Source organism: Miscanthus floridulus, chromosome 16, assembly GCF_019320115.1.
Source record: "Miscanthus floridulus cultivar M001 chromosome 16, ASM1932011v1, whole genome shotgun sequence".
In the NCBI taxonomy this organism is placed as follows: Eukaryota; Viridiplantae; Streptophyta; class Magnoliopsida; order Poales; family Poaceae; genus Miscanthus; species Miscanthus floridulus.
The window spans coordinates 95,755,587-95,827,500 of NC_089595.1; the positions used below are offsets into that span (position 1 = coordinate 95,755,587).

Consider the following 71,914-nt stretch of genomic DNA (forward strand, 5'->3'; position numbering starts at 1 on the left):
GAAAAGAAATGGAACTGATTGCTCAACTCTTGCTTGAAAGTAGAACATGTGCTTATATAGACTGGCTAGATGATAATTTAATACGGCTGATAATAATACATAAATAAGGACTCACTATTAGTATTACTTTCTGCCAAAAGAAACCAGCAAGCCATAAAGCTTATCATATTCCTTGGAGTCGGGAAATTATTCCCACTAGTCGGATAAGTCGTGCGAGTACATTGTGTACTCAGGGTTTATTTACCCCTGTTGCAGGTGATGCATGAGAAGTACTTTTGCATGGAGGATCCTTCTGGTGGGCTCAGACGGAATCCTCGCTCCTATCGCTAGATGTTTATTTAAATTCTGCTGTTTATCATTCCGCACTCTGACATTTGGTAATGTAATAATGTACTTTTCAAGAATCTCTGATGTATGAAATGGACAAGTATTGTAACTCGTTCTCATTATTGGATCCCTGGGAAAAATGTGTATCTTTCGAGGTCTCCCTCGGGGTGTGCCCGACGGATACCGCCCGCGGTAGCTTGCTTTCAGGGTGCTTAATGTCTGGTGGAAGACGAGCGCCTCCGTAAGTATGCTATTTCGGGCGGTTCTGCCACGATAATTGTCCATTGCTTGGCCTCTGATATCCATCTGGGTTTTCATCTGTTGCTGGACTTCTCCAATGTCATTAACTCTAGTGAACAATAGATCAAAGTACTCCATAACCTGATCCCACCGAGTCTTCTCCTCTTCAGTGTTCTTCGACATGTTGTCCAGGAGTATCTGAGTCTGCTTGGATGGCTTTAATGGAGCCGTGATGAAGGATTTGAATGAAACCGAGACGTGGTCGTAGATGACGCTGATCCGAGGGGATGGGTGGTGGTGTGCTGATAGTGGAAGGTGGATGTGTTGGTGCTCAAGCTTGGTGACACCGACGCCGCCGCCGACCCAGTTCAACCAAAGGAGGGACCTCTGGGACCTCACGTCGAACACCTTGTGGGCGTTGACAGAGATCACCTGCCCATCGGAATTACGAACTGTGATCTAAGCGAACGATTTCGGGAGGTTACCGAGGAGGGGATGAGCACCGTTGTAGTGGTGGTGGTGGTTCGTCGGATCCGGAGTCGAAGGTTGTCGAAGCTGAGGTAGAAGCGGTGATGAGGAGCGATGAGCGCCCGCCACCCACGCCAAGGATAGAACGCCTCTGATACCACTTGTCACACCCTTGGCCGCCGGCTAATCGCCGTCGATGTGAGCACGATAAGGGTACGGAACGAGGACGCCGGCAGGGCAAGCCCTCTGCCTTGGCGACTTGGATTTACTGAATGAGAAGTCTGCCGGACACGGCACATGGTTTGGACACTTATGTGCCATTACAGTCTTTGGCCACTCGGCCCCTACATGACAGTACAATAATGGGAACGTAATACAACGTAATACATAAAGCTAGTAACGTAGTCACCGGGTGTGACAGAAGGGTTCGATCGGATATGGAGGAGGCGTAGTCAGGGGAGAGGCGCTAGAGCAGAAGGGCTCCCATGACTACCGGCAAGCACTGCCTCCTCACATCTGGAAGATGAACAGGACAAGCACGAGGGGATGGATTCAATCGGATATTTTACAGATGCAAATTCGTGTTGTCTGTGTTCCTGCGATTTTAGTACCCATTTCTGCAGACAAATTTATGGAAATCCGAGGACAAATCGGTAGGTGGTCAATTCATGAGATCAGTCTGGAACGAGTTGTACGGAACATATGCACATGGAGCTCTGAACACCTACTTGATGGGGGAGGAGCATTCCTAGTGATTAAGGCCCATTATATATATATTTTTACCAAACAAGCACTTAGTTTTGTAGGTGTTGCATGATAGTAGTTGATAGGTGGGAGCAACCACAAAATCGCTTCTTACCCCCCTCTGTTTCAAAATCTATATGACTTGTAAAAACACCATATATATTTAAAAATGAGAGATTAACATCTAATCATTGTTGTATATGTGAATCCACGCACTGAACTAATCTTTTCCTAAGTGGAACACCAAGACGGTGCGGCTTAAACCATGTGCAGCCAAACCATGGATACAAATAAAATTGTCTAGAGAAAATCAAGATTAGCAGTTCTTAGCTTATGCTTATGCTGATGTTATTTTATCGTGAGAGAAAAACACCGTTCGTTCTGTGAAAAGTAATACCTAAACATCATTTTTCTTCCCCAAGGACATAAATTTTATTCGTTGTCCTGAGAGAGATCTCTCAGGTGCCATGTCATGCCATGCCATCCGCGTGCGTGCACGTCAAACAATCTTGAAGACGCATCTGATCCGTGCAGTGCTGTACTAGTACGGTAGTAGTACTAGGCATGAGTCTGCAGATGGAGTACATGGTTGCCCTAGCCCCCCTACCATTCGCTGAGACCTGAGAGCCTTTTTGCAGCATTTCAACATGCCCTGACGAGCTAATTCTAGAGAAAAACACACACAGAAGCAAAAGGCACGCGACCCACCCAACGCAAAATCCCCGGTAAAAGTAAAACACTTTTTTTTTTACAACAAAAGTAAAACACATTGGCGTCGCACGCAGACAGCAAGCGACCCAGCTGGCTACCTGGAGCAACTTGTTGGCGATGTGACTGTAAAAATTTGCAGTTCAGTACTAGGAATTTGGGAGGCAAGCCCTAGGATTCCCTGCGGGTGCCGGCGCGATGGCCTGCCCTGACACCGGTGCGCCCCAGAGGCCAGAGCAGAGCTTGGAGCGAGGGTACAATGCAGGTGGAGCTTGACCTGGTGCCAGCCATGGATCCTCTGGCCTCTGGGGCGGACGCCGCGTACGTACATGTCGTCATAACACCCTGGCCAATATGGGAATCCACACGCGCGTACTCCCTGCTCGCCTTTGTTCCTGCAGCCAGTTGTTGGCCATGCATAAGCTGCTGGCGCCATTCATGGCGATGGTCATGTTACGTTGCTGTGGGAGAAGAAGCTACACTCACAAACACCAGCTAGCTACTGTAGCTACTTGATTGCATTGCATTCATTTGGCAGAGCTACGGCTTCTCTAAAAACAACCTCCGGTTCATTCAGAGTAGCCTTCTCGGTGGGGTTGAGACCCTATACAAAAGCACTTGCCAAGGTGATTTTTTCCCTATTTTTCTATTATGGTGAAATGTAAAATGCCAAATGCCCATAGTATCCTTGTCTATTTTGACTTGTTTATACATGTGATTTATACGTTTGACGTTAGGTTCTACTTCCTCTGTCCTAAATTATAAGACGTTTTAGCATTTCTAGATTCATAGCTTTTACTATGTATCTAGAAATAACATATATCTAGGTGCGTAGGAAAAACTATGAATCTAGAAAAGCCAAAACGTCTTATAATTTGGAATGGGAGAGTAATATGCATGGTTGTTTGAAATGAACAAAGACTAAACATAAGAAAGTTTAGGTTAATTGATAATTAGTATTGGGTTTTAGAGTAGAGCAAAGTTTTCAAGGAAGTCATTCTGATGAACTGAACAAAGACCATGCAGATTTGCTGCTGAATCAATACATGTGTGTAACATTTTGATGTAATTTTATCCAGGGTCACTTATCTTTTCCAATCATGTCGAGCCAGACAGGAGCAACAGGGAGCTATTAGTTTTCTAGGCTCCGCACCCAAAAAAAAAAAAAAAAAAAAACAGCTCCGTCTCCTACTAGCTTTACAGGAGAAACCATTTTCTCATAGGCCTTTTGGTATGGCTTATATAGGACCATAGGAGAAGCACCTTTTGGAATGTGCAAGGCAGAATGAGCTCTCAGCTATTGCAGTTTTATTGTGTTTTTTCAATCACTAACCTTATTCTTACGGCATGAACTTTATCAATGATAAGCTAAAATCCCTAGTGAGGAAGAATTTTGACGTGGATTAATATTGTTAGTTATGTAGCTCATGCGTTTCAAAAAAGGACTTGCAAGGGCACTTGTCAAAATGTATACACAAATACGTGTTTTTGTTTATATTATAATGAAAGGTGGCAAAGAATTTTAAAATAAAAAACTAAATGTGTCAAAACACCTAATATATAAAACACCCCAAAAACACAAGTAGCAATTTCCACATAAACCTGCAATCCCTGGAACTATAGCATGGCTACAAGGCATATATATATATATATATATATATATATATATATATATATATATATATATATATATATATATATATATATATATATATATATATATATATATATATACATATATATATATACATATATATATATATATACATATATAGAACTACTACCTGTAGCTGGCTACAAAATAACTTATTCTGTAGCCACTTTGAGTTACGATAATTACTATGTTAATTTACGAGATTATAGTAACTTCTTACTAAGTGGTTTACTATAACATTATGGTAAATATCCTCATGTGTTATAGTAACCCAACTATCGTAAATATGTATTGACATTATCGTAAATTAGTATATAAAATTATCGTAAATGGAGGTGGCTACAGAATAACTTATTTTGTAGCTGGCTACTGAATATACTCTCCCTATATATATATATATATATATATATATATATATATATATATATATATATATATATATATATATATATATATATATATATATATATATATATATATATATATATATATATATATATACATATACACACACACGCGCGCGCTCCTTGGTGAAAGCCATCTCTAAAGTGAAACTACAGAGTTATATATATATATATATATACACACGCGCGCTCCTTGGTAAAAGCCATCTCTAAAGTGAAACTACAGAGTTAGTGAATATATATATATATATATATATATATATATATATACACACACACACACACACACACACACACACACATGCTCCTTGGTGAAAGCCATCTCTAAAGTGAAACTACAGAGTTAGTGAAGTGGAACTGATTTTAGCATTAAAGCAGAGTAACCCCAAATGAACCTTTACAAGGCAAATATATGTATCTGGAACTGATTTATAGTTTTTATTAGCTATCTATCTAGAGATATAACATATATATACTATCTAGGCATGTAGTAAAAGCTATGAATTTAAAAAAAGCCAAGACGTCTTCTAATTTGGTAAGGAGGGAGTGAATGCATTGTAAACATACATACAGTATGCTTTTTTCTGTGGTCTCTACTAGTATTGGTTATTGATCAATGCAGCGTGTTTGGCTCGCCTCGGCTCAGCTTGTTTCAGCTTATTCTCTCTCACAGAACACTATTGAATCAGCTAAAATCATCTGAAACAGACTAGTGCACTGTAAATTTCTGTACCAGCCGAATATATATAGTACTAGTATATGTATTGCAGTTGGAATTGGGCGTTTCAAAATAAACAAAGTATATATTCAATTCTCAGGCAATGACTGCATAATGCCATTTGCCATCCTGGCACAGTACTATCTATGTATATGACCTAATAATAAAAATAGTAAAAGCCTGCACCTTGCAGGGCAGTGTGGTCTGCCAAGTTCGGTTTTCAAACAAATTAGGGCGTGTTTAGTTGGGTGAAGTTTGAGATTTTGGCTACTGTAGCATTTTCGTTTTTATTTGTCAATTAGTATTCAATTATGGACTAATTAGGCTTAAAACGTTCGTCTCGCGATTTCCAACTAAACTGTGCAATTAGTCTTTTTGTCTATATTTAATGCTCCATACATATATCGTAAGATTCGATATGGTGACTACTGTAACACTTTTTGAGAAAAGTTTTTGAAACTAAACAAGACCTTAGCACACTTGGGCATGCACACACAAAACAGAAAGCTCGCGACATGGCGCGAATAAATGTACTCGAAGCGGGCTACTTGGCCAAGTTGCTGCAACCGGGGCCATCATTTGCCGACCCCGTCTGGTCAAGGAGAGCTGCTGCGCTGCGTCCTCCCTCCCCCGATTCGATTTGCTTCGTCGTCGTCCGTTTCTTTTACTTGACAAGTTTGCTTGCGCCATCGCGTATGCAACTCGGCGTGCCAAGTTGGGGGCGTGCGCTTTGCAGTTTGCACCACCCGGATGAGATCGACACGCCTGCTTCGCGCGAATGCCAACTGCCAAGGCTTGAGATTTGGCCTGCTTGCCCAACTTGCGAAGAGAAGAGGAGGAATCTCGAGCAACAACCGTCGCACACTGGCACCCCAGCGGCGCAACTTGGCTCCATACGGCAGTAGTACTCCAAAGCATGTACTACTACTACTACTATCTTATCCGTATATACGGCTCAGCTCAGCACTACGGCAGGCCGACGACAAAGAAGGGCCGTCGGGCGTCGGCCCGTCGCTGTGCTGCCTCTCTCGTGTCTCCGCGCCGCGGCTTCTCCAGTTCCAAGCCAACCAACCCGGCGCCAGCGAGCGCGGCTCAGGCGGGCGTGCCGTTCATTCCTCGTTCGGATCGTCCGGGGCCCCAAATCCGAGGGAATCTCCCGTGGCCACTTGCCCGGCCAACCCTGCCCGCGGCTGCAGCCTGCAGGGCAAATCTCGTACGGCGGCGAGGCGATTTCCTCGGTATAAGCGTACGCTGCCACAAACATGGAAGATCGCATGTGCGCGTACGGTTCCGGCCGGATCGCATCTCCGCGGCGATTTTATGGAACTATAGTCTATAATCGCATCGCCTTCCCCGGTTCCCCCACCCTCCCCCCCCCCCCCACCCCACCCCAAATTAGTATCAACAACGGATCGCATCTCCGCGGCGATTTTATGGAACTATAGTCTATAATCGCATCGCCTCCCCCCCCCCCCCCCCCCCCCCACCCCCAAATTAGTATCAACAACTCCGTATCTGCTATAAAACTACCGTTTTGCTTCTGCTATAAAACTCCGTATCAACAACTATCTGTTTTCCCAAATTAGACTGATGAAAATCTTCTTCTCCACGCTCAATTTTTTTTGTTTCTGTTTTCTCTTTTTCCTTCGTAAACACTTCCAGTCTGTTCGCTTGTTGGTTCCAGCCAGGGCTTATCAGCTAGCCAACAGTGCTTTCCTCTCACAACGAATCAGCACTAGTCAGGCTTATCAGCCTAAAAATTAACCAGCGAACAAGCCGTTCATTTCAAATTGTAAATCGATATCTTTCTATATACACCCTCCATCCCTAAATAACTGTCGCTTTTAGTTTCCGTGCCATAAGTTTGTCTGAATTTGTTGAAAAAATACGTGTAATATTTATATCTTCAAATAAATTTATTATGAAATAGATTCAACGATCTATCTAATGATATTAATTTTATATCATAAATATAAATATTAATATTTTTTATATATTTAGTCAAAGTTGTTTCTCGGAAGCGAAAACGATAATTATTTAGGGACGGAGGGAGTACATCTAGATATACATTATGTTTAGAAAAGATAAGATGCATGCATGGAAAGAAATAAAACTAGATTATGGTCACAAACAAATCTCTCTCGCACCTTAATTTTAGTTAATATAAATTCATGTTTGACTTGAACTCGAATTGTAGTAGAGTTACGGTAATTATTTTAGCATTTAATTTATAAGTAGAATTGGTGCAACTAAAAAATAGGTGCGGATGAATATTTCACCTGATTCTTACAACACCTTCGATCTTGATGTGGAACTCCTCTAAAACATCCAATTTTTTCTTATAACGTGTTCATAAAATTCAGGTGTAGAAGAGACCTTTTTTCACCCAGGTGCATAAAATAGACATTTCCTCATAAAATAGTTTTATTTTCTAAAGTAGATTGTACTCACCATACAACAACTTAACAGATGAGTGTAGATTGGTTCCACGCCAACTTATATGTAAAATACTTAAATACGTGCAACGGCTAAACTGCTAATTGGTGCATATGTTAGATATTATGGGCTTGGCCCATTTATTTAATATGGCTCATTTATTTAATATCTCTATTAAATTCAATGATCCGTATATGTGCATTAATGGTTTTATATCATATGGGAATTTAATCGAGAGGCGACTCTACTTAAATACTTGATCATTGATCGATCTATTTGAGAAGTAAAAGTGAATCACCTGGATGCCACACGCGCGCGCGCGCGCCGCCGCCGCCGCCCGGCCCGGCCCGAGCCCGTGGCGAGGCAGGCGGGCGAGGCCTTTATTTTTGACACTCAGTTTCCTGTGACGAATTGATTGGAGGAGTTTCTGTTAACTCCCGTGACTTCTGGCTCTCCGTCTCCGTCTCTCCCACCGCAGAAGGGAGGTGTGACCCCTCGGTGCCGCCGGCTTCTCGTCTTCTGGCCTCTGCCTATAAAACAAATCCTCCCCTCTCGGTTAAGCTCTCTTGGCGAAGTACACCACTTTCCAGCAGCGCAAGTTCTTCCCGTTCCACCTCCGGCGAGCACTAGAGATGGAAGAGTAGGCCTCCGGAACGCGTCTCCATCGTGGGCTTCACCCACCAGAGATGGAAGAGTAGGCCTCCGGAACGCATCTCCGTCGTGGGCTTCACCTGCTCGGGTGAAGACGGGCGATTACGTTTTTGGGGAGTGTCGGTGGTGGCACGACTACTCGCTGGTGAACCTGTAGCGGTGCCTCTTCACGGCGTCCTTTTCTGCACTGCATCGAGCGGAACGACTATAACAACAAAGCACCACCATGGCCTTTCCTGGTGCGAGCGGCTCCGCCGCAGGGTATAATCTCCTTCACCCTCTTCTGAGTTTCATTATCAATATCATGATGTTCCTAGGCAATACTGCTTTCATATTCAGCATGCTCTGTTTGGTTGATTTGGATGATTATGCTAGTACTGTTTGTCTGGTTCCTTTTAATTTTGTGATCATCATGATCTTGATATTTGAGAACACATCTTTTATATTTATGATCATGTCTGTGATGCTTCAGCTATGTAAAACAATGTTTCACATATGTTTCGGCTCTATAATTTGTCTTATCATCATGTTAACATTTGTCATGAATTGTTTCTGTCTTTTTATTCATGACTTCACTCTCTTTTTTATTGCGCCTTTTTTATGGATTAAAATAAATATGAAAATGCCTTATTCTTCAACAGCATATGTATAGTACACGACCAATGCATTTCGCCCTGCTGGATCGTGAGATGTGAATGGGACTATGGGAGCGAGTATATATATATATATATATATATGATGTCTCTAACAGGAGATCCATTGCAGAATTCAAATTTAAAATGGGTCTCCAACATAATATCTATAGCCTCCAACAGAATATCTATATGAAAGACCTATTTTAGGTGTCAGGAGTGGCATAACCTAAATCTGAGTATCCTCTCTCCTGAAGACCCATTTGCAGAAAGGGTTGTCTTTTGGGTCTTGTTGTTGGAGAAGACCAAAAATAGATATATGAACCCTTTGCCTGTAGCGTTACCCAAAGGACGAATGGATCTTGTATTTTGGATCGTGGTTGAGTCGAAGATAGGGGTTAAAAAAGAATATGCCATGCACATGTGTGGACCGGATGAAAATTTCACAATTCTATGTACTCTTTGTAAACCTAATCTTGATCGATCTCGTGAAGGCATTAGCAGAGGAAGTAGCGTGAAGGAAAAGGCACTAAGGTTTGGAGGAGGATGAACAACGCTATCCTCAAGCTTGGAGGTCGTGCTCTAGGAGGGCCTGTAGTTGGTTGTCCTTGGTGTTGATTGCAATGTGCTTGCAGTCTGCAGATAGAGGCCTTAGCCATTGCGTTTTTCTGAAAGTAAGATCGGTAGAAGTATAGTTATTAGGACTAGACTACACTGATCTGGTTCGTTTTAAAGACCATCCCTGCAATCAAACCCGGCGCAGATTCTCTAACTTGAAGAACAAAAGTCATCCAATGGCTGTCTTTCACAAATGTTTTAAGAATCAGTCAATCTCCTCTAAAAAAAAAGAATCAGTCAGCCCAGCCCATTTGACAGCCCAAACAAAGGCCCAGCTCACGAGAAGAGGAATAAGCAGACTGTAGCTGCTAAATGTATTTTTGGCGAGTGAATAAGCAGCGACGACACAATTTTGGCGCCATATTGCGTGATGCCGGCGGATGGCAACCGCCGGCGATGGCGCCTAGACACAGTCATCTCGTTTCAACGGCGAACGGCTGCGCCATAAATGTCCATGCAGCCCGAGGCACGACAGCACGGCCCGAAGCCCGTTTTTTTAGCCCGACACGAGCACGGCCCGGCCCGGTGACGTTCGGGCCCGAGCTGGCCCGGTCCGGTACAGCAGGCCGTGCCTGGGCCATACCCTAGGCCCGTGAGCTGGCACGACACGGCCCGACAGCGGCCCACCAACCCCCACTCCCCCACGGCCCAAGGCAACGGCCCAGCTCAACGGCTGTCCGCCTCCCCCTTCGTATATAAGCGGTGCGCTGGCGCCGGCCCCCTCTTCCCTCCCTCACCAAACCCTAAATCATTCCCCACCCACCCGCGCCGCGTCGCTCTCTCGAGTCACTCTCGCTCTCGCCCTCGCCTCGCCGTCTCAGGTGACCTCCCCCGACTCCGGTGACCTCGATTCGATCTGCCTGCCGCTGTCAAGCCGCTCCCTTCTCCTCCTCCCTGATACCCTCCCTCTCTCCCGTCTCACTCTCCCTCTCTCCCCTCACCCCTCTAGATCTTGGTGATTATGTGAGTTCTTGTTCCTATCTTCCCTCCTCCGTCGCTCGTCGTCCTTGCTAACAGTGTGTCGTCTTCTCCTGGGGGTCGTCTTCTTCTTCGGCATCGAGCTCCGGTTGCGCAGGTAAACTGTCGACAGAATATCGTCGGCAGTCCTCCGAGGGGTATCCCACGAAGGTAGATTGATTGACAGAGGTGCGCGTAATCAAGAACAAGAAGGCAACAAAGACACAAGAGTTAGACAGGTTCGCGCCGTCAGCACGACATAATACCCTACTCCTGTGGTCTGTTGGTTTGTATTGGCTATCGTATGATATTGCGTGTCATCAGATGCCTTAGGCTAAGCCTAGGATCCATATGAGGATGTCGACTAGGGGGCCCCTGCCCCTCCTTACATGCTCTGGAGGGGTAGGGTTACAAGGAAAGTATCATATTTGGTATTATATAATATCTTATTGTAGCCTTACGGTGCACGTCGACCAGTGTCGTGCGCCGTACGCCTTAATCTTGTGGGCTGGGCCACCTCTGATGGTGTAGCCCATGTCTTGTCTTATGGATACCGGAGGCCATACCCCCACAGTTAGTCCCCGAGCGTCTTGTATTCTTTGAGCAACGCTGTCTTGAACAAGTCCGAGCAGTTTGACGTGAAGCCGACCAGTTTAACTGGTGATCCAAGCAGTGGAAGTCAAAGCCGACCAGCTTAACTGGTGACTTGGGCGGTGAAAATCAAAGCCAACCAGTTTAACTGGTAACCTGGGCGGTGAAAGTCAATGCCGACCAGTTTAACTAGTGACCTGGGCGGTGAAAGTCAATGCCAACCAGTTTAACTGGCTAGGAGACCTCGGGCTTAGCCAAGTAAGGCTTGCCAGAAGGATGTAAGGGGCTCAAGATGAAATTTGAAAATTCTTCCACTTAGGAGAAGTGTAGCCACTTAGACTCCGTCAATAAGAAGGGTAAATCAAGAAATAAGCACTACATTCACCGCCAGGTGAAGTGTAGCCACTTAGTCCCTAAGCCTGCTGAAAGATGAAGAATGAATCTTGTAGCATGGTCAAAGAAAATAAATCTAAAAGCTTATCGACGTCATCTGACATGCATGTATCAAGACCCCAGACTTGCTGTCCAAGATTAGCACCCTGATTCGAACAGCATGGAGCAGCTTGATAGCACACCGATGAAACGTAGCAAGACCCAATAGCAAAGGGAGTCCCTAGCCTTAACTGGCAACTCTTGCACGAAGAAACCGAACGTCGAGGAGTCCCCAGCTTAGCTGGTAATCCCCCAGCGTAGCTGACGATGAAGCGCGAGCAATCCAAACGCCGTGGAGTCCTCAGCTTAGCTAGCGAGCCCCCAGCGTAGCCGACGATGAAGCGACGGACAATCCGACCAGTTGGTTGGCGAAGAATCAAGCACCAAGCAGCCCAACCAACTGGTCGGCGATGAAGTGAGCATTGAGTAGAAGTGACCAACGAACAGTCCGATCAACTGATCGGCGACGAAGTCCACAAACCTAGTGGTCCGACCAGTTGATCGGCGGAGAAGTCCGAGTACCAGGTGGTCCGACCACCTAGACGATGATCCTGGCTCTTGCATGAAGAATCCGAACGTCGAAGAGTCCCGAGTGTAGCTGGCAAGCCCCCAGCGTAGCTGACGATGAAGCCCATGCGATGAGCAGTCCAACGAACTGGTCGGCGGCGAAGTAAACGCCGAGCAGGAGTGAGTACCGAGCAATCTGACTAGTTGGTTGGCGGTGAAGTCCATCCGATAGGTGGTCCGACCACTCATACGATGATCATCTTGTCTAGTCCCTGAGCGTAAGCTCGTTGACCGAGCCATACCCCTACGAAATAAATGTGTAGAATAGGTAGTATATGATGTAAAAATATAATATATGAACTCCGGAGAAGAATCATCAATGGTGATGAAATAACGTATGCAGCTAGGCGATCAGTTGGTGTGAACACTTAGTGTTATTCTGAAGATGTATTTATATTTAATATAAACTGTCCGACCAGTTAGTGTGTAGCTAAGTCTCCAGCCCTAGCTAGCCTGTTAACCATAACGCGGAGTGCGGGGCCCTATGCATGTAGGAAGAGCAGGGCGTCGCTAAGGAGGCGCTGCCAACCACCCCAAACGCAGAGGGCAGGCGCTCGTGCACATGTAGGGAGAAGCCGGAGACAGGGCCATCTCTGGGAACATACGAGCATCGACATGACTATTCGGGATTTGTCTTAGACTTAGTTGTATGTCATCTTTAGGATGGTATACATAAAAGAAAATTATTTGGTGAACAAACATGGACAAAACAGCTCGGAGAAACATCATGGAGATATATGAAGATTGGAGAATATTTAGAAGAATATTAAAGCGTGACTTAGCTTTAGATAGAATGTCTGGTCGACGATGTATGTTGTTATCTGGTCGGTGTTGACGAAATTACTCGACCCTCGAGCTTTCTGGCCTGTTGTCCTGGCAGTGGTCGCAGTCGTCATAGGGCCGTTCTTTGCTGCTGTCATCGTTGCAACATGGCAGGTGGTCGGAGTAAGTAGTCCGGGCGACGTCGTCCTTATATTACTGGTCGGCCTTAGGCAGATCAGATTTGGGGAGATCGTTGACGTAGCCGCATTCGATCTGGTCGGTGAATTTGTCCCTTAGGGTATCCTAATGGATGGTGGCCGTAACCCCTAGAGTTTCCCAATTGGCCTCCAATAGATCAGAACCGGAGGGTGGTCGGCACCGAACCAGAGTGGTCAGAGCTGATTCCGTGAGGGAGAGGCAGTCAGCGAGCTTCTGGCCAACCTAATCGATGGATGCGATTAGATCGTCGTTGTTGATTTGCTTCCTCGGGTAGCGGGGGAGCAGGCGGCGAGTTGTTGGTGAAGACGACCTCGAAGGCGATTCCGAGATCGGATCTGTTGTTGCAGGTGCTGGTGTGGTCGGCGCAGAATCGATCTACACCGGCTCGATGATCTCTTCGTCTCCGTTAGCGTTGATGACCTAGGAGATCGATCCGACCGTAAAGATCTGGCCAGGCTTTAGAGAGGACGGAGGGCCTACAAAATGTATCATCTTGTTCGTCATGGAAATAGCACGCATAACCCTACCTGGCGCGCCAACTGTCGATAGAATATCGTCGATAGTCCTCCGAGGTGTATCCCACGAAGGTAGATTGATCGACAGAGGTGCGCGTAATCAAGAACAAGAAGGCAACAGAGACACAAGAGTTAGATAGGTTCGGGCGGTCAGCACGACGTAATACCCTACTCCTGTGGTCTGTTGGTTTATATTGGCTATCGTATGATATTACGTGTCATCAGATGCCTTAGGCTAAGCCTAGGATCCGTATGGAGATGTCGACTAGGAGACCCCTGCCCCTCCTTATATGCTCTTGAACATTAGGGTTATAAGGAAAGTATCATATTTGGTATTATACAATATCTTATTGTAGCCTTGCGGTGCACGTCGACCAGTGACGTGCGCCGCACGCCTTGATCTTGTGGGCTGGGCCACCTCTGATGGTGTAGCCTATGTATTGTCTTATGGATACCGGGGGCCATACTCCCACATAAACCCTAACCCTAACCCTAACCCTAACCCTAACTCTCTTCTTCTATCTTGATCTGTCTGACTGTTTCTGATTCTGTCTATTCCTCCTTCACCTCTTTGCACAAGTCGGTAGCCGATGCTTCGTCCTCTAGCTGTGGCATAGAGCGAGCAAGGCGGCCACTCGCACCGTTGAGGAACGGGGCTGGAGAGGCCATGGCTGAAGACGATGGCGTTCTTCCACCAGGCCTGGCCCCCGAGGGCGAGAACGATGACGACACCCATGACGACGCTGCGCGTTGTTCGGAATAGATCTCGGAGACGGCTATGCTCCGATAGATCTAGACGGCGGCGGTGGTGAAAGGGCGACGACGATTGGGACCACGGTCGGCTCCACCAGCTCTACTCCATCTGTTGCTGGTACTGGTACCTCTGTTGGTAAGCGTAAATCTGCTGTGTGAGCTGATTTTGATGAGATTTATGAGACTGTGAATGGAGTTAAGATTTGCACTAAAGCTACATGTAAAATATGTAAGAGTACTTTTGTGGCAGAACCGCCTAATCTAATACCTCCTAGGAGTACTTGTCTTCTATTAGACACTAAGTACCTAAGGAAAGACACCAAATTACGTAGTTTCGTCGAGCACACCTCAAGAGAGAACCCGAAAATCCATATTTTTCCATCAGGATCACAAATGAGAGAATAAAGCTTACATCATTCTTAACCATTTCTTACATCACTTTTCATGTAACATCAGAGTGTAATATTTATTATTTATAATAACGGAATATGAACATGTTATCAGAGTTATGAACAATTTAATTTAATAGCGGAATATAGACATGCGATTAGAGTTACAGCGAAAATAAATAACTACTCATGACATGATGATACATTGATATATAAACTATAACAACAGATTATAACACTTCTATTTATAAAAAAATTTAGTGAGCGTTATAAATAAAAACTATGAGCGCATCGTAAAGGAATCCTCTCTAAGTCCACCAGAAGGAATCCACGTCCAAGGATCAGCTCTAGCATCCACCTGTCATCTATAACAGAGAAAAATAAAAACCCTGAGTACTCAATTATACTCAACAAGACTTACCCGACACGAGGAAAGAAAAGACTCCAAAGATATACAAGGCTATCTGGTTTGTGGGTTTAGAGCATATGCAGAAGCATTACTAAAAGTACGTCCTTATATTCTATTTTATTAGCAGTTAATATTGGTTCATTAACTAACCATTCTATCGGCCTGTTCGCTGGTTGGTTTCTGGGCTGGTAGGTGCTGGTTTATTGTGAGAGGAAAATACTGTTGGCTGGTTGGTTTAGGTTGGCTGAAACCAACAAGCGAACAGGCTATATGTAAGCACATGTGCTACTTTTAAGCGATCACAACGAGATATTTCGAGAGAGCTGAGAGAGAGAATTGGGTAACAGAGAGAGACGGAGGCAGAGCAAGAAGAGTATAGGTACGCATTTTGGAAAAAAATAAAATGGATACGGGTTCTACAGCAGGCTGGATTGGTGCGGGTAGCGGTTCGCACGGAGCCATGTGGGCTGAAGCAGAACAACGAAACAGGCCACACAACAAGAAGCCAGCCCAAAAAAAATTGACCGATGATGAAAAACATAATCAGCCGACTGACAAATAGAAATTTCGAAAAATCTCTCAACTCATCAAATTGTTTAAATTACCTTCTTATCGGGAAAAAATAGTGTTCAAGGTGATTTAGTCTTTTATAAACTTAAAAAATCTAGTCAAGAACTAATAAAGTTTTAAACCACGAAAAATATCTCTAAACTCATAAAAAATAGAATAATTCAAGAGATGGATTGGGATAAGCAAACTAAAATAGAATATTTAGAAATCATGAAAATATCTTTAGAAGCTTCCAGAAAGTTTGATTTATCTCTAGAGAAAGGGAAATACCTAGAAAAATTTGGGAAATTTTCAAAGTATTATAATTGATGTCTAAATGGACTGTAAAACATTTTAGAACAAAAAAAAAGAGATGAAACCAGCAGAAATACAACATACATTTAATGTTGAATACAGGTCGGTTTAAGTGGCACAAGAGGGAGCTTCTAAAGTGAATTTTGCTCCCTGGGAGCGATTGAAACCTTAGTTGTAAAGATGGCAACGAGTAAAATACCCGCGGATACAGGTATCACAAACCCGCACCCGCGAGAATATTTCTGTGCCCGCGCCCGCGTCCGCCACCCGTCACGGGCAGCATAATGCGCCCGCGCCCGCAATCCGCGGGCATGCCTTACCCGCGGGCATGCCCGCATACCCGCCAACCTCAAAACAGTGAGAAATAGGATAGTAGAATTGTAGAAACAGACGCATCCATATATACATCTTCCATCAAATTCAAACATGTAGGCATCAATTTGAGCAAAATCAAATCCATGGCGTCGAAATAGGCATCAATTTAAGCAAGATTGATTTCTTATATGCTGATTCGCAACAAATATTTGCTAGTTCCCATGTCACAAAATCCAAAGAAAATATCAAACATAAATAAACAAGAATCTCTCAATCGTAAGCTTCTTGCATCATGCACCATCCATCACTCACGGGACTTCAAGATGCGACAAGAAAAGGCACTGCATCTACGGCTTGGGGATTAGGAAGCAGCGAGAAGGGCTGCGAGCCAGCAGCTTGCGAGCGAGCGAGACGAGAAAGGGAGCGCGAACGTTGACCGCATGCCGACCACGCGACTGGATCTGGGGTGGATCTGAGCTGGAGGAGGTGCGAGTGGGGATGGGAACTAGAGAGGAGGTGTGTGCCGCGACCGCGCGTCTGCTCCGACCTACGACGCCGGGAGCTGGAGAGGAGGCGGAGGGCCGGCCGGCCGGTAAGCGCAACGCCGCGACCACGAGTTGGGGACTGGGGAGGTGAGGTCGCGACCGAGGGACAGTGGCCGCGTGTGGCGTGTGGGAAGTGGGATGGGGATGAATGAAACCCTAGGATCCGAAGAATATATACATCTTTTGCAATTGGCCCTACATGTCAGAGCGGGTTCGGCGGGTTTACGAGCATGGATATGCTATTTTCCTACCCGCCTATCTTTGCCCGTTGGGTTCAAAACTGTACCCGCACCCGTACCCGCGGGCACAAATTAGCGCCCGTATCCGCGCCCGTCGGGTCTGGCGCCCACGGGTACGCGGGTTTTTAGTGCCCGCTGCCATCTTTACTTAGTTGTAGGTGTAAAATAAGTTTGGAGGGAACTTTGAAAAGATCCTGCAGTGAAACCAGCCATACATCTAAAAAATGTTATATAAGCCTTACTAACTCTGACAAATAGGAATCACGACTTGAGATGAAAATGAAAGTGCGCAACTTATGAAAAGTGTAAAATTGATATATCAGTCATACTTACGGTTAAGAGTGAGTTCGGACTTCTTTATGATTAGATGGGCTCTTAGTGGTTGGTTGGTTGGTTCAGATGAAACTTGGATGGAGTCCAAGTGTTGGTGTGGTTTGGTTCTCTATGGAGATCCCGATTCTCACCTAGTAACTTGGTGCTAACTATTTAACCTAAATTAGGATGTTTCGTTTAAGTGTTTATGTGAAACCTTATAAGTCTTTCCTTGGATTAAGCCTCATGCTATATTATACTACACTCGTGAAATACATTTCAATGTACTCATCCTTTTTTTTTTTGTCCCCTTTCTACCCGCAGAGCCGTTCAAATTAGAAGATGGAGTTCCTTCAAAATGATGCTGATCGAGGCTAGGTTGATGTACCTCCGGTCGGCTGCCTGTGAAAGATGGAAGACCATGTTCCACTAAAAGTCTACGATGTAATTTTCCTTTAGATTATCGGGTTAGTTTATAATAAAGTTATCAATTTTGTAATAAACAATGTAATGTATCGTTGATACTGTCGTAAACTAATCCTGACTTATATGTGATTTGCATTCGGTTTGTCTTTAAAACTAGGTGTGACAAGTTGTGAAGCTCTCGACAAAAAGTCAAGATTTTTAGAGATCGATTGATTGAGTTTTGACATTTTTATTCCGATGCCTGTAGTTGAAAACTGCAAAGACATTGCGATACTCAGTGCCGCCTTCGTTCATCTCTAATCACTTCCTTATCTTTTTTAGCCTAGTTTCTATGGTACGTAGCCGCTGTGATTATGAAATTTTTGCTAGTGCTTCTGAAGAGGGTCATGTGTTGTTTCGAGATATAGGCTGCTCTCTCTTGTTTCTAAGAAGAGAAACAGTTTAGGCTCCCGTTCACTCTACTTCGATCGTCGTTCGGTTCTTTAAATTGAAGTTTGTTATTAGAATATATATCGAATTGTCAATGTTCCCGAGGGCCGGTGTTGTCCACTTTGTCTTGGACCAACCTATATAGCCCATGTAACATCCGAACAATTCGGGAGTAGAAAGCTTGCATGCGTACGTCCATCGACATTCCAACGTGATCTTGTTAGAGTAAATAGCAAGAGTACCACATTGTGTACTTACGTGGGGTGTTAGTTCTGTATACCATATATAATTAGCCCATGAGGCCCAATACAATACAACACAATCTCCACCAATTATATTCTCCTTCACGCCGGGCCGCCGCCGCCTCGTCCCCGGACTCGTCGCTGGCTGTCGTCGTCAACACCTTCCGGATCTTCGTCGCATGGAGGCAGATGGATCTCACCCCGTCCCGTGCCGCCGTGGTGGCGGCCGGGCCCGACCACACGCCCTGACCCTGCGCTGCCATGGAGGCAGCCAGATCTAGCGTGTCGCTGCTGTTGGGCGGATCTACCCATCTCCACCACGTCGATCCGCGTCGGCGCTTTCGACCTCGTGCGACCTCGCGTGACTGCGACCCGCCGTGCGCCCCGCCCCGTCCGACTCCAGCAGCTCGTGCCGCGAGCCGGGACGAGCCGCGCTGAGGTGCACTGTTGCCGGGGTACACCCGATCCGTTGCTGCTGTATCTTTTTTGGTTTGCCCGATCACTGATCGGGATTGAGTCGCCCATCGCCGAGTACTATGCGCATCTTCTCCGAGCAACAGGGCTGCTGGCTTGCTGCCTGTCGCCTCGTCGGGCTGCAGCACCGCCGCCCGTGTGTCCGCTTCGCCGTTGCATCTACATCGCCGTCCACTGTGCATCGACGACTGTACTGCGCACTCTTTGCTACGCCATCCGTCTGCACAAGGTCTTCGTCCTGCTGATTGGGTCTTCGTCATCGAGCTGCCGCTACCCACGCCGTCGCTGAGCCATGCTCGCCGGTCGCACCCCTCGCATCGTCGCTGAGCCCTGCTCGCCGATGCGTCTGCTCTCGCACTGCTTCTACTTCGTCCAGCACAACCACGTCGACAGCATCACCGTGGTTGCTACCTTGTACGCCCGGTATTGGCAACACCGACGCGTGCTTTCGTCCCCGATGCGTTGCTGGGACTGGCAAACCCAGCCCACGCCTCGGCGCACAGGTGGCTTGACTGCATCGACTTCGGCATCGACCCTCCCGTTCCTACCCCGTCTGCCTCGACTGCGTCGTCGCCTTTCTTCTACGTCTACGACGGCCTTGACTGCGTTGACTTCGGCGTCGCCCCCTTCCACGACGACTGCCTCGACGCGTCTCCGTCATCATCATGGTGCCCCTCGCGCGCCTGCAGCTCCATCGACATGGCAACCCGACCACAACTACGCCGACCTCGGCCATCTTCAGCACGGCTTCTTCGACCACGGCTATTGCGCCCTCACGCTCGGCTACCTCGACATCGGCACAAAGGGCTACCGCCTTGCATGAGGACTCATCGGCTTCTTCTCCAGCCACAGCATACGCGACGCATCAACTGTTATGACTGCGGGGGAATGTCAGCTTTGTCAGCTTCTTCTCCAGTCTCACCGTTTGTAGCGCTCCCGCTGTGACTGCGGGGGGATGTTAGAGTAAATAGGAATAGTACCACATTGTGTACTCACGTGAGGTGTTAGTCCTGTATACCCTATATAATTAGCCCATGAGGCCCAATACAATAACACAATCTCCACCAATTATATTCTCCTTCAGATCTGACACGACAAACCATGCGATCCATTGGATGCTCGCAACGATTGTGGAGCTCGTGTTGCCCACGCCCACGCTTTTGCCTGGCGATCGTGTCGACTTTAGTTCGCAATGCATCCTCCCGATACGAGCCGACTAGAGTAAAGCGTTGTTCACACGGCCGGCCAGGACCAGGAAGCCAGCTGCCAATGCGCCGTCGCTGTCCCCGCCGGCCCGCCGCCCCACCGGGCGCGCATAGCGCCGGTGGTTTCGCCGTCGGAACCGGCCGGTTTCCCAGCCCGGACCGATCGAGGCGCGCAGGTCTTCGGTTCGCCACTGCCGCGCCGTCGTGATCTCAGTACACGCACGTCCCTTTCCAGTCGCAATTCACAAGAGGCAAGTAAGCAACATGGCGCGCTCGGAGCCCGGCGGTGGGATCGACGAGATGTCGAGGTCGAGACCGCCGAGTCCGATCCGGCACATGGCGTTGCATGGCTTTTTCGGAGTGATCCGATCAACGAGACTGAGGGACGCGACTGCCCGGCCCTTCCCGTGCCGCCCGTCCGGCGGCCTCCCGGCCGGCTTGCCTGCCCTGTTCGCTTGAACAGTTGAACTTATCGGCCTGGCTTATCAGTCATGGTACAGTGTTTTTTCTCTCGCAGCAAATTAGCAAACATTATATTTCAGCTTGGCTTTTCAGCGAAGCAAACTGGGCTCTATCGGCGTCGTCGGAGCCTTTTCCTCTCCATCACGCACGCTGAAATGCACTGCGGCCTCACTACTGGTGCCGCTCCACCAGCGAGAACGAACGAAGCAAGTGCTGTACCCCCACCATTGGATTCACACGTGCGCGAAAGGGCAGAGAGAGGCAGACAACTCAGCATCAGGGCCATCATGTCCAGTGATTGAAGAACCTTCTTCCAGTGGCACACCTCGTCAGGTCAGGCCACACTACTCTTGGTGTGTGTTGCTCGGCAGGTCCCGTCCCCGGCGCAGATAGCTACTACCTGTGTGCTGCGGTGCGACGCCACGCATCCGTCGTCTCGACTCAAATGCTCGCCAATAAAGATGAAAACCCTGCACAGATGACATGCATGGATGCATGCATCTCTTTCTCATAATCTCATCTGTTGTAGTGTGCAGCACCTAACTTTGTGCAGCCGCAAAACACGGATGGGGGGCATGCATCAAATTGCAAGTGCGGGATCTTGCATTGTCAAAATCCTAATGTACAAACAAGTCACTACACTGCGGCAACAAAACACAAAGCTGTTCTTCATTCACAGCTCCGACTCGGATCGGAAGGTCATCATAGTTGTTTATTGGAGTAAGTCACTCTGCAGAGCCAAGTCAAATGTCGTTAATGGGCATGCAACAAGAGTTCTCAAACGCTTTCTTTCCTGAAATGCAGAGTTTTGGTGCAATCGAGTGCCGCACAGGTCACCCTGCACTGTACTTTTTTTTTCAGTTGACATCGCTAAAGCTTTCCGAAACGTACACGGAGCACGATGGCATGAATGAACTTGGGTCAGATGGGCAAAATATCTAGGCGCGCCCCGCAGCCAAAATAAAAAGGACTGGACTGGATCTTGTTGGGAACTGTTTTTTTTTTATGTAGTGAGCGCCGGTAGTGCATGCCCAATTAGGGTTGATGAGTTTTCATAAAAGACTAGCACAAGGTCGAGTGGTGATCGACCTGCCAACTTCCACTTGTGGCGTCTCAAACGAAAACTGTGAACGCAGCAGCAAGGCACGAAACCAGAATTATTGTTCAATGTTGTACTATAGAAACCGGAAAGAAAATCCTTCGCACCGAGAAAATAGTTAAGAAGAAAATAGTTCACCTTCAAAAAAAGAGAAGAAAATAGTTGATTGATGGGCACCACTCAATTCTAGATGACGAGTCTACTGACTTTTTTCACCAACTCTTTTTTCGTCCTAAAATATAAGAAATTTAAAGTTGTCTTAGATTAAACTACTTCTAGTTTGACCGAATTTATAAAAAGAATAACAATATCTATGATATTAAATGATAATAATTATATGAATATTATAAATGTAGTTTTAAAATTACCTCTTTAATGTGTTAGATGTTAATATTCTTTGTTATTTATAAATCTGGTCAAGCTTAAGATAATTTATTTATGAAAAGCTGAGGTCCCTTATACTTTAGAATGGAAGGCAGTAAAGAACACTAGCTAGCTTCTACTTAGCTATGTACACTCATTGCTAATCTATCAGTCTATTTATATAGTAGTTAGCTCACCTATAGTCCATTTATTTTTCTCACGAAGTTTTTTTTAGTTCTTGTGTATAAGTTAGGTTATAAACTTACAGCTAGTTTCACTTCTCTCTCTTTCCCTGTCTCCAGCACCACAAAATACAACCCATCTGCAGCCCTTTACTACACCTGTTCTTAATAATTTGGGAAGGCATGTGAGCACTTTATATATTCTTAGTTATCTTGTAGTACTTATGTATCGAATTACTCGAGAAATTTCGTACTTGTTTCAACGTGGCTTACCCTAGGATAAAACATCTAGATCCACCATTATTCTCAATTGACATGGACATAAAAAAACTCACCGGAGAGGAAGATAAAGCGATAATTGTATTATTATCCTAAAAATCACATACTCATGACCCAAATACACCATCAATGCTCAGCTCAGCTATGCTAAATAGAGCCTTAGGATAATCTCAGTAGAAGTTTTTTGAGTTTCATTTGCATTTAATAACCTGCCACATTGACATTTTTGACAACATGACTATCAGTCTGTTCGATCGTTGGTTTCAGCCAGGGCTTATCAGCCAGCCAACAGTGTTTTTCTCTCACAACAAACCAGCACCAGCCGGCCTTATCAGCCTAGAAACCAACCAGCGAACAGGCTCTATGTTTTATGAGGAGAAAGAAGTGAATTTCGTGGGAATGAAAACTCTATTGAGGTGATTGCCAACTCTATACAAGTTATAGAATTAAATGTCAATGAAACACTAAAATGAAACTTTGCATTGAGAGTGAGAGTTTCATTTTATTTTGCATGATATGTCAGTCTTAGAAACTTACTGGGACTGACCTTAGTTTGGGATGGCCCCAGATAAGGATGCATGTATCACAACATGAAATAAGCCATTCAACTGGCGACACGCCTACCGGTGGTTAGAATTTATATAAAAAAGAAGAAAAAAAAAACAGGCGAGGTAAATGCAGGACATATGTGCATAATGATTTCCCTGGAAGCCGTACGTTTGCCGCATGAATGCTGTGATGCAAGCAGCGAATGTTGCTGATCGAGACTAATTATCTGGTTAATTAAGCCCGCTTTAGCCTGGGAAAAAAACATTATTTGCTGTCATAGACAGACAACAGTGTAATTGTGCTGTGCTATTAGGAGGTCATGATATAAATAAACACGGAAGTCCGATCCCTTGCACTTGCACACACGCTATGTATAGATAGATATATGTGGGGACTCATCGAGCTACAAGTCGGCATCATCAAGCTGCCGAGGCAGGAAGAACGAGCAAGTAACAAAAAGTGCAGAGTAAATGGCATCACAGTCCGTCTGTGCTGGGAGGATGCCCTCACAAATAAGCAAGGAGGACAGGAGTCTTCAAGATGTAAATTATGGATCCAGGCGTTGCAGATTTAGACAGACAAAAGTACAGCTATGAACCAGAGTGGCATAGCATAGTCCCGCTGTCCAGCTCCAAGATCTTATAACCAATGACAGTATATCGCACGACTTATTCAGTTCAACTTAACTAAAACAGGGTACCATTATAATTTGCTGGCAGGGGTTGCCTTCTTTTAAGTGTCGTTATAGTATTCATGCCTAACGAGCCTTCTAACGTATAACTATGTTTTATAAAAAAAATATTTTAACAATATTTATATCTCTAATAAATTTATTTTAAAAATAGATTTTATAATCTATCGTCTAACGACATTAATTATGTACCATGGATATTAATATATTTTTTGCATATATCTTGTTAAAATTAAATACGTTTGACCTTTTTTGGGAGTGAGAAGTTCAGATAAAAGGATGTACATACTCAGTAATCACATCGTGACATCGATTTACCGACGACTGTGTTGTGGTCAATTGGCATTCTGTCCGCGGTTAGTGCCGTGCGGACCCACACAGAACATTTCACCTTCCGAAAAAAGCCGGTAACATTTAAGATTTAGGACATTTTAGCCGGACCGAGTGGACGCCAGTGAGCCTAGCAACGGCGTGGTCCAACTATAAAACCCGCGGCACCACCCGGCGTCATCCCCATCGCAGTTTCAGAGTTCGTTCCTGGCACCTCGTTCGTTCCAAGTTTCGCGACCGAGATACCCCTACTCGCTCTCGAGCAGGCAGAATGGAGCGCCACGCCGAGAAACCGCTCCTCGTGCTCCTCGTGCTGTCCTGCCTCCTCCTCCTCACCCTCGTCTCCGGCGTCCCCACGCCAAGTGAGCCTCGGCCATCGGCCTTCGCTAGCTCCCCGCTGCTGATTCCTTTCTCGGTTGCTGATTTTGTTCGTGCTATTGCAGGAAGCCTGCGGCTGGGGATGGGGATGGGGAGCCAGCAGCAGTACCCGCCGGCTCTAAAGCTCAGTTCTTCTCAGGTACTGCTAATCGGCTGTTTTCCTCTGATCTCCCGCGTACCCTGCGTCCTCGCTTGCTGCTGTGTTTCCCTCTTGATTTACAGAACTGTCAGCGAAAGTTCAGAGGTTAAAATTAATTAATTCATCGTTGGTGGATTTGCTTGTCATCTACTAGATCTGATGATGACTTTATGTTGGCACACAGGAGACGGCGATCGCGGCGGCGATGAACACTGGGCAGGCCGGCGGCGAGGATGGTCGTGGAGGTGAACGACTACCAACCGTCTGGCCCCAACAACCGCCATGACCCACCCAAGGGTCCCGGAAGAGCTTGAACGGAGCTCGGCTGGACGACCCAATAATCCTTCTCCTTCGTCGGCTTTACCAGTAGTACAAAGTGATTTGCTAGTGCTCCTGTGTTCTAGTAGAAATTAAGGTAGAAGCAAAATTACCTAGTTATTATATATACACACACACACACACACACAGGCCGCGTGTGTATGGCTTTGGAAGCGCATCGGTTGCTTGTTGTTGTGATTAGGTTGCTGTTCGATCGTCAGGACTGCATGCAGATGTGTCGGATCCAGCACATTGAGAATTTGAGATTGTTCGGCTTCTGTTCCTCCATCAGCAAAAGCACTAGTTCGAGGCGCAGCATCGTTTAGCAGTGTGTGTGGGGGGGGGCGGGGGGGGGGGGGGGGGGGGGCATGCTGATGCAGCATCATTGCTCCCTCCACCGCCTCATCTTTTGTTGCGTCACGGCTGCTGCCGCCGCCGCCCGTGACAAGCTAGTACGCGTGCGCTGCTGCTACTGCAGCCTGCAGGGGAGGCGAGGCGAGGCGACGTCGAGCTGCGCCTGCGCGTTACTATCCAGCGAATTTTTCCGTGATCCCACTAATACCTGACTCGTGAACAACCTCTTCTCTTCGCCGAGCTAGAAACCCCGACCGAACACGAACACGGCCACGTCCACGCCACACGGGCGCCGCTCTGCTCCGCTCGTGTCCCCCTGGCCCCCGCCGCGATGTGAGGGGAGGTGGCGTCTGGCGTCTGGCGTCTGGCGAGATGCGGCTCTGACTTGGGCGGGAGAGCGACGCCTCGCCTCGTGACCTCGTGTGTGTCGTTTCCTCCTGTCCGATCGCTGGGGTCCTCCGCGCACCGCCCTGTGCGCTGACGCCTGACGGAGAGAGCGGGGGGACCCGGTGACGGAGCCACAGGAGCTTTGACATGACGGCACGAGCACCGACGCTACGCGCCGCTCCTGGCTTTGACTTGGTGCTCCTGCCTGCGCGCCCGTGAGGCCGTGATCGCGAGCTCTGCACAAGATGCGCCGGCCCAGCACGCGTCGCTGGCCGAGGGCGGCGGGGGCGAAAACGACGCACTGGAGAGCTGACATGTGGAGGGGACGGACGCAGCGCTGCAACGGCCACTCGCTTCTGCCTTCCTTGGTCCTTCTTCCAACCTTGGAGATAAGCGAAGATCCGATGAGATCCTATGCTAGATGGAGTCCACGTCGCATTTGGGGGTTAGCCATTTTGGTCCCTCGATTACGAAGATGATCGTTTTAACTAATAGTGCTATAACGTCATGTTTCTTTTTTCTCTCTCTCTTTTGAATGTACTCCGTATGCAGTAGATATGCACACGCATGTATATTGATCCCTATAAAACCACATGCAAATGTTACCTCTATAAACATCTTTAAAAGATTCTATGCTAGATAGCCATCTGCAGACCTAAGATTTTGTCAAAGGATATGACCTACAAAATTTTACATGTACTTTAGTAAAATTCGTTTAGCAATTCATTACAAATTAATAAGATATGCCCTACAATTTAGGTATATAAATGCTCCCTCCGTAAAAAAAACGATATTCTATGATTTAAAACTTATCTAAAAAATCTCAGAACATCACTTTCTTTTGGGACGGAGAGAGTATTAATAACATACTAAGTTAAGATTCAACAAATTAATCTCGATACTTCCATATTATATAATACAAAAAGGTCAAAAACCATCCTAAGGGCGTCCCAATGATTCGGTCAAATCGTCTGTAAAATAGACACGTCAACGAATAAAAAAAGTGAAGCATTGAGATGCAAAATATGCGAAGAAGAGAGATGTAGGCACATGTTTTATATGTAAGTCTAGCGCTTCGCTCCACGCTAGCAACTTCATATATTTTAATCTCTCTCCCCCGTGGGTAGTATACAAAATATTTCTCACTGGCTATTTGATATCCCTTTGGGGACGTCCAAATATATATAAAAGAAAGTTACCATATAACGAGTATCTGAAACCTGGATTGTCTAAACACATCACTAAACACCACAACAATGACAACCTCTAACTAATTCTCCCGATCAGGACTTCGCGGACGCGAAGGGCCAGGAGAGAGTAGCATTGAGAGGGGAGGGGAGAGGAGAGAGAGCAGTGTTCCTGCTTTGATTTCTCTCGCCAGTCGAGACTCCACGGACGCGAAGGGAGCGAGTGGCACTGGGAGGGGAGGGAAGGGAAGAGAGGCGGCGTTCTATAGGGCTAGATCGGTTCATTGTGTAATCTATTTCGAGCTGGATCATCTGGATGCAAAACAATGTTACCTGTTCATCCTGTGAACTAATGACGGGATGAAAAGGCCGAACCAAATAGCGAAATGCTACTACATACGTCATGGTTTTGAGGTGCACGGAGTTTCCACCTTTATGTGGCTAATCAGAGCATGCGCAGCAGGCAGGCAGCTATCCTCGTTAGCCTCAGTAAAAAAGCTATCCTACACGTAGGAGTAGAGTGACTGAAGCCACCGCCTCCCCAATCGCATACCATCGTAGGCTATACTGACAGTCTGACACAGCTCTTCTCTCTCTTCAGAACTTTTTCAGCTTTATCAGATGAAAAGCAAATGTTGGGAACATTTCTCTTCCTCCCATCGCTGTCTCTTGTTGTTGCTTCTGAATTTTATCAGATAACACATACTCCGTATGTGTCTTCCGAAGTAAACTAGCAGGATCTGCAAGGCCACCGTCTCCTTTCCTTTTCTCATCAGATACTACATGGGCTGACGAAGCCAACGTCCAACCCAGAGCGTTAGGGGTGGTCTCAGTAGACACAAGGTGCTCTGCCCTTCTTGTCCTCTCTCTCTCTCTAAAAATTGACGTCAACTTCGATCTCTCTCACTTTTATTAGAGAATTACGTACCAAATTGCCTCAACCCGTGACTTTGATATCCGTAATAGCAGCGGTACGGTCATATAGAGTACTATATGAAGCGGAAGAGTTGTTCCGTACTTAGGAGTTTGTATAAGAAATTTTGGTTTTCTTTGGTCCACGTGGGGCAGTTGAGAAATGTTGTGCTCCTACATTGTGTTGTTTTTTTGGTTGCCTGCCGTTGATCACATTGTGGAGATAAAAAGATATCTAGCGGAAGAGTTGGACGTGTAAATTGTGGTATACTTTGGTTTTGGTGATTATTGGATCGAACCCTATCAAAACCTCGTTAGCGAACAGGGTGGTGCGGTGCACCGGGTTAGCGTGGCCCCTGTCCGGTTCCGGGGGCGAGAAGCGTACAAAGCCGCCGGCGCTATCGTTGGGCGGCGTGACGCTGCCCCGCTCGACTGGGACATGAAAATATTAGATTGATCTCCACCAGTTGACCCAATGGCCAATTGGGCACTTGATCCGCGCCTTGATCAGGGGACGCCCAACCGTTCTTGGGTCCTCGTCGCGCAGCGCTATAAAGAGAAAAGTGAGGACCAGGGCGCAAGACACGAGGTTCACCGCAACCGCCAGCGCCCCACCGGTTTTTCTATCCCTAAGCCGATCTAGAGGGCGCGCGGTAAGCGACGGGAAGCGCCATCGCCTTCATCGCCACCACTGGACCGCGTCTGCACGGACTTCCCTGACTCCAACTCCCAGGCCCCCACGTCGCTGCAGTGCCATGGCCGCGACTGCGCTTGGCGACCTAAGTCTTCTATCTAAGCTTAAGTATAACACACGGATTTATGTCTAGAAGTGCTTTGAGACTTATCAGTAAAAAAGATTCCCAATCGATCAGTCCGCACGGCATCCATCCATCCATCCATTTGTTTGTTTGTTTTACCGATGATCCATGGATCAGCTTCGCGTCACGACTCACGAGAAAGCCTAGCGAGGCTAAGCGTTAGCGTAGCCATGAGAGGATTGAGAGCGAGCATGATGACGATCTCATCCATCCCTTTCTCTATCCTTTGACTTGGCTCGTCACATGTGGCATGTCGTGGTCGCTGACGATTCATTCGTCGGCACGATGCCGCACGTCCGCCCGCGCGCCGCGCTGCAGCCGGCAGCAAGACGGCTCGAATCTCTCTGCTGCCAACACAGACACAGACACAGTCACACAGCCCATCCATCATCCATGACCATGATCCATTAGCTCTACGTGTTGGTGGTGCGTGCGCGCGCCGCGAGGCGAGGCTATCCGGTTCGTTGCCGGTTATCCAACCCAAGCCTTTACCCGCTTCCACTGGTCGACAAGAAAGCAGTCTCCTTTTCTCTCCATGTATGGCGGCGAAGTGGTGATCGACACGCCGCCATGCAAGGGCATGTACTAGCCATGTACAGATTGGGATGCAGCGATCGAGCAGATCGCATCGCATCGCATCGTAGAAAGACAGACATAATGAGATGGATATATAGATATACACCGATCAAAAACTCCAAAGTAAAGTGGTCTATCGATCAGCATATATTCCGGCCAGATGCTAATATATCCCTCCATACTCCTATAACCAGATAAGCTTGAGCATGCAGTACATGTGTGCAGCCTGCCAGCGGCATCGATACCCCTGCTGGTGACTGGTGGCCGTGATTTCCAAATCAGCAGCGCAGCATATGCTACTACCACTGGTGGAGCCACACGCGTGCACGCAGTTCCAACGGAGGAGTCCGAGTGGGGTGGTGAGACTGAGACCCCGGCGGGCCGCCGCCGGTGAGGTGGCGGTGGATACTGGTTACTGGATAGGGTTGTAAAGCGGCGGCGCTTTTTGGCGGCTGATGTGGCTTTCCATTCCCGGGCCCTGTCGTCTTGATCGAGTCGCCGTTTCTGACTCACGCTGTGCAACGAGCGCCGGCATGCAAAAGCGCTTGGGCGTCGGCAAGCAGATAGAGGATTGATTCTGATTCTGTGTCTGGCCTGGCGCACGTTGGATTTGGGTCGGATACGGCCCGCCGACGCCATGTGCTGGTTGGTGGTGGTGGTATACACATACTGACATACTACAAGCGAACTGAACGAAGCTACTCCCTCCATCCCAAATTGTAAGTCATTCCAAGAATTTTGGAGAGTCAAAGCTTCTCAAGTTTGACTAAAATTATAAAAAAAATTACAAAGATTTATGACATCAAATAGATATACTATAAAAATATAATTAACAAAGAATCTATTAGTACTTAGTTGGTATCATAAATGTTATTATCTTATTATATAAACTTGGTTAAATTTAAGATGCTTTGACTCTCCAAAATTCTTGAAATGACTTATAATTTGAGATGGAGGGAGTACCTCTGTGCTTCATTTTGGCTCTAGTCTGATGATGATCGTTGAGCGTGAGCCGCTGGCCAAATATACTCGTACGACTATCAATCACACTGGTCGTTGTGCCATCGTTGTCCGATTAATTCATCGTCTCGATCCCTCGAGGGGACGAACCAGAACCAGCAGATTCGGCACAGCCTCGCAACATCCAAATCTTTGAAAGTCGTCATCCCAAACAAAATCCAAATCTTTGAAAGTACGTACGAGCGTACCTTTGGGGAGAACCTCCCCCCCCCCCCCCCCCCCCCCCCCACACACACACACCCAACCCCCTTATTTAAGAATAAATAATGGACGTAAGTAACGAGATACTCCTTATCAGTGAGAGCAATAAGAGGTGGCTTTACTAGCTACATGCCCATCAGAAACTAATTAAACTTCGAGTTTGATACTTATCTTAATACAACTATCGTCCTGTTCGCTTATGCTAAAATGTTGTAAGAGAAAACACTGTTTCATGACTGAAATGTAGCTCAAGGGAACAGGCGTATATTTCTTTTGGTGACATGCGTCGTGCACGCATTTATTGGCAGAGACGCGTACAGTGACGTCATGAACCTCAAAATGGCTCGGTATTCCTGCAGCATGCAACCACATCAAGGCGTACCCAACACCTGACTGTAGCCTTGTCAGGACACGTCGGACACAACGTGGAGAAGAGAAAGGAGAAACTGGTGGCTTGCAGAGGCGTCAAAGAGACCTGCAGAAGAACCCGTGGCTTGGGCAGAAGAGCAGGTGGTCCATGGAGCGAGAGAAAGGTGCAGCCGAGTGCTTAGAGTTAAAAAAGCAAGCAAAACACTGTCAGCGGTGGGTCCAAAAACAATAGTTTGCATTGTGTAGTTTGTTAGCTTCATTTGTCCAAACCTATGTGGAGCATTGTTTTTATTTGAGACCACCGTGAACTACTGCTTGCGTTGCCGCTGCCCTCATATGGTGGATTGTTTGATAAAAATCTACTACAGGACGTCAGTTTGTGGTTGCTATCTACAAAGATAAGAGCTTAACTCCGGGTCATCCGCTTCATCGTGGATGGCTAATCGATGGGGGAGAGGAAATAATGCGTCTAACTTGATGGACTGAAGGTTGGAGAGCACAAGTTTGTGATCGATGTACCTGACGATTCAACGGTCGATATTCTTTGATCGTTTTATGTGTTTCGATCTGCTCTGGAATGCTAGATTTTACTGTGTATCTAATGTTTATATGGTTTCTCATCGAATTCAGTATGAGAACTGTATTCCAACTTCGGTGTTCGACGAGGTTATGTTCGTCTCGAGCATCGACTGCATCAACTAAGGGGCTCTTTAGGAGAGCTCTAGCAGCCCATGATTTGAAAAAACAGCATCGCTTTCACTTGTTTTTATCCAAACACATCTAGGCTCCACTAGTTCCTAGCTAAAAAAAACATGGATCCGGCCCTAGATTCATAGATTTCATGAAACAACTTAGGAATACTCTAAAAACTCTCAGATTTATGGAGCTGGATAAAAGTTACCCACCATGCTACTGGTTACACAGGATGTCGGTTCATTCTTTTCTTTTTACGCTCGACGGACTCCCTTCACGTCACCTCCAGCCCTGACGACACCGTCGACCAGCCCACCTTGCCAGCCCTTGCTGTCCAGCCACCCGTCAAGACCTCTGCCTAGCCGCCTGTCGTCGTCCGTGTCGCCCACCGCCACCAGACCGTTGTTTGCACCGTCGTCGCGACCCATCCCCGTCAAGACCCCTGCCCATCGGACCCCGCCGCCGCCATTGGAGAGGGGCCGGCGGCGTCGTTGTAGGCCTAGCTGCCACGAGCACGGCCGCTGGCCTGGCCACGAGTTGCAAGCGTTGGCCGCAGGTGCGGCGACCACGCGGGTGCTGCCGTTCTCTAGCACCGCCCTGTCACACTAGCCCCCGCGAGCACACGGGCTGCAAGCGTCGGGGATGGAGGTTGGGTTCGAGGACGAAGACGAACCTGTTGTGCTTTTTTTATTTGGGCCCTAGATATTTTTTAAGATTTCTTGAGTCTATATTAGAGCTGGAGCTCTCATAAACATGTTTGTGGGAGCCTGGCTCCACGATGGAGTTGCTCCAGGGTCGATCTTGGTAGAGCCCAGCTCCACGATGGAGTTGCTCCGTGATGGATCTATGTGGAGCTGGTACTCTGATCTGTTTTTTTTTAATCTAGAGCTCTTCCATACATCGTTAAATCTACTACTCCATCCGTCTTGAAATATAAGGTATTGAAGCATTCAAAATTTATTCCAAATTATAAAGTAGTATTTTAGGTGATTAATAACTCCTCCAAAACATCAATCACATGTGTACCTACCATAATTGTTAACCATCGGACTTAAAATATTGTAAGCACAAGATCTCTCTATAGTTAAACGAGGGCTACATGTGTCATTTGGCTTACCCAATAATTTGATCTAGAATTCTCGGGTTATATTTCAGGCAAAGAGAGCAGGAAAGAAGAAGATGTGATTGGTGTTGTGCTTACACGAGGGCCGATTGGCACAGTTGTTCTCCACCGCACGTCGCAGCTGCCAGGTCTAGCGTCTCGCGACTAGGAGCGCCGCTGCCGCCTCCACCACCGCTGGTCCCCATCCTTTCTCCTTTGGTATATCGCTGGAGGTCGGAGGGAGTGGGGATCCATCGTTTTTAATAAGTTTTTTTTTCCAGTAGATCGAGTCATTAAGGTTAGGGTTTCTCCATGCCAAGTTTCTTGGTTTTGGGGATTTATCTACTCCTCTTCCTCTCTGGCGACGGAGAGAGGGCAGGGTGGAATCATTTTCTCCATGGCGGCTTTGTTGAAGATGACGACGACAACTATGAATTCAACATCCTCACCAGTATGTCATGTATACTTTTATTTTCGGATGGCGACATCAAGACGAAGATGGTGTCGTCGTCATGGAATAATTTTCTCTGGTCTCTTATCTGTTTTATCGTGGTTAGATCTGGCCACGTTAAAGCACTAGGGAGATTAAGTTTTCGATCGGTCTTCATCATTCTTCGGTGGCAGAAAGAAGAAGAAGAAAGACACAAAAAAAAGAAGTTTCTCAACTCCGCCTACATGAATGTTGGCCGTCGTTCGTTGGGCATCTGTTCTCAGGCCTTTTGTCGAGTGTTTGCCTGTACGGTCATCCATACCGCAAAGTGTCGTACATATTTGGTTTTTCAGATCAGGAGTTATTCACATCGTGGGTACAATTTAGATAAAAATCGGTTTCTAGATATTTGTATAATTCATAGTGCTTGTAACATGTTAATGTACCCAGATATTACCTAATATAATTATTCTTTCATCGCAAAAAAAAAGATACAATTTTTTTTATTTCAGGGTCTTTTATATTTAAGTGGAGATGTACTATGTTGAGTTATAGTATAAATTTATATTTCTTTAAAAAAACTAAGGCTCAATATCGTTATTCCTCATGGGAATTTGGAAGCTACAATATCTCTCGTCATAAACGATGGGAGAATGTTGAAAAGACAGGGTGACGAAACCCAATATGGGCCAGGTCGTGTGATGAACCTCACGTTAGCCGAGACGACCTCATTCTGACGTTTTTGTACACAATCTCGTGTTCCGTACAACCGCATAGACAGTGACTGATAAGCCTATACGCTCATGTAGCCCAGTTACATGTTTTTTTTGGCATGTGACCCAGTTACATGTTTTTGTGCAAATAGCCCAATTGCTTTTGTTGTTTGGATTCTTTCATGGGAGAAGTCTATTTTGGATCATCCAAAAAAAAAAATCTCTCATGTTTGTTTTTAACCATCTAACTCAAAGATCAGAAATCTTTAAGCATAAACAAGAAATATGGCCATTATCTAAATGGTTCTATGATGGTTTTGTATTCTCTATAAATAATAAAAATTCTTTTGCTTTTTAAATAATTAATAACTAAATTTATTTTAAATCTTAAAATATTACTAGTATTCATTTTTCTAAATACATAATCTATTCGTTGTTCCTTTATTTGGAGTTATTTGTGCTTTATGTTATTCTATTACTGTACTTTTATTGCTTTTAACCATGTCCTCTATTTATTTAAAGCATTATTTTGCACTATCTATATCATACTCCAAGGTTGACCAAGAGAGTACATAGCTGACTACAAGTAAACTGAAGGTCTAGAAAATGGTACCATCCTCGCAGGTGCCCCCCCCCCCCCCCCCCCCCCCCCGCCCCCCACCCCACAACCACACACACACACACACCATATATTGATCATATTAAGGAATTGCATCTAATATGTCATCATTGGCCCTTCCAAAACGATTTGGTCCATATCCAACATATCTAGCACTCTATTTGGATAATATGGATTCTTTTAGTTGATCCCTGAGTTTAACATAGCATAAAATAACTATTTAAATAAAATAATAGGCATGACTAAGAGAAGTAAAACACTAGAAGCAAGTTAAAAAATCCAAATAACTCCATTTTTAGCAATGATATACATACTATATTTTTTGAAAATAAGATGGCACTAGTTTCCTATTTTGTATTCAAATTAATTAGTTGTTTTTTTAGAAAATAAACATTTTTATTATTTTTAAAACACAAATCAAATTTAAATCCAGCTAGATGATCAAATTTATTTGGTGTGGGTAGTTTGATGGTCAAAGATTTATAACTTCTTTAGGACGCTAAAGTTGTTGGTTGTTGCGTAGTCGATTGCATCAGGGGGAGAGAAAACCAAAAGAGACAACTGGGTCCAAGACGTCATTGTTGAAAGGGGATGCCCCTTAGGCCTTCTCCAACGTTGTTTTTTTACTAGTAGCCCAAGGGCTACGTAGGATCGAATAAAAACGTAGGTGCTCTACACTTGTCATAGTGGCTTGCAGAAGCTGCATATGTTTGGGGAGAGAGAATATGGTCCATGCTAAAAAGAATAGGGAGAGGAAATAAAGGTGAGGCATGATGAAAGGAAAAAGTTTCTTTGCAAACCACAAGTAGTGATAGTTTGCATTATGTGAATAGTAGTCTCAACATTCTCTAGTCCATGTGGATCACTTCATTTGTACTAGAACCACTAAGAGTGTTAGCCTCCATTGATGTTGCCCTTAGGAATGGGGCCAGTCGAATGTTCTCTTTGCAAATCCAAATTATGTAGTCTCTTAGAGTGCGTCCATATGGCTCACATAGGCTTATAATAGCTTAGGAAGCCATTTTGTTTGACCTCTAGACTTGCATCTCTTCCTGCCAGTGTTGCTTTTGCCTCAACATTGTGTCTCCGTTTTCCTCCTCTATCCCTGATGGCTTTTGTTGCCAGTCCTTGGTTGTTTTCGCTGCTACCTCTCCAACCTGACTCTTTCAAAGCATCACCATGTGTCCCTTCCACCTCCGTTGCCAACCAAATCTCCTTTGCCACATGTGACCATTACTGCTTTGCCATGTCCACCACTCAAGAGCCTCTTTCTATCACAAGTGCTTGCTATAGAGCAACCTAACACCTAACCCTAACAAATTGTTAGTGGCAGGACGAGCAATAGAACCACCATGAGAAGAGAAAGGACAACATGTGCACGACGAGTGAAAGGAAGATATTTCATCCACACAGGGGCCACCTCTAAGATATATGGAGGCACATGGTATATTTATCATTTTAATTACTTTCATGTTTTTTAAAGAATCAGAATCCAACCTACACGCCAAACAGTTCACAAAATAATTTTGATTCAATGGAGAAACATTTCTAACTTTCTAATAAGAAACTAAATCGGAAACAAATATGGAGCTCTATCAAACGGACACCATCCCCTTAAATGGACCACATGTGTCATGATGAGTTTATAGAACTATTCAAGTCCTTTTATCATTGATATTAATGGAACATTTCTTACAATGTCTTCTATCAAGAGACGGAGAGAGTAACCTCTAACTAAAAGGCATCATAAAGTACTAAGGGCACTCTCAATACAGAAGCCACTATAGTTTCTATAAACATTAATTATACTGTCACCTAAGTATTCTGCTGATGTGGCAATGTAGTTATTAAAGAGAGAGCAAAAGTCATAGAAACCAGGGTCTAAGTTAGAAACCATGTCTACACGAGAACCAAGACATAAATGAATGTGATTGGTAAAGAACATAGAGAGAATATATGTGATTGGATAAAAAATTATTCTGTAGAAACTATCCACATGGAACCATGGTTTCTATATGTAGTGTCTATAGAAATTAATAGGTATAGAAATTACACGTAGTTTTTAGCATTGGGATTGCCCTAATGCACATCTTTTGTGTACTCATTGACTAATTAATATGTATATTTAATGTTTGACCATACTACTTACTCCATCCGTTTCAAATTATAAGTTGCTTTAACTTTTTTAATTCATCTATTTTGCTATGTATCTAAACATATTATTATATCTAGATGCATAGTAAAATAAATGTAAAAAAAAGTCCACGCGACTTATAATTTATAACGGATGGAGTATGTCTTACTCATTTTCGTGCGGTAGCTTTTTACTGTCCTTTTCCATCAAGAGGGTAGTAGCATTTAATGAGGTGATATATTAGACTGTCTCCAACAACCGTGATCTAAAATACAAGACTCATTTGTCCTTTGGATAACGCTTTAGATAAAGGGTTTAATATCTATTTTTGGTCTTCTCCAACAACAAGATCCAAAAGATAACTCTTTCTGCGAATGAATCTTCAGAAGAGAGGATATTCAGATTTGGATTATGTCTCTTCTAAGTTTTAACGCCTAAAATAGGTTTTACGTACCGTTAGAGACCGTAGGTATTACGATGAAGATCATTTTAGGTTTGGGTTCTGTAACGGATCTCACGGACACAGCCTTAAAGAGGGTAATTTCCCGATAGTAGACAACAGGGAACATCGGTGGCATTTCCATTCCACTCCAGTGGACGCCACGCGGGCGGCGACCGCGACCGCGACCGCGACAAGACCGACCGCCCGCGGCGCCAAACAGAAAAACCACGGCACCACGCAAACGCTGCCGCCGCCGACGCGCGACACCGCACTGACGCGACCACCGATCCGATCCCAATCCCAACCAGCTCGTCTCGGCTCCCGCCCCGCCCCACTCTCAGATCCGCGGATCCCAAATTCCGAGTCCATTTCGGCACCACCCTGCCGTGCCACTGCCGCAGCCTCATCGAGTTCCTCCGGGCCTTCGAGCAGCACCGGCGCCGCGCCTCCTCCTCGGACCCTTCCTCCCCGCACCCCCGCCGCGCGTCCCTCTCCTCCTCCTCCACCTCGCGGTCGCGATCGCGGGGCCGGCTATTCCCCGCCCTCTGCGACCACTCCGCGCTGGCCGCGGTCGACTGCGCTTGCGCTCCTCGCCTCGCCTCGCTGCTCTTGCGTTCCTCGCAGCGCCCTACGCGCGACTGCTGGCTGTCGAGGCGCGGGACGCGGTGGCCACGGTGGCGACGCGCCACCCGGCGGCGCCGTGCGTGCCACTGGCCGCGGGCGTGGCGGCTGGGGCCGCCGTGCTGCCGTGGGACGCCGCGTCGCACCGCGCGCGCCGGTGCGGTAGGCCCCGGTGCCGTGGCCTGCGCAAGGCCGTGGAGTACGACATCCAGCTCGAGACGGAGGAGTGCGTGCGCAGCCTGCTGCCGCTTGCGCACGGTGTAGGAGGCGGGGCCGCGGCCACGTGGCCGGTGCCGGGGCTTGGGGACGAGCACCGGGAGCTTGAGGCGGTGCTCAGGAAGATGGCGCCGCCCAACGGCCGTACCGTGCTTATCTTCCGTGCGCCGTGCGGGTGCCCAAAAGAGAGGGTGGAGGTCTGGGGCGCTAAGAAGGTGCGCCGGATGAAGAAGTAGGGAGGAGGCCATGAAGAACAAACAGCTGAAGGCTCTCCTCCTCTCATGGCCACGTTCTCCGAACTTATCGACCAGTACCGTTTCAGCGAAATAATAGTGTTCTTTCTCTCGCAACAAGTTAGCATCAGCATCAGTCAGTTTTTTCAACCAGCTGAACAAGACCGAAATAATGAGCGTGACTGCTCCATCTCAGATAACTACAGTTTCTACGTACATGATAGTATTACAGTTTCCCTGCTATTCTAGTCTCTTGTAGGAAGCATAATGTGCTTACGGAGAGGAATAATTGTGGAGGTAGATACAATGTCATCAGTGGATTATGCAATAAGTGGTTGTTGCCTATTGGGTATATAAATAAGCGCAGCAGAGACAAATCCTTTTTTTCTTACTTAATTAAAAATTTGCTATAAAAAGGCGTACCCAGTATAGAGAGCTCCCGCTTTGTGCGGGGTTTGGGGAAGGGTGTCAGCGGCAAGCCTTACCCTCGCCTGTGCAATGCGAGGAGACCGCGACTCGAACCCGGGACCTTTCGGTCACAGGCGGTAAGACTCTACCGCTTGCACCAGGCCCGCCCTTCAATTAAAAACTTGCTATATCATCTTAAATAACCATATCTTGTTAGTTAATGTTCTACTTACCCAATATGCTGGTTTTGCCGTGTTACTAGGAAATGACTACTAACTACTAAGGGGGATGGCTGTTTGGAGAATTTGCTTTCATTCATACAGCCTGTTCGTTTGTTGGTTTCAGCCAGGACTTATCAGTCATGATATAATGTTTTTCTTTTACAACAAACCAACATTAGCCGGGCTTATCAGCCCAGAAACCAACCAGCGAACAGGCCCATATAGTCCTATTGTACTAATGGACGCTTCTTATCTAAAATGTTAGCTATGAGGGGTAGCAGTAATCCATCTGTACTGATGTATAATCTCCCCTGTTTGTTTCGAAGCTGTTCTGAACTAAGAGTTTAGAATGTTAGGTCTGCGATGTCACACTCACACATAGTTTGTGCCAGTAGATTGATTTTGCAATGCTATTTGAGATGACGCGTTTCTTTCTGGTCCTTTTCTCACTGCTTGACCTTGGAAAAATAGTGTTCTCTTTATGTTTATGAATATTCCTCCATTTGTTTCTCTTGGTTTCTTAATAATGCCACTGTTCACTTTGTTGCTTATTAGGAGTATCTACTTATCATAGTATTTCTATATCTTATGGACTCTAATTTCATTAATGCTATTTGTCTGGTTTCTTACCTATACTGTTTATGCATTGTTATTTCCCTTGAGTTTTGAGTAAACTGCTGATGGCCCAAAGTGAATACCATTTCTGTACCCTATACTAAATACCTAAAAACATAAATGATACCTCTTGACGTACATTTGATCATGTATCAATACTTCAATGTTGGGAGAAATTATTTGTAACTTCATTTCTTCACTTCTATCCATCTTACATATTATCCGCTCCAGCTCAAGCCATTCAAGTCAAAATGTCTGTAAGCTTGATCAGTGTCATCGACATTGTGGGTGTTCAGATCAAGTTTCTGCCCTGAGCACGGATGCTCAAAATCTACTAGCTTGCTTTCTCTGGGGTATTCAACTGTCTGTCTTGCACAGTTTTGTTCTTCCAGATATAGCTTCTCTGCATCTACTTTGCTTCCTGATGCCGAACTGGTGGTGCTACCTCCATTCTTTTGAGGTTGAGTATACTCATGTGCCATCTCTGTGTCACTTTCATACCCAAACTCTGCTTTACTGTATCCTTCCTCATTCTGCAAATGAGCCATCCTGCGCTCACTTAGGCTTCTGTTAAGGGCAAACTGGGTCTCATGTTCATGAGGTCTTTTTCTGCAAAATAATGAACTATCATCATATGCTTTTAGTACTCCATGGTGCTGTAGTCTGTGCTCCTTAATGAATCCTTCAGCCACAGACAAATAACTATTTGTTGAACTTTCAACAAACTGGATTTGTCTGGGCTCTAATCTATGCACACTTGAACTTCCTTTTACATCTGTAATCGCATTACCGAAGCATTCAGTTGATACTTGTGAAACTAGCTCTGATATTTTTATTTTTGCATCTTCTAGGTTTGCAGGACCCAAATTCTGTTTTCCAAGTGTCTCTTGTGCCTGCTCCAAAACTGCCTGTAGGTATTTCCCTTGGGCTTCAATTCGTAGTTGTAGATGCCTTTGCACCTGTTTCCAGTTTAAATTTCAGATCAGATTATCAGAATCACTGCAGCACAACTCCATTTTATAGACACTATAAGGGGACTTTGCTGGACCATTAAAAACATTGGACTCCAATATTGGGTGTGTGAAGCCATAGAAAATAATTTAGGATGCCGCCCCTCACAATCATGACCCTGAACCCTGCACTTCTATAGGCTGCCTAATGATCAGCACAGAAGAGGCTGAGGTGGTTGGCACTGTGTGATCAAAGGGAAACCCTATTTGTAGAAGACGAGCAGGAGAAAGAAGCCTAGAGGTGAGAGAAACCAGACTAGAATGGTTTGCTATTCAAGTATGCAGCTTCAAGATCACTAATTGATTCAATGACCATTATCTGTGTCGGACAGAGTGCACAAGTGCACTTGGCCAACAAGAGGCAGCAGGCTGCCACAACACGGGAGGTGCGAGGAGGACAGCTTGCAGAAAGAGGAAGAACACACTACACCCGTTCCAAATCATAGTCCTAAGTCAAACTTACTTTCACTGACTTTTTAGAAAAATATATTAACATCTACAAGTTCAAATAAATGTACTATCAAGATATATTTCATGGAGCATTTGATGAAACTAATTTGATATTGTAGATGTTGATGCATTTTTCTATAAACTTGGATAAAGTTAGAGAAGTTTGATTTAGGACAAAGCTAAAATGAACTATAATTTGGAACGGAGGGGCCATATAAAGGCTGCATGCCACCTGTTGAAGATTGTGGACTTACATTAATGGGAATTTTCATCAAACATTTAGAAGTTCAATAATAGAATTGGTGTTTGAGAGATCTGTTTTCATATTTGTTTTTTTAACAGACTATATGTTTCTTCACCCTGTAATAACTAATGGCTATGTGCATCTCTTGACTCAGCTCAAACAATCTTATTGCTTAATCTGAAATGGTAATTAGCTTGTACTCCCTCAGTTCCAAATTGAAAGTCATTTTAAATTTGTCCTACGTAAAAAAATTTTTTTTAGCTTTGATCAGGTTTGTAGAAAAAATATATTAATATCTACAATATCAAATAAATACACTGTAATACTATCAAAATATATTCATGGTTTATTTAATGAATCTCGTTTGATGATGTATAAGGCTGGATAACGAGCTGGCTCGGCTCAGCTCGTTCTGGCTCGTTAAGATAACGAGCTAGCTCGGCTTGGCTCGTTATCCTAACGAGCCAGAAAGCCAGCTCGGCTCGGCTCGTTAAAAGCTCGAGTTGGCTCGTTAAGCTCGCGAGCCAGGTATAAAAAATATACAAAATATAATATTTGTATTTATCTAAAGTTTGAGAATAATAATAATATAAAAGAAATATATCTAGACCAGTTATCCAGTCAATTTATATGGTCTAGACCAGTTACCAGTCAATTGTAAAGTGCAAGACATGAAGTAATACAAAAACTAATATAAGTTTTGATACTGTTTTTTCCTGGAAGCTTGGCTCGTTTAGCTCGCGAGCGGCTCACGAGCTGGCTCGAGTTAGGCTCGTTATAGCTAACGAGCTAAAATCTTGGCTCGGCTCGGCTCGGCTCGTTATCATAACAAGCCGAGCCGAGCCGAGTCGAGCTAGCCACGAGCCGAGCGAGCTTCGAGTTTTTCGTCCAGCCTATGATGTAGATGTTTGTACATTTTTCTATAAACTTAGTCAAAGTTAGACAAGTTTAACTTAGGATAAAACTAAAACGACTTATAATTTGAAACTAGAGGGAGTATATACGTATTATACCTACTAACTATATATTTTTGGCTAAAAATATTGGGTCTACAGTTATACACCCTTGCCATCGGTAATGTAAATGTTTGGTTCTGAATCAGATCCGGATTGTAAATTATTTTGTCCTCGAGGTAGTAATTTGGAATCGTGGTCTTCCCTTATGCTCTTCCGAAAGTTTGGGACTGTGCTAGCTAAAATGCTTGAGATAGCCCATTGTTCAACCTACCTTATCTACCACGTGAAAAATCTGGAACAAGAGTGTTATCTTAGTGGTGTCAGTGACTCACCTCAAGTTGTTCATTTAGCTGTCTCTGAACCTCAATTTGCATCTGAAGTGCTTCACCAATTTGAATAGTCCTTGCACCCAGGAAAAGAGACTATTATTTCAGTATTCAGATTATATGCAATTGCAGTGTGTTAACGGAGTCCTTACTTCTCTGCCTGCGGAATGACATTTGTACTGCTCATTGTTGCCACGCTTGTTCCGGGAATCCTATCAGCAACGGATGTACATCCTATGGCTGCAAAGCGGTTACAAGTTGCCAACTCTTATACTGTTCCATTATAATAATAAGTATGGGAGTTACAACTTGTTCTTACCATTCTTTGATGTACTGACATTTGCTTGAGCTTGGAGGTTCTTGCTAAGCCTGTATTTCTGTAACATCCAAGAAATGATGATTACTGCAGCAGTTACAAATATCATTTTTAGCAGGCGGATTTCTGATTCTAAAGTACCTGGAGATGGCTTTTCAAATGGTACAAGGTGAGTCCTGGAATTCCCATGAGCCTCATGACTGTTTTTGGAGTAGCTTCTGGGTGATGAATAGAAATATAAGAATTCCGCTGGTCTCTGTACTTTGAGAAGATATAAGAATATTATACTTACTCTCTGCTCCACCTAATTGATTGACTGCATCTACAAATCGCTGATGTAACTCAGGTGTCCATTTCAGCCTTGGTTTAGCGTCAGTTGAGAGAACCAGCCCAGAATCTCCTTGGGCATTTCCTCCACGCAAAAACAGATGCTGCTCCATTGGAAAGGATGTTCTCGTGGTGAAGAGCTCACTCGGGCCCTGATGTTGGTGATACATCTGCTGTAGAAAGAACATGTGTTGGAGCGTTTCCTGCTGACAAACTCAAACGCCCTCTTGGCCGACCTTAAGCCTTTTGATACCCTTTTGGCCTTCTCAGGTTGATAAGGAGTGCCTTATGAGGTGCGTTTTATATGGGAAAACATAGAATCTAGCATCTTGGAAGTTGGAACAAACATCAAAAGAACAAACTTTAAGCCTACTAAGAGAAGATGCTAGCTTTAGTAATTTTGGAATCAATAACCAAAATCGAAATTTTCATTTTGAATTTCAACCTGTGACTTCTATGTATGATAACACCTTACTTTTCTAGGTGTATTTTACTGATTTAAAACACTTGAAGTGCGTGTGGCATGTGTAGAGATAAACACGAACAACTATAGATAAAGCAAATTATACTTTTATGTAGCTTTCTGGAATATGATTCTGCTATCTGATCTGTTCAGTTTATGAAAGATGCACTTCTGAATTTATGCCTCATGAATGACCAGCAAAAAATATTTGAGTAGCTTCTCTATACTGCCAGCTGGGGGTAGTTTTGCTGGTATTTACGAATGGTTCAGTCTTGCTGCACTTCGGTACATGATTTAATTATTATTGTTTATAGTGGAATCAGATGCAGTCTGGGTTAATTTTGTTTAAGCCACACGGTGACACTTGTCGTTACTACGTTAGTTGTTGGGGATGCTATTCTACTTACAGAAACATAGTTTTTCTCTCAGTTTTATTCTGTCCGTTGTATTACTTTAAAGTGCATGGAATATGAACAAGAATAAGTTCCATCAGCGTCCTTTCCTAAGATTGGTACATATTCACATTGCAGTCCAGGAAAGTTTCAGCCGCTGAGATTTATGCTCTTTATGTGGGATAAGCTCCTTTTGAACAAGACCACTTTGATTGTAATCATCACTAGTCAAAGCAAGAGTACTTACGTACTATGTTTCTGTATATGTTACACAATAACACAACCATTACTCTTTCAAACTTTTGCTACCATAGATAACCAGTTCATTACAATCATGTTTCTTTAGCTTACCAAGCTTTAAGGGACTGAAACACTTGTAGTCAATGTTGGCCAGTCTAGGCCCTCCCCATTTTTAATTTTTAAAAACAGTAACATCAATACAAATTTTATCAATTCATGTTCTGTCGTCAAGAGAACCGTTTGTAGCTTTTCTATACTTAGTTCCATTATCTTCTTGAAACCAGCAATTTTTGTTTCTATTGATATGTTCTTGAGATATGTAAGGAATAAGAGTAAGTCTTTTCCTTATATACCATGAGAACTGAGGATTTTTTGTTTCATGTACTCAATTTAACTGGTGGTTCGCTGTGTTTCTACTCCACCCCTCCGTACAATATTTGGTTGGTTGAAGTGCCTCATTAGGACCACACCAATAACATATGTTGACATTGAAGAACAGTAGTAAGAATTTTAAACTGACACAATTCAAGTTCTTCACTTAAGAAAAGGAATTCCAGGAACTTATTGCTGTGTCCCTTCCCATGAAGAGCTTCTTCTATAGTCATGGGGAATTGTAAGTTGTAACCATAACTTTCCTATTCTATTGGTTTTTTTTTTCAATAGATTATAAACCTCATGAAGTTTTTGGAAGAATGGGCCAATTTGGAATGTTTGGTAATTTTCTCATGATATTTGTATTAAGTTGCATGCACCGACCAGTTCAACCCAAAAGCTTAAGCTGATGGGGAGAGGTGGGCAATTCACTTATATTCCAACACTCCCCCTCACGTGGAGGCTCCCTCAGGCCTCAGACTTGAATAGGAGCGAGCAGCAATTATTTCATTTAATTGCGCTAACCAGGATTCGAACTCGAGACCTCTGGCTCTGATACCATATTAAGTTGCATGCACCAACCAACTCAACCCAAAAGCTTAAGCTGATGGGGAGAGGTGGGCAATTCACTTATATTCCAACAATTTGTGACACTAATAACCTATTGATTACACCATTTGCGACATCATTGTTTTTACTGAGTTTGTGTTGATGACTTGAGCATGAAATTTATTTTTCTTGCTGGAGTATACTTTTTTTTACTCGTCTCATAATTTATTTTATTTTTCCATGCGCTGTACTTCTATTTTTCTAGCAACATGTACTTATCAGATAGCACATGCTGTTTGAAATGGAGGGTGGGCTGTCTAGCTATCAGCATATAAAGAAGTCTTCGATAGAAGAATCTAAAGCATCATCCTGTACCCTTCATCTTTAACAGAGCAGCATCACTTGTGGGGGCATATTCAGCTGTAAAGATTGGTCCTGATAGCAGTTCTAGAATTGTAAGTTACATATAATATGAAGCTTTCTGCTCTAGTTTCTACGAACTTACTTTTACATGAGTTGCCTCTACAAATCTCTGTATGCCTAGAGCCTTACTGGTTCAGTAGCAGGCCAAAGGCTTGTGCCGGAGTTGCTTGAACTAAGGAGTCATGGCCAGCATAGTGTACATGCTAATTGTTATTTAAAAACTGTTTTCTTAGAAAAAAATATATTTATGCATCATTTTTAATTTTGTAAACAAGAAAGTTAAGCATGTTAGGTTATAGGAAATATTATCAATGAACCAGCATACTATACCTATTAATTCTTATTCAATGGCTATTTTCTTAAACCACAAGATATCTCATGTAGATGGTCAGAAGATAGGAAGGGTATAAGAGTGTTAACTGGTCCCTGGAAATTCGGTGCTTTCCTTTTTTTTAAAAGAAAGAAAGCTAAACCTGATAGATTATAGGAAATACTAGGTCTATCTTGCGTGTATTATGCATTTGAATTGTCTGATAAATGGCTTGTCACAGGAATATATGATTGTTTTTTTCTCGAATACACAAAAGATTTGCGTATCATTGTATTAAGGAGAAGAGTTTAAACAAACATACAACGCACTTCTATCGAGCGCTGAAGGAGGTCAACCTAACACAGCCGAAGTTGGACCATCCTAGCAAAAGACCTCTTGTTTCGATATTACGGAATATATGATTGTTATGAAGACTAAACAAAATGCACAGTTATATGATCTTAATCTTATAAACTTTAGCATCCTATCATTAGATTAAGTTATTATTTCCTATGTGAAAGATCTGTACTTGTAGATAACTTGGTACTCATCTTTAGAGCTGCAAAGACCTGTAAAAAAAGCACATAATTATCAGAAAAAAGTCAAGAAGTGATCTTATCTGGTTTGTCACGGAGGGCAACGAAATAGAAGAATGCGTGGATGTACAAGTTATACACCCAGTTAACTATTCAAGACAGCCACCTAGTTGATACCTGGCCTCTAGGTTCATCCGTCCCCTTAGCACCTAATTTGAAGATACCCTGCCTGTGTGACAACTTATCATGGCTATTATATGTGTTAGGAACCACCTCGCCATCAAACTAGCACCCACCACTTTTCAGAACAAAACTAGTTTGAATAATTGATATCATACGAGTTCTGGTGGATTGGTGGAGTGTGCATCTACATGTGTGGCTAAGTTGCTCCTTATATTGACCTGCCAAGCAGCGTTTAGGGGGCCAAACCCAGACTGCTTGATTTCTGATGACCTAAGTTTGGCCTTCTGTAGTTTAGTAGCTTTGTCATATGACTGCACAATTTTGAACAGTGTTTACTAGGAGTTAGTATGACATTGGCTGCTCAAAATGGTCCGACACAAGCGTAACAGGATCATACAGTTTGGGTCTAGAAACCTTGTCTATTGTCATGGGTACACCAGTACTCAACTAGTTTCTTGTCCAATCTTGGTCATTGGAGCGATAAAAAGCAGAGTAGCAAGCAATTAAAATCAGTTATGAATAGGGCAACCCAATTGCACAAGCTACTCATTTATTGAATGGAGTCTTTGTCCAGACACCATGAGCTCCATGAACACATAGATTCTCGATCTCAAACTATCTCCTCGGCATTGATTCTTTTCTCGGTGTCCTTGGCATGTATTCATCCTCAAGTTGCCTGCATATTTCCGGTGAGCTATGCTTTTCGTCAATATGCATTTCTCATCAATCCACCTAAATCTTTTTTTTTCTTATTCGCATTGGTGGCATCCGAATCTCGATATTCCGTGTGCAGCAAAGAAGCTTTCTGTGGCTTTCACAGAACATATGCTGCCTGAGTATGAAAATAAACTATCGCGGCGGCGACTATCTTACGCTTAGTGATGGTTACTGTTCAGGGATGCTCTTTGAGCAACTAGTTTACTCTAGTGGTTATGTGATGCTCTTGCAGTTCACAGGCAGAGAGGAGGCACCTGAAGGATTCATTCTTGATATGGTATCTAATGCAAATTTGCACTATGTTTATAGCTGTACATGTATTATGTGCGCTGATGCTTTGTGCTAATGGTTGGATTTGTTTGAAGGAAAATCTGTGGTTAAAGTAAATCAAATTGAGGCGATGAGGCGAACATCTTTGATATTCTTTCCTTCGGGGGCAAAGCTGGAGCATATGGCATTTCTAGTCCTGGTCAGTGCTTTTGGTTTGCCCCTCTTTTCGATATTCCAATGAAGCACATTGACATCAGTCGGTGTCACGAGCAACATTCCTCTAAGAATGTGGGTAGTTCTGCCACATTTCGCTTCCTGGTTTATTGCAGGTGCTTTCTGTCATGTGGGGCTGCGCATCCCTGGCCCTGTCATGTGGGGCCCAGATGACAATTTCTCGTTGTTTGCCTGCTGAACACATGCTGCGCTGTAAATGTACAATTATCCTTTTGCTCTATTTTCTTTCAGTTCGTTACTAATTAATATGCCGATTGAAATCATACTTCCAATTGTTTCTGTATTTATATTATCCGTCACATAACAGTATCTTTTTAACACTGAGCTTGGCTAGAAAATTTTTGGACCATGTTCCTCTATTTGGTTCCACAGGTTCTTTGTTTGGAAGGCTTTTGTTTCTGCTTCGGAAAAGAGAACCCGGGTCAGGTGAGAGGGGCGGCCATCTAGCACTGCCAATATAGCTATACTAGAGGTGCTATTTCTGTTCCACCTTGCTATTAGTTGTGTTATACTCCCTCCGTTCCAAAATAAAAGCATTTATGGTTTCATTCACCCTGTTCGTTGGTTGGTGCTGGTGCTGGTTTGGGCTGGCTGGTGCTGGTTTTTGTGAGAGGAAAACACTGTTGGCTGGTTGAATAAGCCTGGCTAAAACCAACAAATGAACAGGGTGATTCTAAGTCAGCATATCTTAATATTTACCACATCAAGGAACTTATCTAGGTCCTGTTCGCTTCTCTTATAATTCATACTTTTCGGCTTGTCTTTTCAGCTGGAACAATGTTTTTCTCTCACAACAAATCAGCCGGAACAGTATTTCAATTTGTTTTTTCAGCGAAGCGAACGAGGCCTTAATTGAAAGGCAGAGCTCCTGCCATTGCGTTCAAAAAATCACACCAAGGAACTATGCAAATATTTTTCTTATGATGGATCTATCGATGCATTATTTGATATTATAAATGTTGTCGTTCTTTTCTATAAACATGATCAAACTAATGATAGTTTGACTTGGGATGAAACGAGAAATGCTCGTACTTTGGGATGAAGAATCCCCATTTCGATGACAAGTTCTGTCATGTAAACACCTGGGAGTAGAAAATAAGCTAATATGTCCAGAATCTACACATATCCAGTTTGATGTGCGTATTAGCAGTGCACACATATACTTTACTCTCTCTTGGAAGCAGTATACATGTATAATTATAATACCAGCCTTTTATGACAAAATCTGTAGAGTTTTTATGTTCGCCTTCGAAGTTTGCAAAGCTTAATTTCCAGGATGAATGAATCTGTAGACGGGGGCGATGAGCATGCATCTCATCTATGGTAGCTTTGACGCTTTGTGCGTGGAACAGGTTCTCGTACGTGTGGGCGCGAGCTGTAGGCCTGCGTGGTTTACGCTTGTATGCCAACGCTGGAAACATCACGAGATCTGTTCCCGATGCCAACCGACTTGGTTAACTGAACCGAACTCGTGGAGAGAAAAAAAATGCTGCGCTTTCGCAGCGAAAAAAGCAAGAAAAACCCAACGCCTCCAGAAGCGATTATCCAGAGCGCACGGTGTCGAGAGTGCCCGTCACGGTCGTCGTCGGCGGGCGCATCTTTGATATTTCTCGCTTTGACAAGCAGAAGATGAAAAGTGCAAAGCTCGCGCACGCACGGGGGTCTGTACCGCGCGACCTCGCGTGGCATGTCGCGCTCCGTTGATTGGGCAAAGCGCCCGGCGGAAGTCAGCTGCTTCCGGCCCGTCGGCGGCCGCCGAATCTCCCGTGCCGATAGGGATCTCGGCGCGGTTTCTGGGGCGGTAGTGCCGCGGCGGCGAGGCGCGATCTGCGCCGCAGCTCACGTTCAAAGCGGAGTTGCCGAAAGCTGGGCAAGATAGCATCACGATTTTACAGTTTGCCTTGAATTTGGAGCTGCAAATATGGATCATTGTTTCACAAAACATCTATCTCATAAATTGAACATAGTTTAACTGGTTGATTTCATGATTGGACAATATTATTCTATTCTTTCGGTGATAGACGATATGTGATAACTCGTCAATCTCGAGATCAATCGGCTCAGTCCTGGCCTTCCAAAGGACTGATGGATGTGCATACATGTATGCTAGCGTCAACTAAATAAAAAAATGTAAGATAAAGTTTAGAATTATGGGACAACTTTTAGGGCTATATGGGAGCACTCCCAGCTCTAGATTCTATGCGAGAACCGCCCATAAACAGCAAACGTGTAAAACACGACTAGATTTTGGTAGGATCTAACGAGAACCGTTTATCTGTTTACACTACCATTTGGGACCTAAAAAACACGCTCCCCACTGCTTCCTAATCAATCCTCACCAGAATCACTTTAGAATATTTTCCACCTGCTGAGGCGAATCCGTCATAGAATCAGGGAGCTACAACTTACAATCACAAAAAAAAACTCTACTAAACAGACCCTTAATACTATTGTACCCATTTTTGCTATACCATATTACCAATTACATAATTCCTTTTCTATGAATGAATAAATTAAGAGAGCTTGTATGTTAAATCGTCTTACCAAGAAAATTCTTTTTTTCCCCCTTGGATTCGGCAACAGCTCTTCAGACCCTGATACAGTTGAGAATCTGAGATCAGTTCACTGATTTCAGATATTGCGTCTATGCACGGGCACTTCGTACATTCCTGATGAATAATAACAAGATCATTGATGCAAAGGTTGAAGCATAGATCCTATCCTACAGCCACTAAACATGCTTTTAATCACATCCACGGACTGTCCAAGGCCCCTTAATCAACGTAAAGATTGATGCCTAGAGCCTAGTTAAAAAAAGACGTGACGATGTGGATGCATTTAGCTTTAGTCTGGACACTGAACCATTTCCTTCTGAAAAGGAGAGGCTAGCAATCATCTGAAAGCCATGGCTACAAGCGAGGAGACAGATGGAGAAGTACTCATGGCCACTCAAGGATACTCAAACCTGCACCAAGAGAAGGGCATGTGATATAACACATAAGGAAACATCTTCAGAAACATACAGAGCAGGAAGGTCATTGTTTCCCCCCGAAGAACCAAAGCAGGAAGTTCCTTTGCAAGCCCGAAGTTCTGTTTGTCCACCGAAGGCTTTGTTTGGCTACACTCTCTCTACCCTAATTCATATGAGCAGGAAGTTCCTTTGCAAGCCCAAAGTACCGTTTGTCCACCTAAGGGCTAAGGCCTTGTTTGGCTACACTCTGTCTACCCTAATTCATATGTATTGAGGTGTATTGCGGTTGAAAAATAGTTGTGGATTGAGGTGGATTGCAGCAGTGCAGCAAAAAAGCCCTAAAGCTTGTTGTATAACATGTGCAGCATCAATAGAACGGATTTCAATAGGGGTAATTCTCTTCATGTTCAGCCAGCAGATACTTGATATGACGATATATTTTGGGTTAACTTGTAAGCAAGCACGGGTCAACTAAAATCCCAGGCATGACAGTTTATAAGACCAACATATTCCAGAAATAGCTCAAAGACATCCCGTCAGAGCAACAAACACAGCCAGAAAATCTTAATACTTTCAACCAGATGTGTAAATTTGGCCACAATATTTCAACAGGTTGCCTTGCGTGATATTGATATCTGTACGTCCTGGCCGACATATTCTCCCCGAGAATGTTTAGTGTCATCTCTGAACATGACGAGGTTTACCTCTACTGGTGTTCACGAATCACAAACGTTTTACAACTAGCACTAGTTCAGGACAATAAACATGAATGGATTCTCAGAGCCAAGAACAAAGAAGGCAAATGATCACATGCATAGGATGCAGACAGGCTCAGTAGCTATGCGATTAATTAAAGGTGAAATGATCGCTAAAATCCTGGCAAAACAGAGCAGCCACAAACTTTGTACCTTGCAATTCATCAAGAAGGATTGTCAGTACAGAAAAATAAGACATCTACTGACAAGGTTCATTGCTATTCTCAGATGTATGAGCATTATTCACAAAGGAGGAAGAAATCAACTTTCCCCAGCATTCGGGTTGGTTCCAGAAGCAGAGGGAGTCTGCTGATCGGTGAAAGCGCCTCTGGCAGTTTGCGGTTCAGGTGTTGAGAATAGCCCACTGAACCAAGGAACAAGGGCCCACGCTCTGTTACTGCCCTCACTGTCATTTTCAGGGCCATCGGACCTGACTTCCTCTTGGGTGCTCTGTTCTGTCCACATTGCTAGGCTCATTCAAATCTTTCGTCTCTTCAGATGGCAGCTCAAACCGGCACACAGGGCAGGAGCTGTGGAGTTCAAGCCATGGCAGGATACAAGGAGAGTGGAACTTATGCTCACAAGGCATTTGCTTTGCCTGGGACCCCAGCTCAAGATCATCAAGGCAGACTGAACAGCTGACAACCTCTGCTATTTGGACAGTGGGCAGAGCTTCAACCGCATCTTTCTTTGCAGGAGGGGTGCCATAACGGTTTGGATCATTCTCAGCCAAATGTTGAAGCAGCAGGCTCAGCCCAGCCCCCAGGACATATTCTTCCAGCAAGCCATCATCATTGCTAGATCCACTTTGGTCATCTCGGGCCTCATCAGTATCAAGCACTGAGCCTTGCAAAGAGAGGGCTTGGTTGAAGGCATTGATCAGAACGGAGTTGTCCCTTTCCCTGTCAGCTCTAAGGTCGTCCTGGATGCTGTCAAGCACACGATGCAGAGCTGATGCCCGTCCATGCCTCCTGATGAAACCCTCAAATTCACGGCCAATATCATCATCGTCATCATCTTCATCCTCACTGTCCGCCACCGCTCCTGGCTGCTCAAAAGGGTGGTTCGACGATCCCAATCGTGATAAATCCCGCTCTGACTGCTGACTGACCAACCCCTCAAATTCCTCCCCGATCATCTCTTCAATGAATCCACCACCACAGAATGGGCACTTGATCTCCTCCCCCATGGCCTCCTCAATGGCCTTCTCACATCCATGGCACCAGTACCTTGTAACTGCAGCTTCTGTCATCCTCCAAGTCCTTCCCGCTGATCAAGTATTGCACAGAGACAAAAGGTGTCAACAGGGCAATATGAATAAAAAGGGAAATATGCATTGATTCCCAAGTGAATAACCATAGGATACAACTCATCATTGACGACAGTAAGTGCAGCATCTACAACAACTTTACTAAGAAGAGATGAAACAAGATGAATAATTGAATACTACAGTGGTCATCTATGACTGAACTTCACTCGGTAATGGCAGGCATGAAGATCTTATAATTAATCGGTATCAAGAATAAGAACAAAGCTAAGTTTTGCATCTAATACATATATTAAAACTCTCTTCACTTCAGCTCTACAGGAACAGGAGCAGCAAGCTGTCCTAAAGAGAAGACCCACTTGGAAATAAGGCAGCACTGGCAGACCTTCTAGACGGGGAAGGCAGAGATTAGGAGTCGAGATTCTTCGTTCAAGAATAGGGCCCCAATTCCATACTTTCTATTTGAAGAACAAGATTCTATTCCAAACGAAGGTATTGAGAGCCCCCATCAGAAGTCAGTGTGATTCGCGTAAACCACAGCACAAAACTAATTCCCTGTCCTGTCCTCTCAAGATTCACCCACATTGCGCTATTCGCGAACTCCTCTCCCCCGCCCCCCCCCCCCCCCCCCCCCCCCCCCCCCCCCCCCCCCCCGCCGAACAATTCCCTCAAGAAATCCCCAATCTACCAAGCAGGCAAGCAGCAAAGGCGATCCCTTTTATCAGACCATACAAGATATTATCCAAAGGGGCCAAAGCAAACCGGCTCCGGGTTCTTGATTTCGAGCCCCGGAACCAATCGCCCCCACAGAAACCACCTTCCTTTTTAGTAGTAGGAGAAAAAAAAAAGGGTAGTGGGGAGAGAGCTTGTGCCGGCTGACTGACCTTCGTGCCGGCTGTTCCCCCTACTAGCGGATTGGGCGACGGCGCTGGTCCTCCGCCTGCGCCCGTCCTCGGTAGCTTCGATGGAAGTAGGACGACGAAGGGGAACAAGAAGCAGCTACGGGGCAGGTGGCTGGCATGCTATGCTGGCTTTCTTTACTCCCTGGCAGTCATCGTCGCCTGTTTCCAAATGGAGGAGAGATATTTTATTTGATCCCGGCGCAAATCTCCAACCAATAAAAAGATTGTTATGACTTGGAAGCATACAATTGCTCTGCTCCTTTTTCGCTTTTCTTGGGGAGTTTTTGTTCAGTGCCTGTAATTTGCAGTTTGGCTGGCTAATAAAACCTCCCTTTCAGGCAAAGGTGCCTACCAGCTAATCCTCCTGCCCCAACTGTTGTTGTTGTTGGCTTCTTCCTAGTTTTTTTTTCTGCATATATAGAAAAGCTAGTAACATACCAATACCAATATTATTCTATTATTATATATCAAGTAAATTTATCATACTCGTCTCTCTTCTTTTTTAACTAAGGCCACGTTTAGTTCCAAACCCAAATTCTCAAAAAGTGTTACAGTAGTCATCACATCGAATCTTACGATACGTGCATGGAGCATTAAATGTAGACGAAAGAAACTAATTGCACAGTTTGGTTGGAAATCACGAGACGAACGTTTTGAGCCTAATTGATCCATGATTAAACACTAATTGCCAAATAAAAACGAAAAGTGCTCCGACCAACTAAACACGGGCTGAAACAATCGTGGAGGGAAACCAAAGTAGCAGGATACCGGATTGAGGTGGTTCTTGCATTGCAGGCCCAATGTCGGAAGAAAATTCCGGTACAGCGCAACACGATTTGTACGGGTATGCTGTGGCACAGAATGGCATTGACCGCGCACGAGGCCGTCCAATTCCAACGGACGCGTCCAGGTTGCGTCTGCCGCCGGTCACACTAGTCGACCTTTATCTTCGCTTTGACGAAGAGCCCTGTGTGAACTGGAATGCGGCGAAAAGGGATTCCACTCCATCTCGTTTTAGCGTGGTTATAGTTGCCTGCGGACGGAGAGGGTCGGTCAAGATCGGTGGCCATGGCGTGGCGTGGGCTCCGTGTTCAATGGAGATGGCTAGATGGGGCGACCGGCGACGTCCTCGCCGACGTCAACGTTTTAGCGGCGGCGTGGGCTCGGTCGGGACTCGGGACAGAGAGAGAGGAAAAAAAAGGCCACCGTGGCCGCGTCCAAGGCCAGCCCAGTGGGACCAGGCATCATTTGCAGCCGGGCATGTACGGTGTTAGCGGCGGGCCGGCTCGCCATCGCCATTGACGAGACGGGAATGGCCACAGCCCACGAGTCATCCTGCCGGCCTAGCACCGTAAGCGAACCGGTTGTCCCGTGCCCGTTCCCGTTCCAACCAAGCCCACCTCCGCTGCGCACCTACCAGCTACCACCGTGTCCGCTTGACGTCACCAGTCAATCACGACGGCTCTGAAATCTCAGGCACCAGCGGACCAGACCAAACCCCGCCCGCGAATCTAAAGCCAAACCAACCGCGAATCCACGGGAGGGGAAGGGCGCGGGGGCATGGAGTTCCTGCACGGGCAGAGGCTGGAGACCGCGGTGGCCGTCGCGGTGGCTGTCGTCGCCGTCGCCGCCGGAGCCGCCTACCTCTTCATCCGCAGTAGGAAGCCCAGGGGTGAGCCATATGCCCTTCCCGTCAACAGTAACCCGCGCGTGTCCGGAACCCTTGTTATGGCTGTCACTGTCACTCGTCTCTCCTTTGGTCACTAGTCACTAGAATGTATCTCTGGCTCTGAATCCTTCCGCGCTGGTGTCCTGCTGAGCTCAAAGAATTTGTGATTGTGCTGGTCCATTGATTCATCTTTCTGTAATGCTAATAATTGGATTTAGTTGTGTTGATGCCTCTGAACACTAGTGTCAGTAAAATTACATGATTTGCCAAAGCTGAACATTCAGAGATAAGTTCCTTGCTAGGCCAAGGGCCAAGGCCATCTAGTTGACATGCTTCTTTGGATTCTGAAACATTTGGGAACTGGCCCTACCACCGTGATTATGTTCTTGCTACTTGGTACTTTGTGTATGCATGTATCGTTCTACTTATTTTAAGTGACCTACTACTTTTGAAGCTAGCATCTCGTTCTTTTTTAGGAATATGGAGCTCACAGCCTAGTCCCATTTTTCTCCTTGTAGCTCATTTGTGTTGGTTGTGCTGTGATCTGTTCTATAGGCTGCCTGGACCCCCAGAATTTCAAGGAGTTTAAACTTGTTGAGAAGAGGCAGCTGAGTCATAATGTTGCCAAGTTCAAGTTTGCGCTCCCAACACCTACTTCTGCATTGGGTCTTCCAATCGGACAACATATAAGCTGCAGGTTTGGGTTCCTTGTTACCACTTTTGAAAGTGGGTTTGCAAGGTTCAGCCATTAGTCTGAATTTCCTTTAATCTTACTGTGTTTATTCCCAATTGTTCCAGAGGACAGGATGCTGCTGGCGAGGAAGTGATCAAGCCTTATACTCCAACTACTCTGGACTCTGATCTTGGATCCTTTGAGCTTGTTATAAAGGTAAGTTTCAATAAGATGGTCTTTTTTTTCATTTCCTAATCATTCCATCTTATCTTCAGTTGTGTTTTATGCATCTTTGGTCATCAATGCAACTATTTGTTCACTGTTGTGATTCACCACTTATTTTCTTTCTTGAAGATGTATCCCCAAGGAAGAATGTCCCATCATTTCCGTGAGATGAAAGTTGGTGATTATCTGTCTGTGAAGGGACCTAAGGTATACCTGTATCACATTATATTTTGTATGTTGATTTTGCCTGTTCCCTGTCTGAACTTACACACTAGACATGCTCAATTTTGTCCTTTCTCATGAGGCATATTTTGGCCTTGATTTTTGTTTTATCTATAATCTTCTTGAGTTACTGAGTATTATTAGGCATCACACTTGTCATTCTGTGGTTGTACACAATAATAAAAAAAAATGGTCCAGTTGCCTTCTTACCTTCATTTTTGCTACATTGGAAAGAGACGTTCATTTGTTTTGTGAGAGTGATAGCGTTTATTATAGCGCAACAAATGAACAAACAGCAAAAAAATAAAAAGAAGTTGTGCATTTTGAATGAAGTTGAATCGGAAGGTGTATTTTGTTAATGAAAACATACATAGCTCCTGGTATGCATTTTGGCCTTTCGATATTGAGATTAAATAAATGCTTCTCTAACCTAGGGCCGTTTCAAGTACCTACCTGGACAAGTGAGAGCATTTGGAATGATAGCTGGAGGATCAGGCATTACTCCAATGTTCCAAGTAATAACACATCGTCCAAAGTTCTTTATTATGGTATAGTTGAGAATTTTTTTAGTACTCAACAGTGCATTTTTCTGTCTTACTATAGGTCACAAGGGCAATTCTTGAGAACCCAAAAGACAATACAAAAGTACACTTAATCTATGCAAATGTCACTTATGAGGATATTCTTCTGAAGGTATGCCTTTTATGCTGACAAACTTCATTGACTCTTAACCTGATAGCAGTTATATACCTACATGTAAAAGAGTCTGGTTCATTTGATGATGCCTATTTGGTGAGACACTGATATCATTACTCCCTATCTGTCCAGCTTACATTATGAATAGAAAGCTAGTAGGCCTGGTTTCTGGGATATGGAAATAATCTTTGTTTTGTGCGATTATGTATCATATCATGAAGAGCAGAAACATGTCACAGAATACCACTCAATTTGTATTGTTCGAGTCGCGGTCTCCTCGCATTGCACAGGCGAGGGTAAGGCTTGCCACTAACACCCTTCCCTAGACCCCGCACAGAGCGGGAGCTCTCTGCACTGGGTACGCCCTTTAATTCTACATATGCCCATATGTAAGCAGCACTCTTTTGTCGAGAAATAATTATGGATTTGTTCCTCCACAGTAAAACTAGGAACTCTTGTCTACAGTTCTTGTAGTCTGTGTTACTCTTATAGGCACTTGTTTGTATGCTAAACTGAACCATCGCAATAGAAGAAAATTTTCTGTTTGACATGCATTTGTGCCACTGATTGGGCTTATGACGTTACATCCGTGATGAAATTGCAACTCGCTATTATCATACAGACGGTATCGTTTTTGTGTGCTTACATTTTGCTTGATGCAGGAAGAGCTTGACAGTATGGCCAAAAACTATCCTGATCGCTTCAAGATCTACTATGTCTTGAATCAGGTCTATTTTTATTCTAAGAATTAGTAGTTTGGCCAGTCACCTGTCACTAGTTGATACCCTATATTTCACACATCCGCGTCTTACTAAATAGGCATTGTTTCTGTGCAGCCTCCTGAAGTCTGGGACGGTGGTGTCGGGTTCGTGTCAAAGGAAATGATCCAAACTCATTGTCCAGCGCCTGCTGCTGACATTCAGGTAAGCTTTCCAGTTACTGAAAGCACTTGCTGGAACTTGGAAGCCATCAGTTTTGCTCGGTGAAGTCAGACACTAGGGGGGTTTCCGTTTTCAGGTATTGCGATGTGGCCCTCCTCCCATGAACAAAGCCATGGCTGCGCACCTGGACGATCTCGGCTACACGAAGGAGATGCAGTTCCAGTTCTGAGCATTCTCTCTACCAATACCAAAATAAACGGCGATGGAACAGGTTTCTTTGCCTCTTTGAGTAGACGAAGCCTGATCATGTCGTCATATAGGTCCAAACAGACGTGGTTTGGCGTTCAGAGCATCGTACCTGGATGAAAGCAGGAGTACCGAGTACCTACCTAATTTGTATTTGTGTCGGGACATTGTACCATGCCATTTTTCGTGTCGTCGCAATCGCTACTCCAATGAAGACATTTTTTTTGTGGCATTGCCATTTTTGCGTCATATCTGCAGTGTTATCAGTGGTTACAGTGCACCCTCTCCCAACACAATCGTTTGTCACTCCGAGCCAGCAAACGATGCCAACTTGTGTCATTCTGACGCGTCATACAAATACAAAAACTGTGCATGTGCAGGTGTGCTATCTCTGTTCTTGCAGAGCTATGGACGCGTGCGCATACACACGGGTAGGCTTGGCAAACAGGCGAGCAGGTGGTGTGTTGGTTGCAGCTCCTGCCCTATGAGGCCGAAACACGAACAGCACAGCGATGTCAAGCCGCTCGTTTACGCGCCAGGTACAGGCCAGTGACACCAAGGCGTCCGTCGTCTTCTTCTGAGCTCCTGCTACATGGTTCATGGCGTGTCCGTACATGTACGTGCGATTGCTTCGTGCTCAGGGACAGCAGACAGGAGACCACCAAGCGCCACTGCGTGCGTTCTCAGGGTTACACGCTGCCTCCAAGGGCAGGGATGTGACGAAGACGATCCGACACAGGGTCGGATGATGACATGGGAAGTCGTCATATCGAAAAGTTGTATTTTAAAAAAGTCTCTGTGTTTTGCTTTTGTCGCAAGAGGGCTTCCTGGGCCGAATTTTTTTTTGTTTTTTAGCTCTTTTTTATGAAATTTTTTTATAAATATGCTCCTGGAGCCATGCTTTCGAAATCTGGACCCTTAGCTCAGCGCCATCGTGGATGGCGCCGAGCTTACACGTCTCGGCGCCATAGATTTTGACGCCTAGGTCTTAGGCTCGGCGCAGACGTGGCGGTGACTTGGCAGGCACCTTGGCGCCGTAGATCTTGGCGCCGTGGTTATTGGCGTCGAGCCCTGTCTTACGTATGGGCCTTTCCTTTCTCTCTTCCTCTCTCTCTACCGCTCCCGAGCTAGGGCGCTGCCAGCGCTGCCGCACCGCTGCGCCCGCCGCCACGCGTAGCCCCGGCCGTCCGCGGCCCCAGACTAGGCCCGCGTCGGCCCCCGTCGTGCCGGCCGCCCGTGGCCCCAGCCCGCGCCCGCGCCACCTCGTCCGCCGCGCGCATAGGCGCTCCCTCCGGCGACCCCGGCCCCTGCTCCCAGCGCGCCGCGACCTCGCCGTCGATCCCGTCCTCCGTGTCCCCGTCCTGCTCCGGTCCCGGCGTCCGCGTCCGCGTCACATCGTTGCATTGACTTGGACAAATAAAATTTTTGAATATGCAATGTAGATACTTAGTTACCTTGAATTGTAGTGTTACTTTGATTATTTGGTAGTTTCTAGTAAATTTGATGATGTAGGTAGTTGATTTAGTTAGTGAGATAGATATAGTTAGATAGCTAGTGACATAGGTACATATATATAGTTATTAGATAGCTAGTTGATTTAGTTAGTTAGATAAATATAGTTAGATAGCTACTGACATAGTTATTTAGGGTGTAGTTGGTTAGTATCTATTAGAGAGGTACTATATAGCAGCTACTTTGGACTAAACGAACTGTATTTCAATTTTTGTTTGAACTACTAGATGTACAACTTAGGGAGCATATATATCATAGAGGCACCGTAGAAAGATATCACTATGGATATGTTGAGTTTGTTGAGATGCAAAGTGTGCCTGTGTTATTCAATGAGAAGCCTTTATTTATTGAGTTGGTTGTAAGGGCTCGGGAGGAGCTACATTGCCATGGAGCTGATGATGATGATGGCATAGCAGTGGAGGGTGTACTTCACCTAGGTTCCCCTCCCAACATCCTAAGGAAAATGATCCCAATTGGGTGTGCAGACCAGTGAATGCAATCGTTCAATTCACCTTCTACAAGTTTGTTGCCTGGTTCAACGATAGACACGCCCATGCATTGAAGTTGCGGAGTGATGGAGAGATATGAGCTCCGAAACCAAAGGTACACCTAGATAAGACAAATAAAAGGGTTGGCACACATAAGGTTACATGTTTTGACCACGTCATAGGGACTTATCAGGTCGAGCGTAGGGCGGTACAATGTCCGATGGCGAGGTTCGAGAGTCGAGGATGCATGTGGTAATCCTCCAAGATTTCACATGCACTTGTGGTAAACCAAGGCAGTACCATTTTCTATGTTCTTATTTGGTGGCAGCAGCTAGGCATCACAACTTTAATATCGAGAGCTGGATACCTCACGAGTTCAGTGTCGACACGCTTGTGCACACATGGAGCCCCCGCTTTGTGCCTTTCCGAGACCCTAAAGAGTGGCTTCCATATGATGGGCCAAAGTACATTGCGGATCCAGCTTACCGTTGGAACAAGCGTGGATCAAGGAAGAGGACGAGGCACAAGATGGTTATGGATCAGATACCCGGAAGAACGAGAGGGAGGAGAAAGAAGAGGAAGAAGGCTCGGGCAGGAAGGTTGGGTGATGGGTTAAAATAGCACCTTGGCGCCATAGATCTTGGCGCCGTTCTCGGCGCCAAGCTCGGCGCCAAGATCTACGGTGCCCAGGTGCCTGCCAAGTCACCATCACGTCTGCGCCGAGCCCAAGATCTAGGCGCCAAAATCTATGGCGCCGAGACATGTAAGCTCGGCGCCACCAACGATGGCGCCAAGCTAAGGGTCCAGATTTCGAAAACATACCTACAGGGGCATATTTGTGATTTTTTTTAAAAAGACTAAAAAGCAAAAAAAATCGGCTTCCTGGACCTGTGGGCATGGCAAATTCGTGTGGTCGTGTGTTTTGGTTGGGAGGGGCACTGATTACTGAGACTGGGCCATATATAATAGTAGCTTAGCGGTTAAGGGCATGTTGGCTTGAACTTATCAGCCGGCTTATCAGCTAGAATCTACAGTATTTTTCTCTCATAACAAAACAGCTTCAGCCGCTTTATCAGCCGGCTTTAATACCAGCCGAACAAACCCTTTCACAGACATACTGGGCGCCCATAATATTACCACCAAACGCACTCAAGTGAGTGCAAATTGTAGGGATCAGAATCTTAAAGGTTTATGAGGTGAAAAGGTCGCATCGGTATGTTTTATTATATTTTTTACCTAGGTAAAAATATAATAAAACATGTAATAAGCTTCCAATAGGTCACGCATATCAACTGTAGAATTGACATCAACCGTGTAGTAAGCTTCCAAAAGGTCATTCTCCCTACAAAGTTGTAATAAGCTTCCAAAAGGTTAAAAAAAATTCTACCAAAATTTTAAAGTTACATAAGGTGAGAAAGACCCATCGGTTGATGCAAAAGACAGAGCTACAACTTTGACATCAACCATGCAATAAGCTTGCAAATCATTCTCCCTACAAAGTTGCAATAAGCTTCCAAAAGGTTAAAAAAATCCTACCAGAATTTTAAAGTTATATAAGGTGAGAAAGACGCATCGGTTGATGTAAAATATATAGAGCTACAACTTTGACATCAATCATGCAATAAGCTTCCAAGAGGTCATTCTCCCTCCCTCTCAACCCGGTAGAAATTATGGCTCTGTTCGCTCCGCTGAAAAAACAACACTGTTCTAACCGATTTGTTGTGAGAGAAAAATATTATTCCGGCTGAAAAAACAATCTGAAAAGTACGGATTATATGAGCTTCCAAAATGGCTTTCCCCATGAAACAACAAGGAGTTTTTGTTTGCCTGTAATTTTGTAGACAAGCCGTATGGTGATTGGTGGACGATCGCTTCCCGTGGAAGATCGGACTCACTGTCACCACCGTTTTTTAATGGGCATCATGCAATGCATGATGGCCTCCCACTAATCGGTCGATGGTGGCCTCGCGCTCTATGATGGCAACGATGATGGCATCCTTTCAGCTAGCTCCGACCCTCATAGATAGCTAAGCGTCATAGGCCCCGTTCGCTTGTCTTAAAAATAGCTTGTTCGGCTTCTTTTTTCAGCCGGAACAGTGTTTTTCTCTCGCAACAATTCAGCCGGAACAGTGTTTTTCAGCCAGTTTCAGCCAAGTTTTAGACCAGCGAACGGGGCCATACTCGAATCATATCTTTCGCGGCTTGCGTTTGGACCATTGCGCTTCAGACACAGATCTGCACTACGACCTAAATGCGCTACAACACCATATCCTGCGCATTCAATTTAATCATCATCGAGTAGGGGAGGCGTTTTCTTTTCTTCTATCTTCTTTTTGTTTCCTCTTAAAAAGAACTCCTAAAAACTTGTAGTTTGACAACTCCTAAAAAGATTTGGGAAGGAAAAAAGAAGATCATCTCCAAGAGTTTCTAATAAATGGCATCTAAAAAATCAAATTTGGAGCCCACATGAATTATGTTGCGCTTTTTTTCTTTTCCATCATGGAAAACTACATGGCGCGCCGAACCCTGAGACCACGAGCTCCATGCCGCCGCTGCCATCATCCAGCCAGCCACGGCAACCACCCAGCCGCCTGCCTGCAAGCGCCATGGTGAGGACGACTGCCTGCAAGCGCCGTGGTGAGGACATCGTCGTTTCGACCTTTGCTACCGCTGGCAGGCAGTATAGTAGAAGCCAACAATAATCATGACGTTGGGCTGTTGCTTTGATGAACCCCACAGAAATCTGGCTCCATCCGCAAGGCGTTGCATGCTTTTGCTTTTCAGATGGGGTAGAGTCGTTAGAGTGAGTACCTGGATTTTGTGGACGAGCTGGATGGGCGTGGCCCGCGCCTGGACGAGGTCGCCGAGGTGCGCGGGGCCGACGTGGTTGATGGATAGCTGCACCCCGGCCAGCCTCCGGTACCCCGACGCGACGTAGCAGCCGAAGCTGGCCGTCGTCTCCGCCATCAGCGCCAACGAGCCAGTCGAACGGCTGCATCGATCGCGTCGATAAGGATGAGATGAAAACAAAAATATCGGCGGCGGCGGCGTGTGCGTGCGTATCCTATTCCTACCCTACCTGGCAGCAGGTCTCGGTGACGGCGAGGCGGCCGACCACCTCCTCGGCGGTGACACGGGTGAAAGGATCAAGATGCCCAAGAGGGGGTGAATTGGGCTAATTCTAAATTTTTTTGCAATAATTAAACCCTACTGTTAGCCCAATTAACCCCTTGTGCCTAGAAAGTGTTTCTATTGATCTATCGCACAAAAGTTTAGCAACCTATGTTCCAATCCAACTCTAGCATGACAATTCTATAAATGTAAATGACAAGAATTAAATTGCTCAAAGTAAATGCTCAAAGTAAAGAGAGAAGGAGGAACGCGGCGATGTTTTGCCGAGGTATCGAAGAGTCGCCACTCCCTACTAGTCCTCGTTGGAGCACCCGCGTAAGGGTGTAGCTCCCGCTTGATCCGCGCAAGGATCAAGTGCTCTCTACGGGTTGATTCTTCGACACTCCGTCGCGGTGAATCACCCACAACCGCTCACAACTTGAGTTGGGTCATCCACAAGATCCGCCGGATGATCACCAAACTTCCAATCACCACCAAGCCGTCTAGGTAATGGCGATCACCAAGAGTAACAAGCACGAACTCTCACTTGACCACGACAAGCCTAATAAGAAGGGTGGATGCACACTTTGCTACTCTTGCTTTCACTAATGAGGGCTCTCTTTGGGATTCTCAAATCTCAATCATCTCACTAGGACCTTGCTCTTCTTGGCACTCTTAAGGGTGTTTCTCAGCTGTCGGAGTGAGCAAAAGTGCCCCCACACACGAATGGAGGAAGTATTTATACACCCAGTTGAAAAACGAACTGTTATGTGCCTCTGTGGGGTGACCGGACGCTCCGGTCATGTTGACCAAACGCTCCGGTTAGTTCTCCCCGAACTCTAGTGTTTAAGTTGTGATCGGATGCTGGACAGCGTCCGATCGCAATTTTCCCTCTCTGGAACCTTATTGGAGTCGACCGGACGCTGGCACCTAGCGTTCGGTCGCTCACCTCTCAGCGTCCGGTCGCACCAGATAATTTCACCTTGATCAAATGAACTGATCGAACTCTGCGCCAGCATCCGGTCACACCGGAACCAGCGTCCGGTCAGTATTTGACCCTCCATTCACTTTCAACTCTCGATTATACGTGAATGAAGTTTGCTCCAATGGATCTAAGGGTTTTTAGGACCTACCTAGTGCTAGATTTAGTAAGTGTGCACCACACCTATCCCACTAGACTCACCTAGGTCAAGCTACCCATCCATACCCCCCTTAATAGTACGGCGAGAGAAAAAACAAAGTCCTAAACTACTCTAAGTGTCTCTCCAACATCAAATGACACTTAGAACTAGTCCATCCTTAACCTTGTCGTCCATCCTTTGAAAACCAAAACGTTTTCCATCATAGGGCATGGCAACCATTATAGCCCAATCGATCTCTATTACCGTGACCTAACTTAATTGCCTCTGCAAAACACACGTTAGTCATAGTAATCACGTATTGTCATTAATTACCGAAACCCAACTAGGGGCTTAAATGCTTTCAATCTCTCCCTTTTTGGTGATTGATGACAATACCACATCGAGTATGTGAAAAGAGATGAGGTTTTTAACATACTTGGTTCATATAAGCCTTTGTCAATAAGAACAAACAAGTTAGGCAAGCTTATATGACCCAAGCCAACATAATGTACTCCAAAGATATGAAATAAGCATGAGTACAAGTAATAAAGCTCATTTGCATCGGGGTAAAACGCGGAAGCAAAGCAAATGAGCATAACACAAGTGATATGACATATAGATAATTCATAAGTAGAGAGCACACATGTCACATATCACATAATTATCAGGATCACGTAGATATCACTATCACATATCGCATAAATATAGTTCGATGCATGAAAGTAACACATGAATGCATAATAGTGTATCACACATAAAAACCAAATATAATAGATAAACTAAACTCCCCCTAGATAAGTCGCTCCCCCTAAGTTTAGTATACTTGATCCCTCTCCCCCTTTGGCGTCAAACACCAAAATCTAAGGGTCAGTCGGCGGGGCTACAGCGGACGAGTCAGGCACTGAGGTGCGAGGAGTGAGCTAGAACTATGTGCCATCATCATCTGATCCTGAGCTCTGAGCAGTCTGACCCTCTATGGCTAGAAGTGAAGCTAAAGCGGTCTGGGTCGGATCTAGAACTACGTTGCCTGCTCTGATGATGCAACTAAAGAAGGGAGCGTCTCTATAGTCCCGGTAATAGGTGCAACTATGGAAGGTCCTGGGACATGTAGCTCCGGCAGTATAGGCTACCCTGTCAACTCACTGAATGAAGCACCAAGGCTCCTAGAAACTGGGGTTAGCACTGGCAAACTCTGAGGAGTAAAGCCCGTATGAAGAGGTGTGAACTACGGGGCTAGCACTGGCGAAGCAAACCACTAGGACACCTGCTCTATAGGTGAAGAAAACTGTGGCGCTGGTGGTCCCTGACTCTAAAGCCCACTGGGCTAGAAAGCTGGAGTCATAGAAGTTGTGGCAGGCTGACCAAGCTAGGGTGAAGGATGTGGCAGTGGAGCCCCAATAGCTATCACAACATGCTGCATAAATCCGAGGAGCTGCTGCTGCATGAGAAGCTGCTGCTAATGCATGGCCTGCTGCTGCTGCTGTATATCATGCTGTTGGATCGCTTGCTGCTATCGCTGGAACTCATCCTGCCTGGTCTGAACTGTGTAAATGTAGCAGCGGTCTCCTGAGCCTAGCGAGCCTGATCCTACCTCATCCGCTCAAGTATAACAAGTAGAGCAGGATTTGTCTATGGTGTAGGTGGAGTTGAACTGGAGCTACCGGCCTCATGGTCATGTCGTCGAGAAGGCATCTGAGGAATATCCCGGTAGTCATCATCTGAGCTATCACTGGGGTCGCTCTCGACCATCCCCTCCTGCTGAGCATCTAACTGCTCCTCCTCTGTAGCTGCTATACCCCTGATGGTCTCATCCTACTAGGCTGCAGTCTCTGGCACCTCTGGACGATGGCGCGGCTGGCTGGGTGTCCTCACTGCACTATGGCAGATCATCTGAGTCATGTTGTATGCAGGGAACTCTATAGTAGCACCACTATACTCCGCTAGCATCTCAGGTGGCCTCATAGTAACTACCCTGTGGGTCAAGAATGTGATCTAGTGAGCATATGGTAGCTGCCTGTGATCCCTAAACCCCTCTGCAATAGTACCCCCCATCTCTGATAGAAGGAGATCCCAAATGTCAAACACAGTCTGCTACATCAGAGAGTTCAGTAGCCATAACTGTATGCGAGTCAAGCCCTCGCAATACCCCATCCTCGAAAGCAGTGTCCTCCTCATAATAGCATCAAGCACTCTAGCAGTAGGAGTGAGATCACTAGGTGTCCTGCTCGACCCCTCGCCGAAAGGCTCTGTGAAGCAATGGCGGACTAGATCTGTAGGGGGCACAAGACCGCCGTGAGGGTGTCTAGGAGGCGCTGTCTGTCCATAGCAAACCTCATGTAGCCAGATGGGCTGCTCCTGAAGCCTGAGAATCTCCCTGACCCTAAAGCTCATCAGCCTGTAATCTCTGCCTCTGAATGCAAAGTGTATAAGTCTATGCTATGGGGTCAATCCAGAGTATAGCATAAAACTCATGGACCCAAGATAGAACATATAAGCCTATTCGTCCGAGTAAGTCTATCAGCCCTGGCAAGTAAGATAGGTAAGGGCGAATATGCTCTCCAGCTGCTGCTACTATGGACTCAATGTTGCACACCCTCTAAAATCTAAATATAGCCCCACTATTAAGATATGCATTATAAAAATCTTCCTACAGTGGTGTGTGGAAGCCCTCTAAAGCTCGGTCATCTCTCCTTGGTGGGAACCACTGCTCAAAGTCCACAAATCTAAGCTGCTGAACATGCTTGGCAGTGGCGCCCCTTAAATCCAAGTGAGTCACTGGAGGCGGACCCTGTGGTCTAGAAGGCAGACGAGAACCCCTCCGCTGTGTCTCTGGCCTCGGTGTGACTGGAGCACGGGTACAACCAGAGCGGCATAACTATGGCTAAGGTGCCTGCTCTGTCTTCTTGGCCTGCTCTCCCTCCTAAGTCTGCTCTGCTGGCTATGGCTGCTGCCGTGACTCCTCCTGAGACTGTCTCTCATCTATAGCGACACGCCATCCTCCAACCATGACTATCCCAGCTGGACCACCATGATGACGCTCAACCTCCTGGACAGTGACCCTTTGAGCTGGAGAAAGTTGATATGCAATAACAACACCACTCCGAGCACCTCCTCTCTCTACGTGCTCTGTAGCCTCTGCAACTGCGGCTGCTCTCGCTGTATCTACATCAGGGTACTTGCGCTTCTTTGTTGCTAGCTTCTTCGTCGCCTTGCCTTTTGTATCTGTAGGTTGGCGAGGCGGGGGCCTCGGATCCTCATCACCGGGACCACCTCCGACATTCTTGATATGAGCCATCTGATGAAGCTAAAAAAACAACTGCCACTGACAAAGATCAACTGCCAACTATCACTTCTGAGGCTTGGCCTCAATCCGTACTCGCGAGCTTGTCCCTGAGTTAACTGTCAACTATGACCTCAGAAACACCGACTCGCTGCATGTTAGAATAGATCGGATATATGAATAATTACAATATATCTCTAGAGATACAAAACCCTAAGAAAGCAAGCAATAGATATGAAATTGGTAATGAGGGCTTGCTACCTGACGAACCAGCCATCCGAAAAGAAGAGGAACGACAATCGGGGAACCACCGGAAGGCACTGTGAAGCTAGGGTTCCAGCGAGGCAATGCGGCGTGGATCGGCGGTGCACTACGGTGAAGAGGCGCAGTGAGCAGTGGCTAGGGCACCAGCGGTGCAATGTAGGCACTGGCGCGTGGAGCAATGCGGTAGGGGAGGCGCTGGCGCAAGGTGACGACGCAGGGAGTTGGCACGATGGCGCTGATGTGCTGCGGGCGACGCTAGGGCACAACGCAGGCAAGCGACGGTGGCGCGCGGGCTCGAGAAGGCACGGTGCGGCGGTGCTGGCGCGTTGATGGTGCATAGCCGAGGCGTGAGCAAGGGAGCAGCGTAGGATGCGGCGGAGTGGAGCACAGTGTGGCTAGGGTTCATCGATGTCAGCGTGGATGCGGGGCTAGGTCAAGGCGGCGCTATGGTTATGTGAGGTGGCCCACCGTGACAGATAAGGAAACAGAGAAAAGAGTTGGAATCCCGCACGTTATCTACTGATCGGACGCTCCGGTGACAACGATCGGACGCTGCCACCCAGAGTACAATTGACTCTAGAGAGGTCCAAAACCTCTGGAGCCGCGACCAGACGCGTCCGGTGAACCTCGACCGGATGAAGCCAGAGTCTAGTCCTCACTGCCTTGATTGCCTTCGCTTGATTGGATGTTGAACCACCATCTGACCAGACGCTGAACAACAGAGTCTGGTCACTCCATCGCAGTAGGTTCACCTCCTATGAACTGACCGGACGCTAGACTTCAGAGTCCGGTGCAACGTTCGGTCACTCTTTTTCCAGCAAATCTTCAAAGTCCTTCGTGCTGCCTGTTTCCAATCAAGTCCCAACTTCAATAAGATCCAAATAAACACCAATTGGGACTGATCTGAGTGACCTCTCTCAAACCCTCAAAATTTTCAAAATATTTTGCCTTAGGCTATAATTCTTTTTAAGAAAATAGGCAATAAGATGGCAATTGAAGATAGATGACAAAGCAACATTCATGCATATGCAATGCAATACTTGAAAGTAAATCTAGTTGCTTGTCAAGTTTGATACAAGGTTAAGCTTCTTCACACGCTTTTACGACAGTTATCTTAACCATGTTAGACAAACCCTAAGTGCATTACCATAAAGTAAACATGTTGTATATTACAATGCAAGGCAAGGGACAACACAAGCTCATTTTCTAGAGAAGTTGCTAAAATCAAGAACATTGAGCTCATTCCGCAATCGACAAAAAGTCACCACATGTAGCGGTTTAGTGAAGATATCCACCAATTGATCCTCGGTCCTTACACCTTCTAATGAAATATCATTCTTTGCAACATGATCTATAAGAAAGTGATGGCGGATATCTATGTGCTTGGTGCAAGAGTGTTGAACCGGATTATTTGCAAGTTTTACCGCACTTTCATTGTCGCACAAAAGAGGTACTTTTTCTAAAACTATACCATAGTCTAGCAAAGTTTGTTTCATGTAAAGAATTTGTGCACAACAAGCACCCACGGTAATGTATTCCGCTTCGGCGATGGATAAAGCCACACTATTTTGTTTCTTGGAGGACCAAGACACAAGTGATTTACCAAGCAAATGGCACCCTCCGGATGTGCTTTTTCTATCAACTTTGCAACCAGCATAATCCGAATCGGAATAGCCAACTAATTCAAATATAGCTCCTTTGGGATACCAAAGGCCAATGCTTGGTGTGTGCTTAAGATATATAAGGATTCTTTTAACGGCACTTAAATGAGTTTCCTTAGGATTAGCTTGAAATCTAGCACACATACACACATTAAATATGATGTCGGGCCTAGATGCGGTTAAATATAACAAGCTACTAATCATAGAGCGGTAGAGAGTTTGATCAACCATGTTACCTCCCTCATCTAGGTCGAGATGTCCATTAGTTAGCATTGGTGTCTTGATTGGCTTATATTAATCCATTTTGAATCTTTTGAGAAGACCATTTATATATTTCTCTTAAGAGATGAAAATCCCTTCTCTCATTTGCTTGATTTGAAAACCAAGAAAGAATATAAGCTCTCCAGTCATTGACATCTCGAACTCCTTCGACATCAATTCACCAAACTCTTTGCAAGAATCTTCATTTGATGATCCAAAGATGATATCATCAACATACACTTAACAAATGAAGATATGTGCATCAAGCTTCTTGGTGAATAGTATGGTGTCGACCTTCCCAATGATGAAGCCCTTCTCAATGAGGAAGTCCCGAAGGCGCTCATACCAAGCTCTTGGGGCTTGCTTAAGCCCATATAATGCCTTGGACAACCTATAAACATGATTAGGATATCTAGGGTCTTCAAACCTGGGAGGTTGATCAACATAGACTAGTTCATTAATAAAGCCATTTAAAAATGCATTTTTCACATCCATTTGATAAAATTTCATTTCATGATGTGATGCATATGCAAGGAGGATACGAATGACTTCTAGTCTTGCAACCAGTGCAAAGGTCTCTCCAAAATCCAAACCTTCAACTTGAGAGAACCCCTCTGCAACTAGTCTTACCTTGTTCCTCACAACAACGCCTTGATCATCTTGCTTGTTATGGAACACCCACTTTGTTCTAATGACTCTTGCACCTTGTGGTCGCTCTTCAAAAGTCCAAAATTCATTACGGGTGAAGTTGTTCAACTCTTCATGCATGACATTTATCCAATCTGGATCTTGAAGAGCTTTTTCTACCTTAGTAGGCTCAAAGCAAGAGACAAAAGAGTGATGTTCAATAAATAAAGCAAGCTTTTGAGATCGAGTCATTACTCCCTTTGATGGACTCCTTATGATGAGATCTTATGGATGAGCTTGAAGTAGAGGTGAATTTCTTCTGTCAACCACTTGAGGGGGAGGTTGTGGAGCATCAACATCATGTTCTTGTGTCACCATTTGCTCATGGGAGATATGAGTGTCTTCATTTTCTACTCTCCCATCTTTATCACCATCTTGTGGCACATTTGATGAAGAAGGTGGATTGATCACTTATACATCATCTTCATCATCATTAGGCTTGATGTCTCCAACAAGAATGTTCTTCATGGCCTCCCTCAATGGTTGATCACCTACATCATCAAGATTCTCATGTGCTCCTTGGGAGCCGTTATATTCATCAAATTTCACATCATATGTTTCTTTAACTAAGCTAGTGGCATGATTAAATACTCTATATGCTTTGGACTTTGATGAGTAACCAATAAGAAAACTAATATCACAACGTCTTTGAAACTTTCCTAGGTGTTGCTACTTCTTATAGATGTAGCATTTGCAACCAAACACCCTAAAGAAGGAGACGTCTGGCTTCTTCCCATTAAGCAACTCATAAGGTGTCTTGCCAAAAAACTTTTGAAGGAATAGATGATTGGATGCATAGCATGTGGTGTTGATAGCTTCCGCCCATAGAGCTTCAGGGGTGTTGTACTCATCTAGCATTGTTCTTGCAAGAGTGATCAATGTCCGGTTCTTTCTCTCAACTATACTATTTTGTTGAGGAGTATATGTTGCGGAGACCTCATGCTTGATCCCAACTTCATCACAATAGGCTTCAATGTTTATGTTGTCAAATTCCTTCCCATTGTCACTTCTAATCTTCTTGAGCTTCACTTCAAATTTATTTTGTGCTCTCTTGGCAAACTTCTTAAAGTAAGATGCAACTTTGGATTTGTCATGAAGAAAGAATACCCATGTATATCTTGAATAGTCATCAATAATCACAAGACAATAAAGATTTCCTCCCAAACTCTTGTATGTTATTGGTCCAAATAAGTCCATATGAAAGAGTTCTAGCACTCTTGTGGTTGACATAAAAGCTTTTGTTGGATGAGTATTTGCAACTTGCTTGCCGGCTTGACATGAACTACAAAGCTTGTCCTTCTCAAACTTCACATCCTTCAACCCTCTCACCAAATCATTCTTCATTAGCTTCTTAAGTGAGCTCATCCCAACATGAGCAAGTCTTCTATGCCATAGCCA

The 71,914-nt window shown here is 45.2% G+C and overlaps 3 protein-coding genes, 1 long non-coding RNA gene and 2 pseudogenes across 4 annotated transcripts; 4 read left to right on the forward strand and 2 right to left on the reverse strand.

Moving 5' to 3' along the window:
• The first annotated feature begins 24,391 nt into the window (after positions 1 to 24,391).
• Positions 24,392 to 25,323, forward strand: LOC136514022 (uncharacterized; annotated as a pseudogene).
• An 11,777-nt stretch (positions 25,324 to 37,100) lies between these two features.
• On the forward strand, positions 37,101 to 38,081 carry LOC136513324 (uncharacterized protein At5g19025-like; the record flags this gene model as incomplete). Its single annotated transcript, XM_066507314.1, is given in 3 exon segments — positions 37,101 to 37,568; positions 37,570 to 37,590; positions 37,592 to 38,081. Coding segments are annotated over 3 exon segments (963 nt in total), but the record flags the coding sequence as incomplete, so codon positions are not given.
• Positions 38,082 to 38,228: 147 nt separating this feature from the next.
• LOC136513323 (myb-related protein 2-like) lies at positions 38,229 to 43,783 on the reverse strand. Its single transcript, XM_066507313.1, has 6 exons — positions 42,901 to 43,783; positions 42,750 to 42,826; positions 42,612 to 42,669; positions 42,445 to 42,532; positions 42,299 to 42,368; positions 38,229 to 40,265 (listed from the first exon to the last, which is right to left on the reverse strand). Exons 1-6 carry the CDS (start codon positions 43,121 to 43,123, stop codon positions 39,525 to 39,527), a joined length of 1,257 nt encoding a protein of 418 aa, XP_066363410.1. The 5' UTR covers positions 43,124 to 43,783; the 3' UTR covers positions 38,229 to 39,524.
• A 3,606-nt stretch (positions 43,784 to 47,389) lies between these two features.
• LOC136513680 (uncharacterized) lies at positions 47,390 to 51,039 on the forward strand. Its single transcript, XR_010773410.1, has 4 exons — positions 47,390 to 47,589; positions 47,720 to 47,822; positions 47,997 to 48,096; positions 48,394 to 51,039. It is a non-coding gene; the product is annotated as an uncharacterized lncRNA (long non-coding RNA).
• A 447-nt stretch (positions 51,040 to 51,486) lies between these two features.
• LOC136513679 (E3 ubiquitin-protein ligase SIRP1-like) lies at positions 51,487 to 53,984 on the reverse strand (annotated as a pseudogene).
• Positions 53,985 to 54,765: 781 nt separating this feature from the next.
• On the forward strand, positions 54,766 to 58,391 carry LOC136512733 (NADH--cytochrome b5 reductase 1-like). Its single transcript, XM_066506734.1, has 9 exons — positions 54,766 to 55,191; positions 55,744 to 55,885; positions 55,987 to 56,077; positions 56,216 to 56,293; positions 56,743 to 56,823; positions 56,912 to 57,001; positions 57,667 to 57,732; positions 57,841 to 57,927; positions 58,022 to 58,391. The coding sequence occupies exons 1-9, from the start codon at positions 55,080 to 55,082 to the stop codon at positions 58,112 to 58,114; spliced, it is 840 nt and encodes a 279-aa protein (XP_066362831.1). The 5' UTR covers positions 54,766 to 55,079; the 3' UTR covers positions 58,115 to 58,391.
• Positions 58,392 to 71,914: the final 13,523 nt, after the last annotated feature.

Bases quoted from the DNA above. Each gene is read 5' to 3' on its own strand.
- LOC136513323 (XM_066507313.1), bottom strand. From the start codon at position 43,123: ATGTTCTTTCTACAGCAGATGTATCACCAACATCAGGGCCCGAGTGAG. The intron at 42,533-42,611 runs GTAAGAACAAGT...ACCGCTTTGCAG, and splicing joins TGTCAGTACATCAAAGAATG to CCATAGGATGTACATCCGTT. The intron at 42,369-42,444 runs GTAAGGACTCCG...CCTGGGTGCAAG, and splicing joins GTCATTCCGCAGGCAGAGAA to GACTATTCAAATTGGTGAAG.
- LOC136512733 (XM_066506734.1), top strand. From the start codon at position 55,080: ATGGAGTTCCTGCACGGGCAGAGGCTGGAGACCGCGGTGGCCGTCGCG. The intron at 55,886-55,986 runs GTTTGGGTTCCT...CAATTGTTCCAG, and splicing joins GGACAACATATAAGCTGCAG to AGGACAGGATGCTGCTGGCG. The intron at 57,733-57,840 runs GTCTATTTTTAT...GTTTCTGTGCAG, and splicing joins TCTACTATGTCTTGAATCAG to CCTCCTGAAGTCTGGGACGG.